We start from the raw sequence: 72,089 nt of genomic DNA on the forward strand, positions 1-72,089 counted from the left end.
ATAAAAACATGAATTACCAAGCAATTTCTTTTAGGAGCTTAATCAAAAAGCTTCCAATGCCGTCGCCTTGTCCGCTGGCGTAGGCCGGGGGCATGTACGCCAGTGCGCCATCTACTGAGCATTGTTGTAATCACCACATAGTGCTGCCGCTCTAGGTGGTGATTCCAACAATGCTCAGTAGATGGCGCGTCGCCCCACAGGCCGTTCATTGAATTATTCAAGTACACCATGAAATTATTCTTGATGTACGTACAAGGAAAAGAGGCCAAATTAGAGGGAAGTGGACTGGGCTTCAGCCTATTTCGTCAAACAAGAAAAACTCATCGAACAGGCACTATATCATTTGTACGCAAATAATATAGGCACTATATTATTTGTACGCAAATAATATAGTACTAATTGCCGACAACAAGGAAGATCTGCAGAGATTGATGGACACATGCGGTAGTGAGAGATATAGGTTACATTTCAGATTCAGTAAGGAAGAATCAGGAGCCACAATTTTTATGATAATGAAGGTAGTGAGCTTAGAATACAGGAGGTCACGCTAGAGATAACAGATGAATACAAATATCTGGGCGTATGGATAAGCAAGGGGCCGAGTACCTAAGGGAACACGAAATATACGTGACGACTAAAAGTAACATGAATGCAGTGGTGATGAAAAACAGGGCACTGTGGTATTAGAATAGGTGTGATGTTAAGAGAGGAATATAGAAAGGGGTCATGGTTCCTGGTCTGACGTTCGGAAATGCGGTGTTGTGCATGAGATCAGAAGTTCAAGCAAGATTGGAAATTAAGCTACGTGAACTAGGCAGGCTTCCCTTAGGAGCTCACGGGAATACACCAAATCAGAGACTACAAGGTGATATGGGATGGACATCATTTGAGGGCAGGGAAGCTAGCAGCAAGATAAAACTTGAGAAGCGATTGAGAGAAGTGGGGGAGGAGCGTCGGGCTTGGAAGGTATTCAGCTACCTATACTTGAAGAATGTCGATACAAAATCGAGGAAGCGAACAGGAAAATTGACTGGTAAATACTTAGAAAACAGTAGGGGGCCAAAGCAAAAAGAATTATCAGTTAAAAAGAAGGTGAAGGAAGCTGAGACCGATATGTGGAGAATAGGCATGATTAAGAAGTCCGCACAAGAGGTCTACCGAACTTTTAAGCAGAAAATTGCCAAAGAAAGGATCTATGATAATACTCGGGTTAGTTCTTTACTGTTTGTGGCCAGGACGGGAGCATTGCGAACCAAGACATCGGGCCAAATACGAAGAGGTAGACACGGTATGCATTACGTGTGGAGAAAAAGAGGAAACTGCCAAACACTTCATAATGTTCTATAAAGGGCTTCGCCCTATAGTTCAGGATGATGGCGCAGAGTTTTTCAAAGCACTGGGGTTTAGAGACAGGGAGGGCAAATTAGACTTTAAGCGGGCAGAATTAACTAAAAGGAGGTTATTCAATTGGTGGCTAGTCAAGTGAGTCTTCCTGCGCACGCCTGAGGAGGTGGTGCGGCCTCAATTTTTGATGGCACGCACGCTTGCCTCTGCGTGAGTATGTCCACTTTGTTCTCGCCGCTTCGTAGGCAAGGCAGCAGGTGACAAGTTCCTACGATGTGTGTAAAGCACGAGTACCAACATCCTTTCAAGACCTTCACCTGCCTGTGCTTAACAACGTTAAAAAATGCCTGGTAGCTCCGCGTTTGCCATTTAGGAGCGTGAAGGCTGTTTCACATGCCGTGATTGCAGCGAAAAAACTCGTTCCGTTCACTCCAATCGCTCTGTTCACAAACGCCACTAACAGCAGTTTTCTTTCAGATGGACCGCGAATGGTGCACGATTTTCGCTCTGTGAATGGAGCGGCGAGAAACGGTTCTTGCCACCGTTCGTTGTGGAAGACAGACACTAGAATTTTTCAAATGTGGTGTAACACTTTGTGACTTATTGTTGTGTTCCAAGCACCCCTGTGTCACGAGCCGCCTCGGAACCCACGAAGGACCGGTTGCTGAAACTGCTTCCAGATGTTGACTCCTCCCCTTCCCCCGCTCGGCGCAAACGAGCCACCGTCGTTTCCCCCGGCAGTTCGGCCGCCGCCTCCATCCGAATAGGAATAAACTTGTTTTTAACCGTTCGAGGCTGTCTGAGCTTTTTGGACTACCGCGACCAACGCGTACGTCTATGGGCCGACGGCAACACCGGACATAACAGTGGCGACGAGGAAGTGGATTTGGATCGACGCTACGCAACGATATTGACAAGCTACAAGCTATGGCTACGCACGGGCTCCCAAATCGGCTACCCGAATTCAACGGCTCATCATGGTCATCGTGGTTTGGACGCCTGCAATTTTACTTCGAGGCTAACAACATCACTGATGCCGCAATGAAGAGGGCCAACCTGCTAACGCTGTGTGGGGAGCAGACATACGACACAGTCTGTGCCTGATTCAGCCACGCACTCCAGCAGCCGTTGACTACGACGACATCGTAGCAGCGCTACAAGAGCACTATGACCCAAGGCCATCGGAGGTCTACTGTCGAGCCCGCTTCGAACGGCGAGACCAACTGGAAGGCGAGAAAGTGGCCGAATACGTAGCGGCTCTCAAAAAGCTCTCTGCTGACTGCAATTTCGAGACGTTGACCGCGACAACTGCAGCTACTGCGCAGGAGGGAGGATCGACTGCCACACCTGCTAACACCACTATGCTTCCCTTGGACGTTATGTTGCGTGACCGTTTTGTGTGCGGACTGCATGACGCAGGCCTACAACAACGGCTGTTCGCGGAGACGGGTCTCACCTTCTCCAAAGCCTATGACATCGCCCAACGAGCGGAGAGCGCCGGTCACCAGCAGAGGGATATTCGACGGAACGTCGAGCCGGTGCATCACACCAGTCAGCAGTCAGGTCATTCCACGTCTAAGGCGAAATCAAGCAGAAAGACACAGCGCTGTTGGCGATGCGACGACATGCACGATCCCCAGGTATGTCGATACAAGACAGCGACCTGCAATTTTCGCCAAAAACCAGGACACATTGAAAAGGCATGCATCTCGAAGCGCAAACAGCCCGGACCGAAGACTTCAGTGCAACGGAACAACAATGTCTACGCACAGGAGGGCCAGACGCAAGATGCAAGCCAAACAGCACTAACGTCATCGGCACTATATGACTTAAACGCCGTTTTGAACCTCGGAACGAGACCGAAGATTACAACTAAAATTATGGTACACCAGCGCACTATCAGGTTTGAGGTGGATTCCGGAGCAGCATGTACGCTCATCAGCGAGGACACGTTTCACGCTACTTGGCGTGAGAACGCGCCAGCTCTCCAGCAAGACGACACGCAGCTGAGAACGTGGTCTGGACATTCCCTTCCACTGCTGGGCTGTGCCAACGTAGACTATACTACAACGGGCAGACCCATCAGCTCCCCTTGCTAGTCGTCCATGGTTCTGGATCAAACCTTTTAGGACGAAATTGGTTCACCCCCCTTGAAGCTGCTCTACTTACGGATATCTGGGTGTGTGGTGAACTCCGCCAATGACCACTCCAACTCCAAGTCAGTGGAGCAGCTTCAAGATAAGTACAAAGCGGTTTTCTCCGGAAAAATACCAGGAAACCACGGACCTCCAGTCACACTGGAGCTGCGGGAGGATGCGACGCCGAAACTTTTGAAAGCTAGGTCGGTGCCTTTCGCCCTACGAACGTCAGTCGAGAATGAGCTTGACCGACTGCAGGAACAAGGGATCATCGAACCGACGCAACATTCGGAATGGGCGACACCACTCGTTGTCGTCCGAAAGAAGAACGGTACCCTACGCCTCTGCGGAGACTACCGGAGCACTGTCAACCTGGCGACAAAAGCATCTTCCTACCCACTGCCGACAGCAGAAGAGGTTTTTAGCACGCTTCGTGGTGGAAAAATCTTCAGCACCTTGGACTTGACACAAGCCTACCAGCAGCTGAAGGTGAGCAAATCAACGTCTGAACTGCTCACAATAAACACCATTAAGGGTCTTTACAAAGTTAAAAGGCTACCATTCGGAATATCTGCAGCGACAGCAATCTTCCAGAAATTTATGGAGTCTACACTTAGCGGGATCCCAGGTGTTTGCGTCTACTTGGACGATGTTATTGTCGGTGGCGCCTCCAATGAAGAGCACACACAACGCTTGGAGCTCATTTTGGAAAGGCTAGCAAATGCGAATTTGCGCATCAGTAAAGAAAATTGTGTTTTCGTGGTGCCTGAAGTTAAGTTTCTTGGACATCAAATTGACGCGCAGGGTATCCATCCCACCGAAGACAAAGTGCGTGCAATCACCAAAGCACGAGCGCCTACTAAAAAGCAAGAACTGCAGTCGTTTTTGGGGCTATTGACGTTCTACGACCGGTTCTTACAACATCGAGCTACAGTGGCCAACGATCTATATCAGTTCCTGCAGAAAGAAGTCCCATGGACTTGGTCGCCATGTCACCAAGAGTCATTTGTTGCCCTTAAGCAACTACTTCGCAAGTCTACTGTTCTCACAGTAGCAGCATCAACGCAGGAGTGCACTGTCTTGAAGGAAGTCTACGCAGCTATACAAGAAGGCAACGTGCAGAAGCTAAAGGGTGAACACTTCAACGCTTACCGCAAGCGAGCTGCGGAGTTGAGCACTCAAAGCGGTTAGGTCACCTTGGGATCAAGAGTTGTAATTCCAGCGGCACTTCGCGAACAGGTCATGTCGCTTATCCACGCAGGTCTTCGAGGCATTGTTGCCACGAAAAAGTGCGCCAGAAGTTATATGTGGTGGCCTGGTATCGAGCATGATATAGAATTAACAGTTCACGATTGCCAGCATTGCCAATGCAACCACAGAAGCCCGCCAAGAGCCCCTATTCCTGAATGGGAAAGACCAGACACGCCTTGGCACACCCGGCACAATGATTTTGCTGGACCTATCGAAGGGTGTTCGTTCCTGGTGGTTGTAGGCGCATACACCAAGTGGCTGGAGGTGAAACAAATGGCTACAATGACATCGGCAGCAGTTATCGACACTCTGCGGTCGTTGTTTGCAACGTTTGGCCTACCGCGCAAGGTGGTCTCAAAGAACGGCACTCCGTTTGTGTCCACGGAGATTCTCAAGTTTTACAGCGACAACGGCGTCTCGTCTGTTACATCAGCTCCTTACCACCCGGCTACGAACGGACAAGCCGAGCGCTACGTGGCTGAGCTAAAGCGCGCCCTTACTAAAGACCAGACTGGGACAATGCAACGCCGCATCGCGCGCTTTCTCTTCAGACAGCACAACACTGTTCAAAGCACTACTGATCAAACGCCAGCGAAATTGATTTTCGGACGAGAAATGAGAACCCAGCTGACAGCAATTGTCCCGGAGCCCTCAGCGAAAGCACCGTCGGAGGAAGAAAAGCTCCCGCATAGCAGAAGAATTGAAAGTGGACAGCGCATATACGCCCGCCAGTTCCACAGAAAGCCCGGCTGGGTTGAAGCGACGGCACTCAAACGCATAGGTTTGCGGTCATGGCTCATCGACATTGTTGGAAAGGCCACACGCCGCCACCTTATTCAGCTACGCCGTTCAGGTAATTTGCAAAGGGAACCTCCCATTCAAGCAGCCACCTCGATGGAATATTCGTTCCACTTAGCCTGGCATCTCGCACCAGATGAATCGGCGCCGCCGCCCGCCGGCCCTGAACACAAGAGAAACGACACCCAGCGAGCGGAGGCTTCTCTTCCTAGTGCGTCCAGAGCGTCCACGTGCCCACGGCGGCCCACAGATCGCTTCCAAGCGACGATCTAAGGAGGGAGGAGATGTTGTGTTCCAAGCACCCCTGTGTCACGAGCGCGCCTCGGAACCCGGGAAGGACCGGTTGCTGAAACTGCTTCCAGATGTTGACTCCTCCCCTTCCCCCGCTCGGCGCAAACGAGCCACCGTCGTTTCCCCCGGCAGTTCGGCCGCTGTCTCCATACGAATAGGAATAGACTTGTTTTTAACCGTTCGAGGCTGTCTGAGCTTTTTGGACTACCGCGACCAACGCATACGTCCATGGGCCGATGACAACACCGGACCTAACAGTTATATTATTATTAAGTTTCCATGAACCGTGTCGAAGAGCATTTGTGTTTCGTCATTTCAGAACACTTTGCAGTCTGAAACAACTATAAAATACACAGCATTGCCCATTACCAGAACAAACACATCGATGCTTTTTCAACGGCTTGCCTAGCCCGGTCCTATTTCGACGGATCCCGACCAAAAATTGCTCCCGCCGCTGCGATCAGAGCGAAAATTTCCAACATGTTGGAAGCTAGCTCCGGACCGCTGCGGCGGGAGCGAGCTGGCCTTTTTTTTTAATGCGAAGCATTTCCTAGTGAACTTCGGTGACTTTGAGCGTATCTATCTATCTATCTATCTATCTATCTATCTATCTATCTATCTATCTATCTATCTATCTATCTATCTACCTATCTATCCGCTTACGTTTGGACGATATCGTGGTCACACCCTTAGCTTGGCGTGAACCAAAATTAGCATGGAAGGGTAAGATGTTTGACGACTAGAACGCGCTGGTCAAGACATGAATAATGTCATGTGGGATAACATAACTTTAATGTTTCCGCACTGGAGGTTCTACAACGACTGCCCCGGAATCGGGGCACACACACAGTTTTCTTGCTTAGTTCGGGTGAGAGCGTTCTTATCGCTGGCGCCCGTGTTTGGAGGCATCGCCGCGACACGCAAGCGCAGAAGCGGCGCCGACCCGTTTCACCCCCCCCCCCCTCCACGCAGATAGAAGCCGTCAGGGTTGAAGAGGTTTGGGGACCTGCACCTGGCGTCCAAGGCGGGTGGTATAGGGTGGGAGCTTGGACATTGCGGGCTGTTGTCAGCGAATTACCGGAGGCGTGCGGGGGTCGGTAGGCTCCTGGGAAAGGATGTATGATGGCTTTAGGCGGTCGATGGAGACGCGTACATCCTTTCCACTCATTTGCAAGGTAAATTTTTTGTCGTCGTGACAGATGACAGAAGATTCGGAGTAAGGCGGCTGGAAAGGTGCGCGTACGGTGTCGTCGTGGAGGAAGGCATGCGAGCATGTTGCCAGGTCCTTAAACACGAACGGGGTTGGCTTGGTGTGGCGAGCCGCTGGTGAGGGGCGCAGCACGCCCATTGTGCGACACAGTCGAGCGACGAAGTCTGCAGGGTCCGAGCTGGTTACATCAGAGGTCGGAGCGAAGAGGAGTTCTCCAGGTAGGCGAAACGGCTCCCCGTAGACGAGTTCTCGGGCGTGGCATAAATTTCTGGCTTGAAAGTTCCGCGCAGACCAAGAGCGACGGCGGGGTGAGCTTCGAGCCAGGTTCAGTGAGGGTGGCACATGATGGCTGCCTTGAACTGCCGGTGAAACCGCTCAATCATCCCGTTGGCGCAAGGGTGGTAGCTAGTTGTCCGTGAACGCTTGAACCCGGTGGAGAACCCGAGGAGCCTGAAGAGTTGAGATTCGAATTGCCGTCCTTGATCGGTAGTGACGATGAGGAGTGCCGAAGTGTGAAGCCCAGCTGGAAAAGAAGGCTGATGCGATGTTTTCTGCGGTGATTCTTTCGACCAGCCACACCTCGCGCCAACGAGTGTAACGATCGATGGCGGTGTGGCAATAGCGGTAAGGGCCGGCTGGTGGGAGCGGGCCAATGATGTCGATGTGGACGTGCTGAAACCGTTTCATCGGGAGGGGGAATTCTCCGAGTGGCGACGTGACGTGCCAGGTGATTTTGGCGCACTGGCATTGAATGCATGTGCGTGCCCAGATGCGGCAGTCCCGTTGCATTGAGGGCCACACGTACCGGTCATTCGCGAGGCGTGTAGAATACTCGGATGCCGCGATGACTGAGGTTATGTAACTGGTTGAAGAGGCTTTGGCGATGCAAAAAAGGGACGTATGGTCTCACTCGCCCTGTTGATATGTCACAGTAGAGAGCGTCCGTTCACCCAGGGATGGTAACTTTTTGAAGTTGAAGGAAAGAACCATTTTCGAGGAGCTGCTGGAGTTCGGTGTCCGTTTTCTGAGCTTTGGCGAGGGCGTCGGTTGTAACGATTGGTAGCTCGACAGCCGAGACGCGAAAGAGTGCTTCGGCGACCACGTTTTTATTTCCGCTGATGTGGCAGATATCTGTGGTGATGAAGGACAGCTGGTTCTGCTGGACCGGTGGAAGTTTTTCGCGGCGTTGGGAGAAGGCGTAAGTGATAGGTTTATGGTCGGTGTATATAATGCAGTGCTGTGCCTCGAGGATGTGGCGAAAGTGTTGGACTGTTTCGTAGATCGCAAAAGCTCTCTGTAGTAGGCTGGCCAGGTCGTCTCCCCAGGGGGCGTGGTTGCATCGCCGATGCTCCTGGAAGGCGGGGCGGCTTCAGGGAAGAGAGTGTCTTTGAGAAGAACGCCAAGGGGCGCCAGTTGTTTCCCACATGACGCATGAGAGAGGCTCCGACGGCGGTTCCAGAGGCGTCTGTGAAAAGACCCAGGGGCGCCTCTGGCTTGGGATGGGAGAGCAGCGTAGCGTTGCAGAGGGCAGTTTTGCAATCTTCGAACGCTTGCGTTAAGCTGGGGTCCAAGTGACAGGATGGCTGCCACATTGGACGGCAAACGCATCATGGAGAGGGGCCTTATATGTGGCCGCTTTAGGCACGATGCGCCTGTAAAAGTTGAACATGCCCAAGAAACAGCGGAGGTCCTTCGCTGTGGGAGACAGCGCATAGTTTTTCAGGGCCAGGATGCGGTCAGGCAAGGGTCTAGTTCCTCCAGAAGAGATTTCATGGCCAAGAAACGTGACGACGGGGGTGACGAGCGTGCTCTTCTGAACGTTTATGAGTAAGCCGTGCTCGTCGAGACACTGGAACACTTGACGAAGGTGTTGGCCATGTTCCGTTTCGTTGCGGGAGAAGATCAAGATGTCGTCTAGGTAGACGAAACAGAAGTCCAGGCCGCGGACGACGTCGTCGATGAAGCGTTGACAGGTTTGCCCCGCGTTGCGGAGACCAAAGCTCCTGAAAGGGAACTCGAATAGACCGAATGGCGTGATAATTGCTGTCTTTGGGACATAATCCGGGTTTCCAGGAATATGTGTGTAGGCCTTTACGAGGTCCACCACTGAGAAGATAGTGCTGCCGTCTAAGTGGTGGGCGAAGTCCTGTATATGACGGACGGGGTACCTGTCGGGGATGGTGCAGGCGTTGAGGGCGCGATAATCTCCGCAGGAACGCTAGCCATTGGTCTTCTTTGGTACCAGATGAAGCGGTGAGGCGTAAGGTCCCACCGAGTGGCGGGCAGTACCTTCGCGGAGCATGGCTTCGAATTCAGCCTGTGCGATTCGTAGGCAGTCCGGGGCAAGCCGACAGGCGCGGCATGAGACCGGGGGTGCCGGGAGTAGTACAAATGTAGTGCACGGTTGAGTGGCGCACCTCTCGCGGACGCCCGCTAGGTCGAGTCAGGTTGGGAAATTCTGCGAGGATATCATGGTTTGGCGACTGGTTCCCAATGGCGAGTGCCTTTACGTTAGGCTGTTGGGTGGTCGCACGTTGGCCCGGCGTGAAGAGGCCTGTTGTAGCGTCGATAAGTCTGTCATATCGGCAGTCAGGTAGAAGATTGTAGTACGCCAAGAAGTTGGACCCGATGATCGGCTCTGCGACGTCGGCGATCACGAAATTCCATGGAAAATCTTGACACAGGTTTTTGAAGTTGAAGTTAAGGAGGAGCGAGCCGTAGGTCTTGATAGTCGAATGGATCGCCGCGCTTAGCTCAAAGGACGTGCAAGGACGCTTGTCACGTAGGAAGGTTCGGGGAAAGCAACAGATGTCGGAGCCACAGTCGATGAGGAACCGCCGCTTTGTGACTTGGTTGGTGACGAATATGCGACGACCTCTAAGTTGGCAGCTCGTGGCCATCTCAACGGGCTGCCGTTGAAGTTTCCCTGACGTCCAGCTGAGCAAGGTGATTGACATTTTCGGACTTTGTCCCCGAAGTGGCGATGGTAGTAGCCGTTATCATTTCCGTGCGATGAAGCGGCGTTGTTTTCTCGGCTTTAGGAGCGTTTTTGTGTACGCAGCTTCGGGCTTTGATCCAGGCGCCTTTGAATTGAGTCCAGCTGACGGGTGATTTCGTCGACATGGCGCGCGAGCTCACTGCTTGACTGTCGGGTGTCAACGGTGTTGACGGTGAGAGGCGATGCTGGCAACGGAATCTCGACGACTTGATCAGCGATGTGAGATAGCTTGTCCAGCGGTAGTTTCGGCTGTACCTGGAGGATGGCCGGCACATATGAGGGTAGACGCTGAAGCCAGATGATACGGAGGAGGGAGTCGTTGACCGGGCTGCTGCTCAAGAGGTCACGCATGTAATGCAGGAGCTGCGATGGCTTGCGGTCACTGAGTTCTTCGTGCTGGAGTAGTTGACACACCTTCTCGTCTTGTGATGGTGAAAGCCGGCGGATCAGTTGCCTCTTCAGGTGTAGGTAACGGCCATCAGCTGGGGCATTCGCAAGTATATCGCAAACCTCAACCGCATGGCGAGAGTCTAGATGGGCGACGACGTAGTCATAGCGTGTCCGGTCCGGGGTGATGCGTGCCGTGGAAAACTGCGCCTCGACTTGAGCAAGCCACACGTCAGGTGCCTCTGCCCAAAACGGCGGAAGCTTGACGTCGACGTGACAAACGTCCGTGTTGGTGGCGGCCGCAGCAATGCAGGCGCCCAAGGTGGCAGGGACCGCTGGAGCGAAGTTTTGGGGGGCGTGACCCAAGTGGGGTGGTGCACGGTCGTCGGACGAGAGGGCTTCATTTTCATTGCGTCAAAGTTGTCGACTCGGCTGGAGAAGCCTGTGGTAATGAGGCACTGGCAGTTGAAATAGCCGAAGAGTCTCTGGTGTTGCGAGCACTGCGCGTCTTCATCGAGGTACGGGAGTTGTGCACCTCCACCAATAATGTTACAAGTAACTTATTTATTGATTTACATACGATGGACCATGTGCGGCTAACAAGATGGCGACAGTTCATCAACAACCAGCAACCGACGTCGTCTTTCTCTTTCATGCAGCAAGGCTGTGGCGGCTGTTGTGTATCAGCATGTTCAATGACGTCCTCAAAACATTGGAAATAATAGGCAATATGACATACAAACTTCCTTCATGTGGGGGCCTTCAGGTCATTTCATTCGGGGGCCCTCTAACGACACAGGGTGAGAAAAAAATGGTCAGGTGACCACGCGAAAGTTATTTAGAGGGTAGCTGGCCATCTTACTGTAATTTAACTTTTCCTTACTGAAAAGCTTTCAGGTGCGTGTCCCTTTCGCTACCGATCTTGCTGTGCTAACCTCTTATGCCTTCAGTCGACGAAACCAACTGGTAATATATGTAAAACAATGAAGTCTTCAAAAGAGTTGGAGGGCCCCTACAAAGGTTCAAAGGGCTTATTGCGCCGAAATTCCAGCGTTGTCGTTGGCGCACATTGATTGTGTGGGAAAAATCATCTTTTTCTTCGCCAGAAAATGGAGAAAGATGCAAATAAAATAGAAATAACTTTTTGAGTTCAAATGAAGACAGAGCCCGAGTTGTTCGCGTATTAAGCAGGTGTTCACGCAGCCACGCGTCTCCTTGGGAATACAGTCATGCTTGAAAATATCATGAAAATACCATTGATGCTGACACAAACTCATGCGTTCTCTATACCGGTTTCACAGCATCTAATATCACAGTAATATTGCGTCGTAAAAGCGTGCATTGCTATCGGGTGCCAGGACAGATGATTATCATAACTACCTCGTGGTTGGAAACAGACCTCCAATTAGAGAAAAACGCGCAGTTTACTTCACGTATTCCCTTGAGGGTACGTAGAAGATGCATAGCAAGTTCAAAACCACTTCACGCCTATAATTACTGTTGGATTGAAGGGAGGCACTGTTATCGCCAGAGCTCACGGACACGTTTTGCATGGACTCTGCAATTTCACCTTCCTGCATCGCCACAAGTTCCCTTTTGTACATCTAAAAACTGACATAACGCTCAAAGACGACGCCAGGCACCGTTGGAAATCACCACTTCACACCGGCAAGTCGTTTGTTTTGCTGCTGTGCACGCAACGCACCATGCCCGACTAGGCTCGGCCGCCGTGCTTACCCTAAATCCGGCGTCGTTGCGACAAGACACCACCTTTCTCTGAAAGCGTTCGCTTCCAGATTGCGTCCCAGACAAGAAAATGGAAGTTGTCATAACAGGAACTCTAATAACTGATGAAGAGCTTAATGACGGATCTTGGTGACATCCTGGGTTGGCCATGCAACGCCGATATCGCCGTCCTGACCCCGAGCACTTCTCAGACGCGGCCAACATTGTGACCACCGACAACCAACGTGGTAAACCGACTCCTTGCCATGCACTGCCACCACCCGCTCCAAAGCGACGCCCAATGCCACGGTATACTGCCGGAAGACTACAAAATAGTCCTGCGACCGCAGTGCTCATTTCACCTAGCCGATCTGGGACCAGCCCACCTCTCTGAAGCCTTTTACGCTGCTGCCAGTTTCAACTCACCCGCTGTCTCTCACACCGACCAGAAGCGCATTCATCCGACCAACAACACTATCACTGTCACACGCCTGATGCGAACCGTGCAATAGCTTACCTGAAGAATAGCCAACGAAAAAATGCCCACCAAACTTGTGCCATGGCTTTGTATGCCCCTGCACTCGACAACTCGGTTAGAAGCATACTATTGAATGGGCACAGCTTCGAAAGTGATGACCAGATTTTCAAAGAGCTTCGCGCCCGCAATCAAACTATCGACATTGTCAGCGCTTGGTGGCTGAGAAAGACCAGACATTTCGTCTTAACCATCGCTAGTCATGCCCCACCCATGCATGTCCGCGAACTCGATTTAACGCTCTTGATATTTCCTATCAGAGAACGGGTAGAGGCGTGCTTCAATTTTAGACAAATTGGTCATATGACCGACGTGCGTCCAAAGCCGAAACAAGATAACTGTCGTCGTTGTGGCGAAAGCCACCTGCAACCTACCGACAACAAAGAACTCACTTGCCCGGCGAAATGCGTCATTTGTAAAGACGGCCACCTAACCGGCAGTCGCAACTGTAAACACCGATTCCTGAAAGGAAGCTTCCAGAAAACGACAAGAGCAACGACAAAGCAACTGAGCACCTTTCCGACTGCCAGACCGAGGGTACTACTACCAACAATAAGAACTATCAAAAATCTTTCCCGCCGCTTGGTGGAAATATCAAAATACTGGTTGTTTTCAATAAAAAAATGGCAGCATATCCACAGAGTGAATGATGGAGAATGGGGCGAAGCATTCGTCCGTCCATGCGTCCGTCTGTGTGACCGTCCATGCTTCTATTCGTGCGCCCGTCCCTGCGTTTGTTCATGCATCCGCCCCTGCGTTCGTTCATGCGTCCATCCATGCATCTATCTGTGTGTCCATTCGTCCACCTATTCAACACTCCAAGTCCCACTATCTCGCCTCTTTTTATCATATATTCCCCATATAGAAGCACCGCCATTCAGTAGACATTCCAAGGACTAAACGAGAGATGGCACACGCACACTTTCGTACGGCTTGCGCTTCGGGTCTACTTCCCACCTTCAACCACCTTGAGTTCATCGTATATACTAGTTCACTGTATTCATGGCACTGCGGCGCAATGCTCGCTAAACCTTTCTAAAACCTAGGAGGTTACGCCCAGCGAGTATAACGTAGCAACCTTTTCCTGTCAGAGAGTGCTCAATGTACATGCCAATGGCTGCTAATGGGGATCGCAGCGTGCACGTTGACTAAAAGCCAAATGCTCCTGTCTTTCATTCCCCATTAGCAGCCATTGTCATGTACATTGAGCACTATTTTTTATTGTTAAACAACGTGCAGAAGAAATCTCTCACCGGCACCACCTTGGAGGTCAAATGTTACACCTATTTCGGGTATGTGCCACTGGTGGTTACGTACTACGATGGACACACAAGCTACGCCATAAGAAGCTTCGCCCCTAAAAGCACCAGTCCTACCGGACCTGACAATGATCCCCAATCCCCATCCCCGTGAAGGACCCGGAATCACCACAACAGATTTCCGGCTGTCCAACGCGCAAAGAGCGTTGCTTGGCAGACGGACAAGCAGCGACAGCCACAGGCACAGCCCTTCGAAAACCAACAGGTGAGGGAGTTGGCAGAACGGGTCAAACTATAGCAAAAATTGGCTGCCCCTAACGATAAAATTAAAGAATCGGAACGCAAACAAGTGCCTGCTAGTGCCACTATAACGAACAGTACAGAACAGATCGTGGCCTGTGTCACGCTAAACGAAAACACTGCCACACTGGATGAGACGCGGTCAGGGGCACAAAACGTAAGGCTGCTGAATCAACAGCCGTAATTACCACAGCAGACCCGAACATCTGACAAATCAATGATGAAATTGAAAGGCTAGAATTGCTATTCGACAAAATGTCTAAGGAGCAAACAACTCAAAACCAACAGCTCACTGGTAGTACCGGTGCCCTTGGTATGGCTCGCGCAAACCTTACAGCTTGCTTAGATTCGCTGCCCGCTCTGACCGAGGATGCAGCTGCGGCCGACGTAATCACATCACAGACACCGTCCTCAACTTCCACGCAGCCCATTGCTAAGAAAGTACCAAAATCCCCTCGACCCAATTTGTCAGGGCAATCCCGTATTCACTAAAAGATGGCCAACGCGACTAGCACGCTCTTCTTGCAGTGGATTTGCAGGAGCTACCGCAACGAACCGGCAGCTTTGCAATTTCATCTCCAATCCGCCGACCAGTCCCCTGATATAATTGTGTTACAGGAGACAGGCTATCCTGCGAAACTGTCTGGATATGCCGCTTTCAACGAATTTACCACTGCCGGTAAGCAACCGGCTACTGCCAAACTGGTGCAACGCAATCTCCCGGGAATCCAACATGACTTGCGATATCCAGCGATAGCTCTCACTCTCATAGAACTTCTCCCCCACAAACGCTCAGATAGCAGCGTATACGTTTTAAATTTTTATAGTCCACCCAGAGATACTAGCATTCACGTTGCCTCACTTCTAAGAAAAGTTAGCAAAATAGTGGGTCATTCACAGCTGATAATAATGGGTGACTTTAATGCGAAACATACTGAATGGGGCTACCGCAAATTTCTCCGCAAGGGCATTAAACCATTGGAAACGATTAGGCACTTGGGTCTTACCCTACTCACGCTCCATGACCGACCAACTAGGATTGCGAATAGCGTCAGTCGCAACACAGCCCCCGACTTGAATTCTAAACGCACTTACGCAGTTGCGTGAGAAAACACTGAGTGATATTTTGGAAGAGACCATTATCTGCTTTTCAATAACGTACCCACTAAATTGCAAAAGAGTGAAATTCACTACTGAACACATAAAATGGGATGCCTGTCGATTCCTGAGAGACAAGCACTTAACCACCACTATCGAAGATCTCAATGAGTGGACTACCAATCTCATTAATGATGCTTAACGAGCTACATGTGAAACCCCAATGGAGCGGGACGGCCCCGTCTCGGACTCAAAGCTTGTGCTCCTGTGGGAAGCACAAGCCAGCTTACATCGCCGATGGTTCTGCCAAAAACGCAATCAAAAGTTGAAACACCGACTAGCGCAAATGGACAGGGACATCAAAGAATACTAAAAAACTTTGTCAAACACAATGGCATCAGCTATGCGACAGGCTAAACGGTCAGCTAAGAAATAAAAACATATGGCAGCTCCTCAGACACCTATTGAATCCTGAGCAAACTAAAATCATGTCGCGCAATAAAATGCACGAGCTCGTTTACAAATACATGAGCACCAACCATGAATTTGTCCAAGAACTGAAAAGCAGGTATTTAAACACACAGGTACTACTCGTAACAAATGCCTGAATACTCCGGAAATACTAACCATGAGCTAGATCGAGATATAACAGAGTCGGGAATACGTGCTGTTTTGAAAAGTAGTCGTACAACGGCTTCCCCAGGAGATGGTCAAAATTTCCAACAGAATACTGCGTATCCAGGATGATAAGTCTACTGCGGCAATTTCTAACCTTATGAACCAACATTTGGCGTCTGGGACACTACCGCCAAGTTGGAAACATACTCGAGTAATATTTATTCCCAAGCCGGGCAAGACATTGAGTCTGGAAAATCTTCGGCCTATTTCCCTTACACAATGTTTAGAGAAAGTAATGGAACATGCAGTTCTATGATGACTAACAGCTTATGCAGAGTCGAGAGACCTGCTACCCCCCCCCCCCCCCCGATGGAGGGATTCCGACAGCAATTGTCGACACAGGATATAATGCTGCAACTTCACAAAAATACATAGCATCCAAGACACACAGCTGTTACTAGGACCATCCTGGGCCTGGATATCACTAAAGCACTTGATAATGTGTCCCATGCTGCTGTACATGACAACTTGGCCGAAATGAACGTCGGCAATCGCACTTACAATTATATCAGAACTTTTCTGCATGAACGCACGGCTGAATTAACCATTGGTGACTTCAAAAGCGACAAAATCACCCTTGGAACACGAGGCACTCCACAAGGAGGCGTGTTATCACCATTTCTCTTTAACATTACGATGCGTGGCCTGCCTGTTCTTTTGGATCAGTTTCCTCACATTAGGCAATCACAGTAGGCTGATGATATTACAATATGGACCTGCACAGGCTCAGATGGGCAAATCTGTGACGCGTTGCAAACAGCCGCGGACACTGTCCAGGAGTGCGTAAAGAAAGTGGGCCTTAGTTTTTCTCCCAACAAATTCGAGCTCTTAGGAATCAGAACCAAAAACAAAGATGACCCCTATAGTGGAGCGAGCTCCGTAATCGATATCAGAGTAAATGGGAACGTTGTCCCCACTGTTTGCACAATCAAGGTTTTATGAATACTCATCCAGCATAACACTCATAACACAGAAGATATCAACAAGTTACAGGCATCCGTACAGAAAACGACTAGGCTTCTAAGGAGAGAGGCAACAAAAAACATGGAATGAAAGAATCCGAGCTATGCAAGTTAATCCACGCTTTTGGAATCAGTCGAGACACCTACGTGTTATCCTACTACCAACTCAGAAAGAAGGTTGTGGAAAAACTAAACTCCCTAATTAACAAACATGTAAACGTGCCCTAGGACTTCCCAGATACGCAAGCATGGAAAAGCGTCTGCCACAACACAGTGGAGAAAGTAATAGAAGGGCATTTAACGGCCCAAGAAAAAGGCTTTCACGAAGCAAAGCAGGCTTGCACATATTCAACCGTCTAGGACGACGCACTAGTTGCACGCTCAACAACAAGGTTTTAGGGGCGAAGCTTCTTATAACGGCACCGGTTTGTCCCTCGCAGCCGTTGTAGTATGTAAAAAGTATAACATTTTGACCTACACGGTGGTGCCGGTGAGAGATTTCTTCTGTGCGTTGTTGTACAATAAAAAATAGTGCTCAATGTACATGCCAATGGCTACTCATTGGAAATGAGGGACAGGAGCATTCGACTTTTAGTTAATGCACACGCTGCAATCCCCATTAGCAGCCATTGGTATGTACATTGAGCACTATCTGACAAGAAAGGGTTGCGACGTCATACTCGCTGGGTGTAACCTCCTTAGTTTTAGACAGGTTTAGCGAGTGTTGAGCCGCAGTGCCATGAATACAATGAACTAGTCTATACCATGAACTTGAGGTGGTTAAAGTAGGGAAGTAGATACGAAGCGCAAGTCGTAAGAAAGTAAAAGCCGAATTCTCCTGTCCCTCAATTCCCATTAGCGCTGGCCACCTCAATTGCGGCTATCAATTCCATCCTGAGTAACTCTAAAAGAGCGCTCACGAATTTTATGATGGGCTGCGTTGGGCTGATCACGGCCAACATTATCGAAAATAAGAAACGAGACAATAAATTACAACCTTTATGGGTGCCCGCTCACGCGGGGAATCTAGGAAATGAGGTGGCCCACCGCGTATAGCCCAAGGTTTAATCAATCGGGATCTGGACCTCTCTACCCTGGACTTCCCGCAGGAAGGGATCACCACGTATAACGAAAAACAGCGTATTACCTAGTGAACTGCAACACACACGCGGCCCCGCATGCAGCTATGTCAAGGGAACAGGCTATGATCTGGAAGCAAATTCAAACAGATTGTTTTTTCAGCCCTCATAGGCTGTCTAAAAATTATCCAGAAGAGATTACACCAAACTGCCGACATTGCAGCGACGTGAAAGCTACCCAAAATCACACTCTTTGAGAATGCGAAGGTAATTCTCCACCAAGAACAATACTGCCAGCTTCCTCCCTCGAGGCCTGGGAGTCGATCCTGTCGTCAGCTGACTACCATCTTCAGGCAGAAGTGGTTAACTGGGCCAAAACGGTCGCGGCAAGCTTTTGGCCACCACCTTTTGAACCACCGGCTAATTAAGTTTTCCGACTATGCTATCCCGTCAACAAAGTTGTTTCTCTCTCTTGGATTGAAGCATGCAACCCATTACACAGAATGAACAACCCGCGAAATATTCACTCACGCAAGCCACTTTCAATTTTATTGATTCCATTGTAGTAGTCTGCGATGTCAACTTCTTGGCTAACATAGTACAATAGAACTTATGCACCAAGCGCTTCAAGTGACAGGATATCGCAATCGCATCATCTTCATCAGCAGCCTGACTACGCCCACTGCAGGGCGAAGGCCTCTAAACCAACCCACTCTTGTTTTTTCTGCTGCCACGCTATACCTGCGAACTTTTTTTATATTAGCGACTCACCTATCTTTCTGTCTCCCCTTTGTGCGAATCTAGCCAGTTACCCTGAACGACCAGTAGTTACTCTGCCTACATGCTATGCACCCGGCATTTGTCGATTACCTCTTCTTGATTTCAACTATGATGCCCTTAAGCCCAACTTCTTCGCTGACCCACTCTGCTCTCTTCCTGTCTCTTATAGTTATACCTATCATTTTCTTTTCCATAGCTTGCTTTATCGTCCTCGATTCAAGCTAAACCTTCTTTGTGAACCTCTAGGTTTTTGCACCATAGGTAAGTACTGGCAAGATCATGCTTCTATGTACATTTCTTTTGAGGGTTAATGCACGGTATATCACCATTCGTGATATGAGAATGCTTGCTCGATGTGATCAACTGCATCCTTATTCTCCTAGTAATTTCACTGTCATGATCCGGCTGCGCGGTTACTACCTGTATTAGGTGGAAATATTTTTAACATCTTCCAGCACCTCTCCACGTATCAGTAATTGCTGTTTTCTGCCGAGATTGTTGCACATTACTTTAGTTTTGTGTATAACAATTTTCTGACCTACTCTTGTGGCGTCCGTGTTTATTTCTAAATTCATGAGTTGTAATTCGTTTCCTGAGTTACTCATCGAAGCTACGTCATCAGCGATTCACATGCCCTTAAGATACTCTTCATTAACATTTATCCTTAACTCTTTCAAATCTAACGCCCTAAAGACCTCCCGTGAACACGCGGTGAATAGCATTAGAGAGACAGTGTCTTGCTGCTTTTATTGGGATCTTGTTACTTTTTTTATGAAGAACTATAGTAGCTGTGGATCTAATGTAGATTTCTTCCACTATGTTTATGCCGGGTTCTTTTATGCTCTGATTCTGCAGCGCCTGCAATACTGCGGCTATCTCGACTGAGTCAAACGCCTCCTCGTAATGTATGAAAGCTATATATAGGGGTTGGATGCGTTCCGCGCAGTTCTGTATTACATAATTGATAATATGAATATGATAAATTGTAGAATAGACTGTACGAAGTCCTGCTTGTTTCTTTGGTTAATTGAACTCTAATGCTGCCTTACTTATATTAGCTAATACTTTTGTGATTACTTTGTAGAGAACGGACAGCAAGCCTGTCGGCCTGTAAGTGTTCAAGTCCTTGACATTTCCTTTCTGATGAATTCAGATGGATTTGGCATCTTTCCAAGAATATGGTACCCTTCCCGTCAACAGACACTTCATATATATATAAGGTGGCAAGTTTTTCTAACACAATTTTTCCGGCATCTTTCAGTAGCTCCGTTGTTATCTTTTCCTCACCAGTGGTTTCACCTCTTTGCATTACTTCTAGGCATTCCCTTACTTCCGCTGTCGTTACTGGCAGGTCGTCGAATTCATCTGTGTTATTACTGCTTCTTAAGATGTCAACCTGGTTCTTTCGGCTACCGTACAGTTCTCTATAAAACTCCTCCACCACCAAAACTATGCTATTCATGATGGTGATGACATTGTCCTCCTTTAATTTGAGTGCATACATGCAATGTTCGTTTATGCATAAGTTTTTCTTTGGAGCATTTAGGCTTCGGCTGCTTTTGACAGCCTTCTCAATACTCCCCATGTTATGCCTTCTGATGTTTGCTTCATTGAGCCTATTTCTTACTTTTGGAAGCTTAACCGTCTGGCGTTTGTCAGTAGCATTTAGAGCTTTTATATTTTGTCGTCTCCTAATGAAATTTTCTGCCTCTTGAGATAGTTTTTCAGTGTCCTGTCTGGTGACTGTATCGCTGACTTGAGCACTGCACTGGCCCGGACCAGGCCGGCTCCATGCCTCAGCCTCGGGTCCGGCTCCGGCCTGAGTCAGGTCCGTATTATGCCCGTGTCTCAAATACAGGATGTTTCATTGAATTTGTTCACTATATAAAAACTACAGAAAGTTAAAATTCAGGTGTTAGAGGCAGCGATGTCTTTGCTGTGGCAATTTGCATTTTACGATGCGTGTTAGTGTTATTTACGGCAGTAATTATGGAACCTAAACAATTATTTTTTAATCAGTTGAGGCAAGCGGTCGAGTAGTATGGGCAAATTCAAGTCCTTCCTGTTAATAATTTACAACTACCTCAAAATTTTTGATAGTCGGCCACTGGTTATCACCGCGCACCGAGAAAATCCGGCTAATGATTGATCGATTGACTGATTTATTGATTTATATGTGGACTCTAACTTCCCAAAATCACCATATGATTATGAGAGACGCCGTAGTGTTTGGCTCCGGAAATTTAGACCACCGTGGATTCTTTAACTTGTAGCCCAATCTGAGCACACGGGCTTGCAACATTTTCGCCTCCATCGCAAATGCAGCCGCCCAAGCTGAGATTCAATCCCATGACCTGTGGGTCAGCAGCCGAGTACCTTAGCTAACATACCATCGTGGCGGGGCATCTGGCAAATGAAGAAAATCTGGTGTCATTACATCGTTCAGCTTAATGCCACTGCAATTCAGTATCTTTTAGTGAGAAAGCGAAAACTTTCGTACCTTGTGTGTGAAATGCGTGTACTCCGAATATTTCAACGCAGAGAAAGAATAGCTTTTAAACAGGGCAAGCAGCTTGTGCAATTTTAAAAACACCTTCTGTAGGCATCGTTGAACAATACCGGCAACATTGAAGCCTATTGTGCTTCAAATGCCTATATTTTGCGCACTGAGGTGCCTTTATTATGAGTCCAAAACACACTCGTCATCAACAGGACTTCGAACAATATGATGCTGACACTGACTCTTAAAATAATTCTTTATACGGGTTGTTGGGTTCTGTTAGACGGTGATAATTGGCCCTATAAGAGATAGTAATGGAGCATAAAAGAGGTATGTTTGCTTCTTTGAAGTTTTGAGAATTTTAAGGCTCTCCTTCTTCCTTTATATGTGAATAGTACTCCTTTGTGCATAAAACTACTTTCTTTTTTATGGTTGTGTTCTGTAGTGATTAACTGAGTTACCATTTATCTCCTGAAAGAAGCTATGGATTTGCATGCCCCTGTCAGGTTGAGGAGAATTATATAGCAGACATCCCCATACGGCAGGTCGTTTTATGTGCCAATCAATGGCGCTGTGTTGTACCACTTGTAGAGCAAGATAAGCACGCTTAACTGTTAATCGTTTTTGTGTTCCAGCAGCCCCTTTTTGTTTACTATGTAGATGTAAATGTCAGCCGAAGTGACAGGGCTTGAGCATCCCTATGCTTGTAAGTTCTCGAACTGGTTATCAGCTACATGCGCAGGAGGCGTACAGTAGCAAATGCGGTAGCAGCAAGTCAGATTGTTACCCCCTTCAAGTGCCATGTGTACCACTGTGCACGAACTTCAGAGGTTCATCAACCACCGCATGTTTCTTGAAACAGATCTGCGAATTCTTTATTCATACATGCTTCCCAAGTTGATCAATAACAATCAGTGAACGTATTTGTGAAGCTTAGTGCTGCAGAGGATTACTTTTTGAAGAGTGGAGTTTCAGAACCACCACCAAAACTTCTTTTAAATACGAAGCATTTCTTAGCGAACTTCGGCGACTTTGAGCGTATTTATCTGTCTATCTAGCCGCCTATGACTTTTAGCTCTCCTGGCCGTTGCGAGAATGGTATCAATACCAAATTTGGTATGCTATACTGCTATACCATGGCTGTGTGAAGAACATATTTGACTAGTCATAAAAGGAAAATCATCACATGTATGTCAGGAATGTCATGATTCGCATTCCAAATTTCTGCAGAACTTGCGGTGGTTTTGTTCACATGACGTGTGGGAAAACTGAAATGGTATGACATAAATGAATGGCGAACACAAGCGACAGACCCTAACATGAAAATCGTGACATGCGTGTCATGTAACAACACGACCCCAAGCCACGCTCTCGATGTGCTCACGGCCGTTTTTCTAGCGTCTCATATACCAAGTTTGGTATTACGGTACGTGAATAGATGACGAAGGTATGTGACTGGTGCAACCATGATAATCATGAGATACATGTCATGTAACAACATGACCACATGCCACGGTCATGATCCGCTCGTGATCGTTCCCCTAGCTTCGCTTACACCAAGTTTGGTAGTACGGGACGTGGATGGATGACAAAGGTACGATACTGGTGCAAACATAATAAACATGACATTGGTGTCATGTAACAGCATGATCACCTGCTACGCTCATGATGCGCTCGCGGCCGTTTCCCTAGCTTCGCTTATACGAAGTTTGGTAGTAAGGGGCGTGAATGAATGACGAAGGTACGATACTGGTGCAAACATGATAAACATGAGATGCGTGTCTTGTATCAACCTGGCTACATGCCACACTCATGATGTGCTCGCGACCGTTTCGCTGGCTCCACATATGCCAAATTTGGTATTACATGACACCAATGGATGACGCAGGTATGTGACCGGTGCACACACGATGATCATGAGATGTGTGTCATGTGGGAACATAACTACTTGCCACAGTCAAGGCTCTAATACATTTCAAGGTAACGCGGTGCGCGCGCTCGTCGGCGTTCATTTCATCGCGTCACGCCGGCGTTGCCACGCCATGCGCCGGTCCTGCCGTATACTCGCTGGGGTGCGCCGTGCTGCGTTGCTTTTACGTATGCGCGTTTCAGCGTGTCCGGCGTTTCTCCATCACGAAAAAAGGGAGACGCAATGCTGTCTGGGTAACGCATCGGCGCAAAATGCAGCACGTCGCATTTCGCGCCGATTGCCCTCGGGCCGTGCCGACGGACGCTGGTCGCGCCTGGCGTCCGACTATAGAGTGCTCACGATTTGCTAACGTAGCGTCGCTGTGCCTAGCGTACACGCGCGTCAACGCTACACTGGAGTACACTGGGCCCTTGATGATACGCTCGTGACCGTATTGCTAGGTCCACATATACAAAATCTGGTGCACGTGAGATTGTTGAATGACAAAATATATGACTGGTGCAAACATGATAATTCTGACACGCGTGTCATGTAAGAACATGACAATATACCATGCTCATAGCACGCTTGTGGCCATTTCGCTGGCTCCACATATACTAAATTTCGTATCGGGTTACGTGAATAGATGACGAAAGTAAACGACACATCCAAAAATGATAAGGAGGACAGGAAGTCATGTACGGCATCATTTACCTCCACTTCGTAACGTTGTGCTGATTTTAAAGTGACATATCAACATTTCTCATTCGTGCTTCGCATATCATCGATTCCCACTATACGTGGGATCTGTCAATTTTTTTCCTCGATCTAAATGGGTAAAACCAAAAAAAACCGTTCATGCATGTTGGGACAAGCTTTTGTATTAGTTTTAGATTTTTTGTACATGTAATGAAGCTGACTGCTTGCAAGATAAATAGATATTTTATATATGCTAGCAACATAGTATGCAGAAAGTAACACAAACGAACGCATTCCTTCATTTTTTCTTGGAATAATTAAAGCCTTAGAGACATACTATGCGAATTTACGCATTTGCGGGCTGTACATCGTTATTTGGCCTGAATGGGGTAATACGAAGTAAAGATTGTTGCACCCAAGCATGCACCTAAGCGAAGCGACAATTGTGCTGTCAGTCTCTTCAACAAAGCTAAGTGTTCAGAGCGCAACAGTTACAACGGTATGAGTCAGTTTTTGATCCTTATCGAAACGGGAAGCGTGACCGCAAGGTCGGGGTATGATGTTACTACGGAAACAACGCAGCCCGTTTTCGTGGAGCCCCTATGGGTTTTTCTCGCTGCAGAAGACAACTAGCACCTTTCGTCTCCGCTTGAGCCGTGTTTACTCGCAGTACTCCCATCATTCATAGGTAAAGAAACAGGCACATCTGCGGGAGCCTGTGAACGCACTGTAAATTTATATATAGAGAGAGAACCAGATAGGTGAAAAGCCTGGAACGCCTGGATATTTCTTATCGAAACAGCATTGACAGCCGCTTTGCGGTCAGCACGACAATGTAGGAAAACTTAGTTGGACATCACTTCCGTTATACGCAGGAGTTCATCACGCAAAGTGAAGAGCACAAATTATGCAAAGTTGCAGTTCACATCTCCGCTCTAATGATGATAAACAGTTTGGTGGATGGTGTTGGTAGGTAGCAGATAGTCTCGGGTACAGATGACAACTTTTGTGTCACAGAAATCAGTATCAGACACGTAACAGTGAGCCGTACTTTGATGTGTACAAAAAAGGGGTGAAGGGAAAGACTACATTGAAGTCATGCAGTAGATAAATGTCCAGTTAACCAGAGGTGGCCACAGTCATTGCAAAGTCTCAGTCACATACAGTAAATCCTCAGTGATACAAATCACGTGGTCCTGCGAAATTTATTCGTGTCATTCGAAATTTGTATCACCTGAAAACGTGAAAAATAAGTACAGGACAACAGAAAAGCCCTATTTGTTTCAATTCAGTTTGTCCTAAATGCCGGAGTAACGCCATCAGCAGCGGTGAAGGATTACCAGTAAAGTTTTCAGAAGGCAACGATCATACTTGCTCTTGTAAATATAGGGTGCTTGTGCGAAAGCATATGCCAACGCTTCGTGAAATCTAGTGGCACAGTCCCTATCTGATCACACTTTCCTGTACACCAAAATATGGCGGCAGAAGTGACCTACGTGGAGCGTTGTGCGCAATATAGATGAAGGCCAGGAGATTTAAAACCACTCTTATTCGCTATTCTCTTATCGCAATGATGCGGGGAGTCTTTTTCGGGATGCTTGTTCGAAATTCCTCTCATACGATTTGAAAAATTCAACGCTGAGCGCGTCCCTAACAATCGTTTATATTTACGTGGTGACGCCTTGCTCTTTTGACAAAACCATCACCATCCCCTTTCGGTCTTCATTACTCTTCCGTATGATGGGTAATTGGGAATTTATGGTTATCTTCGACGTGGCAAACAAGTGTACATCTCTACAGTGCAAGGCAAAGCATCGGGGCATAAAAAATGACGGTGCCAACGCCTTCTGCAATGTAAACACGAATGCACACGAAGGTGCATTAGAGGCTCCAAACTTCACGTGCACATTCTTGCAGAACACTATGCGCAACAGATTGCTGATCCTGAGCACCACCTCTTCCAAAAATTCATTATGGTGAAAAAATTCACGGCATTACCTCGAAGTTAAATGATGAGTGGAACAAAGCGTCTGGCCGTTCGTTCGACCGTCCACCCGTCCATTCATTCGTTCGTCTGTCTGTCTGTTCATCCATGCGTAAATCCATGCTTCTGTCCATTTGCGCGTCTGTCTCTCTGTCTGTCTGTCTGTCTGTCTGTCTGTCTGTCTGTCCGTCCGTCTGTCCATCCGTGCATCCGTTAATCCGTCTGTCCGTCCGTCCGGTGACGAACACCAGCCGCCGCGGCTTTCCACGCCCACCGTTCCGCTTCTTCCATGCCCCACCAACGATCCCACACGTATGGCGACAATCCAGGAGACAGAGAGGCACTCGTTCCCCACGGACCCAGGCTACAGTGTACACTTCTAGTACACTCTATCCAGGCGGCGATTAGCACGAGCCGTCGCAGCCCTCCACACCCTCCGCTCTGCTTCGTCCGTGCCCCACCACCAACAATTGACCACGTAAGGTTACGATCCCGAAGACTGAGAGGGGCACTCGTTCACGCGCACCCAGGCACAGCCCGCGCCTCGGCCATTCGGAGAGTAATGGTACAGCGTCATCTAGAATCTCCTCACTCAACTGCAGTCTCTATGTCCTTCTATGAGACAAAACCATTTAATATACCTTTCAGAAGGTACTTCTGGTTAGGCCTGACGTGGGGCGAGGTTACAGTAATGCCTAGTTCACACTGAAACATCCGCTTTCTACAGCGAGCAAAATTTCCCTGCCGCCGAAACGCAGCGTCGTTCGCACTGAACGCACCCCGCACCACCGAATATGCCATCTACTACGGGGCGAACGCGGGATGGATGCGCTGTCACCCGGTTGTTGTCGCGGCTCGCAAACGCCACTACGATATCCGGTGGTGTATACTTCGACGCTTCTCGTACGCAAGAAAAGACAGTACAGCTTACTTTGCTGGCAAGTGGCTGTCTTGTAATGCACGAAGAGCAGAAAAACCACTGACGCGAGCAGCTTTAGTGGGTTCGTTTTGCTCTGCAAGACCGCAACATGCTCGGTCACGCCAACAGCAAGCTCGGTCAGTCAGTCAGTCAGTCAATGAACTTTATTTGCAAATTGTCCTGAGGAGCCGATTCCCCTCAAGAGGGAGGGTCGGCTGCGGGCCGCACCCACGTGGGGACAGGAAGAGCGAGCTCCTCCGCCAAAGTGCGGGCCCTCTGGACAGCCCGGATTTGGACCTCTCGGTCCGAGCTGGTAATTGCCGTCCTCCAGGCAGCTTCTGTGCTGAGAGGCTCGCCATCGCGCAGCGCCGCGCATTGCCAGAGCATGTGGGGTAACGTGCAACGTCTCTCTTCGCAATGAGGGCATTGCGGCTTTATGCTGTCGATAAACTTGCTGTACACTAAAGGCGACGGGTAAGTACCCGTTTGCAGCATTCTTAAAGTGACTGACTGGGCCCTAGAGAGTTGCGGGTGCGGGAGCGGAAAGCTACGCCTGGCCAATTGATAATTTTTGCAAATTTCGTTAAAGGTGAGGAGCGAATCAAGCTGCCGGATGCCATCCCCAAAATTAGATGCCGATTGCCCGTCACGGTGGGACAGTTCGCGTGCTCGGGCATGGGCTGCTATAGCAATGGCCGTGGCGATTCCCATGCGCACGCGCATTTTCACTGATTCTCGAGCTGCTGCACGAGCGTTCATGACCGGGTCAGTCTGTGAGCAGGCGGCCCATCTTCTTACCAAAAGACCACATTGCACGGAAATCGACGGCCACATCACCTGGTTTCCTGCCCACATGGGCAAGGATGTCCACCCTGTTATCCCCAATGCCAATGAGCAAGCTCGGTCACCTCTTTCACGAAATACGGACGCTAAGTAGGCACAGAGTAGGTTAAACTCCCGTTGGTTTCAACGTTCAGTTACGTGCACTGCGGCATAACAAGTGAGGTGGGCTTGGCCGCCATTTTTAAAAATTTCTTGACTAGCGCTCCTATTGGTCCGCAGTGACTGATTCGGCGGCCGACGCCGCAAAAATCGTTCCGAGAGCAATCGGCACGGAGAAGGCCCTCTCGGCGGATCTCGCCGCCACCGAACCGGATTAGGAGCACTTTCGGCGGCCAGAATGCTCTGTGTGAACGCGGCCTTAGAGGACATACGCGTCTAACACATGCAGTGCTTTGCAAACGCCCGCATTTAAATTGAACTCATGTGGCACTCATAATAGCCATGTCTTCCGCGGAAACGCGAGCAGTACGTGCTTGAACTTTGACGGATTTGCACGTTCGTACCAAATGTAATGGAGTAAAAATTGACAGGTGACAACCGTGATCCATTACATTGCCAGCATGGAGAAAAAAAATGATTTGAGGAAGTGCGCCTAGAGGCCACAAGCCAACATTTTTTTAAATCCACTTGCTCCTCGTGTGCGTGCTCACTTCCACGTTATTCCTGTTTCACATAGTTTTTGGTGGTTTTGTGAACAAAAAATTGGCAGATCCCGCGTACAGTGGAAATCAATTATTATGCGAAGTGCGAATAAGAAAAGTTGGTATGCTACTTTGAAATCAGCACAACGTTACTGAGGCGGACGGACGTTGTACACAGTAAACAGAGGTAGAAATGGTATGCGCACTCACACATCTCAGTAAAAATGCAAGTATGTATAGTCGCGTAACGACTGTACCACTGACGTTTGCAGTACATCAAGCTAACAAACCGGCCGGAAGCGGATCATAAGCGTTACATGTAAATGATGCCATGCATGACATACATATCGTGATTCCCATGTCAGGACCTGTATTGATACATTGACACCGACCGATTCCTGCCGAGGTGCATTTCAAGCTAGCAAACCGGCTGCAAGTGCACCATGAGCGTGGCATGTAAAATATGCCGTACATGGCTTCTGTATCATGATTAGCATGCTTGTGTCTGGCATTTGTGTTCGTCTATTCACGACACGTAATATCAAGTTTAGTACATGCAAAGCTGCCAAAACAGCTGTGAGCGCACTATTAGCTTAGCAAGTAGTCATGTTTCACATGACACACACGTCATCATTATCATGCTTGGACGTGTCATTTGCCTTCGTCATTCGTTCACGGCACGTAATACCAAATTTAGTATACGAGAAGCTATAGCTAAACGCCCGTGAGCGCATCATTACCAGGGCATGTAGTGGTGTTCTTACATGACCCACATGTCATGATTATAATGTTTTCGCCAGTCATATACTTTCATCATCTATTCAGGTCACATAACACTAAATTTGGTATATATGAAGCTGCGAAACTACCGCCAGTGCACTATGAGTTTGGCATGTAGTCATAGATAGATATGTGGAGTTCGACGTCCCAAAACAACCATATGATTATGAGGGACGCCGTAGTGGAGGGCTCCAGGAATTTTTACCACCTTGGGTTCTTTAACATACACCCAAATCTGAGCACACGAGCCCACGAAAGTCCGCCTCGATCGGAAATGCAGCCGCCGCAGCTGAAATTCAATCCCGCGACCTGCGGGTCAGCAGCCAAGTAACTTAGCCACTAGACCACCGTGGCGGGGCCCTTATGCTCGTCACACTGTCATGCTACACCATACCAATGAGGAATAGATACCATTACCGAAATGGCAGGTCAGCTAAAAATTGTAGGCGGCTGGAAAGCCAGACCAGCACCTTCTCTATTTTTTTTTCGTGCCCGGGCGAACGCTCTCCTCCGGCCGTCGAGCGTGCGCTCCACCTCCGCTTCCTGTGGCCGCCTCGCGGCGCTGTGCGAGTAGACGACGCAAAGCTGGCGGTGAACGGCCGCGTGCATTGCTAAGCTTCTGAATCAGCGTTTACATCAGAGTTTAAGTGCGTTCGTGTTTCTCGCAGTCATTAACAGGTAAGTATCCCGAATGCAGTCTATCTGGCAGTGGTGCAGGTGCGCAAAAGGGATTTGAATTTTATAGTATTCGCCAATTTTTTTTCTATATCAGCATTTCACAACCTCGTGCTGTGACTGGCCCTGCCTGTCGTACTATTGCGTACCGCTGTGCAAATCAAGCGGTAAGAACAACACTGACGGGCTTTCGTTCTATGAAATACTAGCGGCCGCTGGTGCGCGGGAAAGGTGGCTTGGTGCGATCAGGTGGGACAATCGGTCGCTTAATGCAACTTCGAACTATACAAGAATATGTAGCCGCGACTTCCGGTCAGACGACTTCATAGAATAAAAAAACGGTGGCTCAAGAAGGATGCAGTACCGTCGGTATTTGCAGACTACCCTTCACATTCGCAGCCGAAGGTAACGACTAAACGAAGCATGGCAAGCATTATGAAGCGTACCCGCGCTGCTACCGAACAGCCAACGAGCACCAGCAGCACCACTGCCTCATGATCGCCGCCATGTGTAACGCTGACAGTAGGTTCCGAGGCTGAGGCATCGGAGTCCATGGACGCTACAAGTACTGAAACTGAAACAACGGACACTTTCCCTGTACAATATCACAGCGAATACGTGCACAAGCCGTTCAGTATTACTTTTTTTTTCGCTGTTGAACTTATAGATATGGAGTAGCCGAGGCGATATGGACATCAACCTTTCCACAGCAATACAGTTAAATCAGGACAGAACAGAACGTTATAACACTAGAAAGGGTAATTGTCGAAAAACAATTCTACGAGCATCACATGACCACTCTTTCATATCGGCGTAGCAGACGACGTGCCTCGACAGCAATAGCCACGAGAAACGCAAGCTTTTCAAAAGGCTTGTAGCCAAGTGCGACAAGTGCTCCATTGTTTCTGTTTACGAAAGTTTTGTTCATACTTGCAACAGCGCGAATACAACTGAAAACTCCACCATATAAGAGCTGTGAATACAGACCCCGCATGCGTTTCATTGAGCGACGGCGTGGCGGCAATTTTATTCTACTCGTGCAGTGGCGCGTGGGGGCTGAAAGTCGCACTAAGGCCGAGGGCTGCTCCCCATTGTACTCGGCTCCTTCGCCGAGGTACGAAAAAATAGAGGAGGCGCTGGCCAGACAGATACGATAAAAGTCACCGAAGTTCACTGAGAAATAATTCGGTTCTAAAATAATTAGCGGGTGCGTGCACATGCATTGTGTCAATTGTTGCGAAGCGCGCCTTTGACGACGTTACGAAGGGCTCCTCGAAATCTCAACGCTGCAACCACTGTTTCGAAAGACGGCGATGCCAACACGGTCCCGAAGACGCCACTGCTTCGAACTCCGCCGGGAAGGTTACCAGCCGTTTGGTAGCTGTCACACATGTCCCGTAAACTAGGGAGGCGATCGCCGGGATAATTCCAAGGGCCGAAGTATTGGCCCCCCGAACCGCACCACGAAAGCGTGGACAATTTAGAAGTGGTCCTTTTTGGTGCGCCAGCGGACGCCGGTTGTGGCCCAAAGAACAAGTCAGAGCCGAGAGTTGATAAACAAAGCAAATAATATATTCTAAAAAATGGCAGATCGAAAACAATACACAAGAATGCACACTCCACAAAAGTTACATACAATACGTCACCAATCAAACAACGTACTACACAGTACAATCAGCCACACTCAAAACAACGGACACAGACAACAATACGCACTACAATGCAGTCGCATGCATTGAACAACCAAGACACTTAAAGACTAAAGAGATAGAGAACCTATTCAGTCCAAAGTTCTTGGAACAAAAGTCGGGATGATACTCTTCCGAGAATCACTCACTCAAAGTCCAGCGTTGTTGTCGTTCCGCTGCCCTCGAAGTTTCTCTTCCAGGAAACCTCGCCGAAGTTTCTCTTCCAGGAAACCTCACGTCTTCAATAGGCCATTCTCCAAGCTTCAAATTTCTTCGCCGGAAACACGTCGGCTTCACACACGCAGCGGTTGCCACGCGTCTTCGCTCGATAGCGGTAAACACACACACTTGCCTGTAGCTCAAGTCGTCACCCCTCAGGTGGAAATCATCTTCTTCTCCTGCTTTGTCTCCACGGACAAAACCTTCGCCGACTACACCGCGGAATCCCTACGCGCTCTGGCGCTAACTTCCGTCTTCTCCTCCTCTCTCATTTCCGCTGCTCGGTTAAATACCTTCCACGCGACATTCCAGAAGGTTCTCGTCATTTCGTCGGCGCGATACGCAGCGAAGGCTGGGGAGAGGCGCGAGACTGTACGAGGGCTGTCCCCGACCGATGACTCAACCCGGCCGAACACGCCCCTTTCCTTCTAGAACTTTCCAGTGCTTGCCCGGCCGCCGCTGTGGGGTTAGGAGGTTCATCGGCGAAGCCACGCTTCCGAGGGGAGAGCGTCGCGTGCCCGGGGAGCCTTTAGATGTTTGTTTTCTCTTTTTTTCCCCGTTGACCTCGCGGCGTCACTCCGGCGCGTTATCACAAGAATTTTGCGGCGCGCCTATTTTGAGCGCTCGTTCTGTGACACTGCCCCCCACTTTAAGAATATTATCTCATAATATTCAAAAACCACACAAACGAGCGCGAACAGTCACCACACACTTTGAAAGACTGTAACACAAACCGTCGCTCATGACACTTCACATTCGCAATAGATCGCTCAATACAATCGTACATTGTAGTTCAATTCCACAACACATGAAATATAGCCACAGGTACATGACTACAACACTTCATCACACATTCCAAACAATACACACGTACAAAGTTCTCTCATTACAACAATTACTATACTCGCATCATTACTATACATCACATCACCATAACAAACATTTTGACTCACTCAACAGACAGTTGCGACACAGGAAACAAGAACATTAAAACAACATATGGCACTCAGCCCTGCCAAACACAATTCGATTCCACCTCAGCACCTATCCTGTGTATTTCGAGCGGCGCTTGCGCCCTTTCTTGCGGTGCTCGCTCGATCATTTCTTGTGTTTCCACGTTCTTTTTCGGCGAGCCCTTTCCAACGACGATATCTGAGGCGGCGTCTCAGCCATCGTTGTCACTTCCGACACCGTTAACGGGTCATAACGTTCAACGGGTCCTGTCGGTTTACTTACCAGCTTGTTCATGTCACGGCATTGGGCCTGGCTGGCCGACTCCGTCATTTTTGCACTCTCGGTCGGTTGGGGACGTGACGACGTACGTCCAGCTGCCCACCCCGTGAACTCCTTCAACGCGATCATCTTCTCATTCGCTGTCTCTTGCGCCGCGGCTTCACCTTGGGCTCTAGTGAGATCCGTCATGGGATGCTCCTCCACTGTATCTCGCGGTCGCTGGGTTGGCGAGGGCTCTATCTTAGGGTCTTCTCCCAAACATTCCGGATCATTCGGTCCTCGCGCCCCGTCGATGTTTCTGATGACAAGGTCGTAAAGGGGGGTCGTCATACATAGAGCGGTAACCTTCCCGCTGAAGTACGGGGTTTCCACCTCAATCTCTGCTTCGGGAAGCATCCGAGCCGTACGGCCAATTAGGCAAACTGGTTTCGTTTTGCCTGTTAACTCGCTTTCCCGTACCAAATTTCTCCGCACGATAACAGTGGAACTGCTGGTATCTCTTAACACCGTAACCTTTTTGCCCGCAACCTTTCCAGGCAGCGTTGGCATTCCCTTCGTGACACCGGTTGGCTGTTTTGACATTACAGCACTCACAATAGGAATTTTCTCCCCATTTTCAACTCTACGAATCCATCAGTGACGGCATTATTATCGGACTTCGGTGCCGCTTGCACACAGGATACCTGGTGAGTTTGACTCACTCCGTTTTGACATGCGTCTGCTTTGTGCCCAGTCTGACCACACTTAAAACATTTTACTGCCGTAGGGCTGGTAAAGATTGTTCGACAGTTTTTCGCGCGATGACCCACTCGGTTTCACAGAAAACATCGCGGAATGCTCTCTGGTGCACGCTTCTTTTCCTCGGGAGCCAATTTCTTCGAATTATCGGGACAATTCTTCTTGACCTTGGCCAAATTAGTTCCACCTTGCGCTTCCGAGAATTGATCAGCCAATTCAAGCATTCCTTCAAGTGACTCAGCCTTCCTCTCTTTCAAGTACAGCGACAGGCTTGAGTGGCAACTAGTAAGAAATTGTTCTCTAATTAGGAGCTCTCTAAGCTCATCGTACTCCTGCGCTATCCCTGAAAGTTCAATCCATCTGTCGAAATAGTGGCAAAGTCGGGCAGCATACTGCGTAGCCGTCTCACCATCAGCTGGTTTTCCTGTCCGAAATCTGTCCCGGAATCCTTCCACAGCAAATCTAAATCGCTTCAGCAAAGCAGCTTTCACCTTTGCGTAGTTGGCTGCATCGGTCGGCGTCAGCCTGCCGTACACACTGAGCGCTTCACCACTCAAGCAAGTACTCAAAGCAGTTGCCCATTGATGTTCCGGCCAATTTTGGCTCCTCGCAATCGTCTCAAATCTGTGAAGGTACGCGTCAAGGTCGTCCTTCTTTTCATCAAACGCTACGAGCAGCTTGCTTGGGTTCAAGCGGAAGCCATGGTCTTCCCGTTCGCTGCTTTCAACTCTAGCTTGGACGGGAGTTTCGCTTCGCTGTTGCAAACGGAGCCGCTCGAGTTCCATCTCGTGCTGCCGCTGCCGTTCCCTTTCCTCTCTTCCTTCTTTCAGCTGTCGCTCCTTTGCTTCTCTTTCTTCTCTCGCCCTTTCAGCTGCCAACCTCTCTCGTTCCAACTCAGCTGCTTTTTCTTCCTTGTCTCTCTCAGCTGCCAACCTCTCTCTTTCCAACTCAGCTTCTTTTTCCGCTTTGGCTCTTTTGACCGCCAGCCTTTCTTTTTCCAGCTCAGCTGCCTTTTCTTCTTTGGCCCTCTCTTTTTCTTCTTTTTCCTTCTGGGTGACCCACTTCCGTAGTTCGGCGCCAAAAAGGCCCATCTTCTCACCAAGAGCGACTAATTTTTCGAGATCCGTTGTGTCTCGCAACTTGCAAATAAAACCTTGCCACGTGCAAAAAGTATCTGCCTAAACCAGTCTATCGGAACACTCTCCTGCACTCGTTAACGAGAACACTGAACAACACACAAAATCGTTCCGATAGCACTATCAACAAGTAGAGGCTCTTTCTCACTACTTTGGACACACTGTGCACCAAAAGGTCTTGCGTTGTGGACGCCAGATTAATTGTCACACACAGGTCCCGTAAATTAGGGAGGCGATCGCCGGGCTAATTCTAAGGGCCGAAGTATTGGCCCCCCGAACCGCACCACGAAAGCGTGGACAATTTAGAAGTGGTCCCTTTTGGCGCGCCAGCGGACGCCGGTTGTGGCCCGAAGAACAAGTCAGAGCCGAAAGTTGATAAACAAAACAAATATTATATTCTCAAAAATGGCAGATCGAAAACAATACACAAGAATGCACACTCCACAATAGTTACATACAATACGTCACCAATCAAACAACGTACTACACAGTACAATCAGCCACACTCAAAACAACGGACACAGACAACAATACGCACTAAACTGCAGTCGCATGCATTGAACAACCAAGACACTTAAAGACTAAAGAGATAGAAAACCTATTCAGTCCAAAGTTCTTGGAACAAAAGTCGGTATGATACTCTTCCGAGAATCACTCACTCAAAGTCCAGCGTTGTTGTCGTTCCGCTGTCCTTGAAGTTTCTCTTCCAGGAAACCTCGCCGAAGTTTCTCTTCGAGGAAACCTCACGTCTTCAATAAGCCATTCTCTAAGCTTCAAACTTCTTCGCCGGAAACACGTCGACTTCACACACGCAGCGGTTGCCATGCGTCTTCGCTCGAGAGCGGTAAACACACACACTTGCCTGTAGCTCGAGTCGTCACCCCTCAGGTGGAAATCATCTTCTTCTCCTGCTTTGTCTCCACGGACGAAACCTTCGCCGACTACACGGCGGAATCCCTACGCGCTCTGGCGCTAACTTCCGTCTTCTCCTCCTCTCTCATCTCCGCTGCTCGGTTAAATACCTTCCGCGCGACATTCCAGAAGGTTCTCGTCATTTCGTCAGCGCGATACGCAGCGAAGGTTGGGGAGAGGCGCGAGACTGTACGAGGGCCATCCCCGACCGATGACTGAACCCGGCCGAACACGCCCTTTTCCTTTTAGAACTTTCCAGTGCTTGCCCGGCCGCCGCTGTAGGGTTAGGAGGTTCATCGGCGAAGCCACGCTTCCGAGGGGAAAGCGTCGCGTGCCCGGGGAGCCTTTAGATGTTTGTTTTCTCTTTTTTTTCCTGTTGACCTCGCGGCGTCACTCCGGCGCGTTATCGCAAGAATTTTGCGGCGCGCCGATTTTGAGCGCTCGTTCTGTGACAGTAGCGTAGGTTTCTCAGCCCGCGACTGCTTCTGCGCAGAACTGATAGACGAGCGGACGAGACGACGGTGAGTTAAACAAGGTTTATGTACAGCATATATACAGAGGCGTTATAAATACGGCACTGGGGCCGACAGCTTAGACACCCGAAGAGCCGAGCTCTCCTCTCTAACACATAGGTCTGCTCTCAAAAGGGTCTGCTAACATAGCTCAACTCTCTGTCACATAGCTCTCTTCTGTGACACACTGCTCAACTGCGACACACATGTCTGCTCTCACATAGGACTGCTACGACACACATCTCTGCTCTCACATAGGACTGCTTTCCAACAGGTCTGCTGCTCGCGACGCGCCGCAGGGCTTCTTTTATATGCACCGGGTCCCACCCAAATGTCCAACCAGAAGCGCCGCTGGTCGTGAGGTCAGACTCCTCCAATGGGGGTTGCTGCTGGGCTGCGTCATTCTTTCTCATCGAATCTGGAGAGGCTGCGCTGCAGGTGGCTGCACCCAAGGACGAGTGACGTCGCCAGGCATTGCGTCAGACCCGCCGGACAGGAAGGCGCCCGTTGCTTGCTCGACGGGCTCCCTGGCTGAGATGACTCACTTCACGTGCGCGCCAGAAAGGAGCCGTCGCGTGTTTACGCCGTTGAGTTGTTTGCGTCAGATGGGCTCGCAGGCTGGCCTTGACACAGATTTCCTTTTTCCGAGGCATGGACGTTCGCTGCGGACTCGCAGGCATAACAGCACCCCCGCCGCCAGACAATGCGCCGGAAAGACGAGCTGCTTCCACGTGGCTGGCTCGGATGTCAGGCGCGCTCGTTCGCCAGATCCCTCAAGGTTTGTCTCCAGGGCCATGGGGAGAATGCAGCTCGAGACTCTGTTCCGGCAACACATCCCATTCTTGAGAACGGATCCCAACTCCACTGGCTTGTCACCACAACTTGTCGACCAGCTTCGCTCGTCTCTGACGATCCTTGGTTTAAGCAGTTGTCGATGGTTCTGCATCTTGTAAAGAACGGATCGACAACAGACAACACACGACACAAGCAAGCGCCCTCAGTCACCCGACAGAACACCAGACAAAGTATAGTACAACATATACCTAGCTACGTGTCTATCGGAATTTCGCTCCCTCTACATCAAGAGGCACATGTGGGACACAAGACTCTTAAAATGAGAACTCAAATTTTTACACGCACAACAGCGTAACAAAATAGAATAGAACATAAAGTTGGCTCCTTAGCTCATTCTGGACGAGAGCGCTCAGCTAAGGCCGTGATGAGGACAAAATTTTGCCCCGAATCGCCAGCGAGAAACTGAAAGGTGGAGAAGGTACTAACTAAACGCACGGCTCAATGCGTCTGCATTAGCGCTTAGCTTTCCTTTTTTGTAGCGAACCTCTAAGTTGAGCTGTTGGAGCATCATGCTCCATCTCAGTAACCGGCCACTTTTAGGCGACGATACCTATGCGGTACTACGGGCTGCTCGTAGTTGTGATGATGCACATCTGTGTAACTACAATAGGGGAGTCCAGATTTCTCATAAAAAGGAACATTCCGTCTCAGCTCCTTCTTCTGGACTTCACTTAACCTAGGCTCTAGGTTCAACTGCTTCAAGATTACCTCCGATCCCCTTTTGATTACATCACTAAAACTCGAAATTTTTGCTCTCTCTTCCTCAGAAGCATTCAACAGCAGATTTACTACCGCTTGGTGTTGAACGTATGGTTTCATCAAGTTACTGTGGTAAATTTTGTTCGGCCGCCTTCCTAATTTCACTTCATAATGGGTATCAGAAATCTTCATGGGTACCTTCCACTTACTTGTCCGCGGATTTCCCCGCTCTCTGACAAGTCTCGCATGAGCATACAAAGTCTTCGATATCCTTCCAGCATTTCGGCCAATAAAACTCAAGGGAAACTCTAGCCTTGGTCTTCTTTATGCCGAGATGCCCGGCCCACGTGTTTTCATGTGCCAGTTCCAATTGTTGGCGACAATACTTTTGAGGCACCGAGAGCTGCTCATACCTGCGACCTTGCGAATTTGTGTAGCTCCGATACAAAAGCCCTGCTTTTTCAAAAAAAGAAACATTCTTTTTCTTTTTTTCCAAGTTCACGCTTTCCGTTAGCTCTTTATTCGAGAGGTCCTCACGCTGCTCTCGAATGAGCATTTCTCGATCAAACCTCGACAGCTCACTCCAACTTTCCGCTACAGGCGAGAGCGTTGCCGCCCTCTCGCTCTCACTCAATGGCGCCATGTCGTCTCCCCCTGCTAGGGAAGCCGCGCCGGTCGCTTCGGTGACGGGCCGCTCGAGTGACTGCTCACATGACTCACGCGGAAAATTTCCTCTCTGAGGTTCCGTCGACCCGCCGACAAGGTCACTTGAGAGTTCACCGCATTGAACAAGATCAAGCTCCTGCGAAAGCTTCCGCGCTTGCGATCGCGGGAAAGCCATGTACGCTAAGTTGGGGAAGAACGATTTACCCTGCTCTTTGAGAAGCCGCTCTGAGTTGTTGGAGAAAAAATAAGGAAAACGATCGGGAAGCGTGGCAGACACAGCCGCTTCGGTGCGAAGCTTACCGAACCGGCCTTCGATAACAATCGTAGCGATTGGTAAGCAAGCACTCTGCTCCTCGGCGACTTGCCTGATCCACTCGCATTTTCCTGTAAAGTCATCCGGAGACACCAATGAAGGATGAACTACGTCCATGGTTGCCGCTGAGTCACGAAGTGCTCGTCACGTTTTCCCATTCACACTAATTTCTTGGATATACGGCTCTAACAACCGCATGTTCTTTTCCGATTGTCGGATTGTTTCAAAAGCAAACTTTTGCTAACAGTTTATCGCGATCCCTTGCTTTTTGCAGTTGTAGCAGATTAGCGGCTTCCGTGATTCAAACGCCCGTGTGGTATCAGTGCGTTGTTTAGGAACCTCACTCGATTTCTCCGCTTCCGTTTGCCCTTCCCCTACAGTGTCCTTCGTAAGAGATGGGTCCTTCTTAAAATTACGGTGCGGAGCGGGTTTCCGGTTATCAGGTTTCTTTGAAAAGCCCTCTTTCCTTTCATCCTTTTCAACGCGCACATCCCTGCTATGCAACTTTCGGCGAGTATATTACTCCTCAGCTAACTCTGCTGCCTTGTTTAGCTGTGCTTCACCAAGTTTGTCCTGCAGCCAAAGTTTGACATCCTCCTCGATGCAGCGGTAGAATAGCTCCAATGCAACGCATTCCACCACTTTATCGCGGTCGTCATAAACACCTTTGCCCTTGAGCCATTCAATTAAATCGGCTTTAGGACGAAACGCGAAGTCAACGTGTGACTCATTCCCCTTTTTAGCATACCGGAACCTTTGCCTGAAAGCCTCGGGTGACAACCTATAACATCTCAAGAGCAATTCCTCAACCTCGTCATAGCTCTCAAACGCTTCCCTCGACAAGCAAGTTATCGCGTCGGACACTTCGCCGGGAAGAAGAGCTAACAGGTTCCGCGCCCAAAGAGACCGCTCCAAAGCATTTCGCTCACAGACATGTTCAAACTTGACGAGATACTTCGCCATGTCCTCGCCTACTAAGAACGGTGGCAGTTGGTCCCGAATTCTATAACCGCTGACCTGAATCGTCGGAGAAGCTACGCTAGGCGCCTGCGAACACTGTAGTATTGCCAATTCTATTCGTTTCAACTCGAGACGCTCCTGTCTCTCGGCCTCCGCATGCTCGCGACGTTCGCGCCTTTCAGCTTCTTCACGTTCGCGAACTTCTCGCCTTTCAGCTTCTTCACGTTCGCGAGCTTCTCGCCTTTCAGCCTCCTCGCGGCGTGCTTTGATATCCACTCAGGCCTCATCGACTTCTTCAGCCGACACTCCCTCATCTTTCATGATCTCAAGGATCGCTTGCTTTCGTTTCGCACGGCCCAAAGTAATGCCGCGTTCCTCACAAATTTCGATGAGTTCCTTCACTTTAAGGTTCTCCATCGTTCACACTAGCCTCTTGCTGTTTGCCCCCGTTAAGAATTTACTTGCCTTACCCACTATAAGTCAACATGCAAGACGCGCAAGCAATTTTTCACACTCCCGTGTTTACCCCCTCCGCATTAACTTTGGTTTCAAAGCACTTCGACTTTGCTTGAAACGATCAAAGCTCACTTCAATGCTTCACACAGCCCTTCTCTAAACTACTACAACCTGAGCTAGAGTAGTCTGGTGAACTGAAGGGAAAACATCAGGCACTCACCGCATCGATGTCGCTGACGCCGGCCGATCCCACCGCTGCCACCACTGTTGCGAAGCGCGCCTCCGACGACGTTACGAAGGGCGCCTCGAAATCTCACCGCTGCAACCACTGTTTCAAAAGACGGCGACGCCAACACGGTCCCGAAGGCGCCACTGCTTCGAACTCCGCCGGGAAGGTTACCAGCCGTTTGGTAGCGTAGGTTTCTCAGCTCGCGACTGCTTCTGCGCAGAACTAATAGACGAGCGGACGAGACGACGGTGAGTTAAACAAGGTTTATGTACAGCATATATACAGACGCCTTACAAATACGGCACTGGGGCCGACAGCTTAGACACCAGAAGAGCCGAGCTCTCGTCTCTAACACATAGGTCTGCTCTCAAAAGGGTCTGCTAACACATAGCTCAACTCTCTATCACATAGCTCTCTTCTCTGACACACAGCTCAACTGCGACACACATATGTCTGCTCTCACATAGTACTGCTACGACACACATGTCTGCTCTCACATAGGACTGCTCTCCAACAGGTCTGCTGCTCGCGACATGCCACAAGGCTTCTTTAATATGCACCGGGTCCAACCCAATTGTCCAACCAGAAGTGCCGCTGGTCGTGAGGTCAGACTCCTCCAATGGGGGTCGCCGCTGGGCCGCGTCATTCTTTCTCATCGAATCTGGAGAGGCTGCGCTGCAGGTGGCTGCACCCAAGGAGGAGTGACGTCGCCAGGCATTGCGTCAGACCCGCCAGAGAGGAAGGCGCCCGTTGCTTGCTCGACGGGCTCGCTGGCTGAGATGACTCACTGCACGTGCGCGCCAGAAAGGCGCCGTCGCGTGTTTACGCCGTTGAGTTGTTCGCGTCAGGCGGGCTCGCGGGCTGGCCTTGACACAGATTTCCTTTTTCCGAGGCATTGACGTTCGCTGCGAACTCGCAGGCATAACATCATGCATGCCGTACACAAGCGAGTCTCTTCGTATACCGCTCCTCCCTCATTTTACAAACGTGGAGCTCACTTCCCAGCATGTTCCTGTTTCAATTTTTTATGGCTGGGCTTCAAAACTTACTAGTGACCCTCTCTCTTAGATTTTTTTCTCTCCTCCGTAATCGCAGACTAATTCGGCGTTAACTGCGATGAGAGAAATATTCGCGTCACGCAGAACTCCGAACAAAATGTAATCGTATCACCAAGGGTCTTCTGCAAATATTATAATTGCTGTTTTTTACCATCGCAAAACCAAAAGGTGATTTTTAAAAACGTGGAAGTGGACGGCTGAGGAAATATTGATGACCTGGTGTTCTTTATTAACGTGGACCTAAATCTCAAATCACAGGTATCAATGATTTGCTTTTCTTTCTTTCTTTTTTGTTGAGCCTCCGGCTTCAGAAGCCAGAGTTTATCCCATGACCTTAGATTATCAGTTGTGTGCTACAACCTCTGAACCACCATGGCTGGTGCTCTGAATATGGTGGTCAAAAGAAACACATGGCACGCCTGTCGGTTGGCTTGTGGCTGAATACCAAGAAATTAAACTTTTTTCGCAAGAAAGGTTCAAGGCTAAGCACGAGCGTAACGAAAAAGTTTGGTTGATCCTCCTCTTTGGGAATCGGTATTAGACGAAAGGGAAACGTGTCCTTGCAGAGGTAGTTGAACATAACTTGTGCTTTGTTTCACCACAAGGGCAAAGGAATGAGTGCTGTGGTAACAAATTGCAATATCATGCGAAAATGGCAATCGGAGGGAAGCTTGCAGCGCATACCTTAAGAAGAAAGCACGCACGCATACCTCAAGGTTACCTCAAGCAGAAAGCAGAAAGCATGCCCAAAAGAGCACACTCATGAGGAGCGCGGACAAACAGCTGTCAAAGCTTGACACTTAAAGAACGCTGCTCAAAGAGGAAGAAAGATGTACGCAACGACCCCAGAACTATACACCTTGACGACTGCGAAGAACGGTCGCAAATCTTACTTGTTCTTGTGTGAATATAGCGCGCTCCTTCCATAGACGCGGCCATGGAAGCGAGCGAAGTGACGTGCGTGCTCTCTTAGACTACTATAACTTTAAAGCAAACTTGTGTAGAAGCCCCGCCACGGTGGTTCAATGGCTTAGGTACTAGGCTGCTGACCCGCAGGTCGCGGGATCGAATCCCGGCTGCGGCAGCTGCATTTCCGATGGAGGCGGAAATGTTGTAGGCCCGTGTGCTCAGATTTGGGTGCACGTTAAAGAACCCCAGGTGGTCAAAATTTCCGGAGCCCTCCGCTAGGTCGTCTCTCATAATCAAGTGGTGCTTTTCAGATGTTAAAGCTCACATATCAATCAATCAAACTTGCGGTGAAAGCATACGAGGTAGAGAGCACCTGAATTCTGAGGTAAGTACGCAAGCGAGCCCACCATCACTTTGATGACGCACGCCTTGTGGACGAACGCGAGCACATATAGACGGGTGGAGTGGCGCTGCACCACGACCTTTGGAACGACACAACGCACGCTCATTGTGCCAGCGCGCTATTGATGACGAAAATGTCCGCGTAAATGGTGAGCTCTGACGACCGCAAGTGGTTCTTGGTGTATATAAATGACTCGCCGTTAGCCTGTTGGGGGAGGGTAGCTCGGTGGTTTAGTGGTTAGCGTAGCGCGCTGAGGAGCTCGAGGTCACTGGTTCGACGCTTTGCTACGAACATTCCTTTACGTTTTATTACTTTTTTGGGGTCTGTTAGTAAATACTTTAGAACGTTACATTCAAGGCAGATGTCACGGAGCCGTGGTGGACCCTGGCATAAAACACTTTCGTGGTAAAAAAACATCTTTGGCCTGCAGGCAGTGGCAGATATCTATGTGTGATAGAGAGAAAGAGAAACGAAACTTCGTATTTGTCTGCCATAAAGACAAGCGTGTAACTTGTATAATATCCTCAACGAAGCCCCTTTTCCTCACAAAGCGGCCAGACATTGAGTTTTGAATGGGTGTACGGCTATGTGGACTGCCTTGAGTTCACCATTTTGATACGCACTTGGTAGCATAGTTTGACAATGCTCACGGCTTTTTTTATTTCAAATGTATTGTTGATGTTACTTTTATGTTGTTCAAAGTTGTAGGAGCAATCCAGATAATGTGACCAAGATAGGCACATGTCGCACCAAACGCTTTACATAAGGGTGAAGAAGTATATTGATTGACGCCATGATTCTAGAGCTCAACGGAAACACTCCTGTCGGGAATAACACAGCAAAAGCGGGAATGAAGCATTGGAGGCAAACATCGTTGGGAAAGCTTGCGCAATTATACCAAACGACTCAAATAATTGGTGACAGCCGCCATCGAATATTTTCCAAGTATGAGCCGCGTGAAATGTCGAAGAAGTTCTGTGTTGGCGAGTAAAAAAATGCCAGAAGTAACTTCAGTCAGCTGAAACGCTCAATGCTTGCTGAATGAATACTGCTTAAAGGCTGCAGCATTATATTGTACAAAACAAAAAGACGCTTTGGATTGAAAACTGCGTCCCTAGGACACGTCATGCTTCAAAACAAAGAGGCGAAATGTGTGGTTTTAGTGTGGCCCAATAACGAGAATATACAGGGTCGTAACTCGGTAATTTTGATATAAACAAGTCTGTATTGTCCATAAGGTAAACTGCGGTGAAGGCGTTTATGGTATTATGTCATTAACCAAGATGATGAAAAAGGCAGTTTATATCCTGTTGTCCAATGCAGAAACAGCAGCAGTCGAATCCAGGGAAGTCACTTTAATTATACCAGGACACTGGCAAACTGATCGGAAGAGAACCTCGTCTTCTTCTCTAGCTGCGCGTGTTCTTCGTTGTTCTCTTGGTGCTGCATATTCAATGTGGCATTCGCCCCCCTCCAGAGAGCAGCGTCCCGATGCTCTTCTACAAAAGACGGTGTAGTAGATATATGGTGTAAATCAGTCCGAAAAGTTGGGCTTCATTCGCACAACGTGCACGATTTCAGGTTTTTGCTGGCGAGTTGTCGAGGGGCTCTCAGCAACGACCACGTAAATAGCGTCGCTCAGGCGTTGTAAAACTGTGTAGGAGCCAAAATACTTCTTAAGCAATTTTTCAGACAGTCCCCGGTGGCGGATAGGACTCCATACCCAGACTTTGTCGCCGGCCCGATAGACGACATCTCGGTGTCGCAGATTATAACGTTGGGCGTCATAATTTTGCTGCTGGGTGATTCGGACGCGCGCTAGCTGCCTCGCTTCTTCTTCTTGTTGGCTCAAAGATGCAGCGTCCAAATCGATGTCATTGCAGTCGTGCAGTAACATGGCGTCAAGCATTGTCGTCACTTCACGGCCATGAAGGAGACTGAACGGCGTTCTTCGTGTAGTTTCTTGCTGCGATGTATTATAGGCGAACGTGATGTACGGTAGAATGTCGTCCCAGTTCTTGTGATCCACCTCAACGTACATACTCAACATGTGGGCAATAGTCTTGTTGAGGCGTTCTGTTAAGCCGTTGGTTTGTGGATGATAGGAAGTGGTTTTCCGATGGGCTGTTCCACTGAGCTCAAGCACTGTCTTCAGGAGCGCGGCCGTGAAAGCTGCACCTTGATCCGTTATTATGATTGTTGGAGCACCGTGCCTCAGGGCGATATTTTCTACGAATAATCGTGCGGTTTCAACGGCGGTGCCACTTGACAAAGCCTTTGTTTCCGCATAGCACGTAAGATAATCAGTGGCGACTATTACCCACTTGTTGCCAGCATGGGAAGTCGGACAAGGTCCAAGGAGATCCATTCCGATTTGGGCAAAAGGTACCGTGGGCACTTGAATTGGTTGTAATAGTCCAGCTGGTTTTAACGGTGGCGACTTTCGTCGTTGGCAACTGAGGCACGCGCGCACGTAATGCTTCACAATAGCTAGAAGTCTTGGCCAGTAGTATTTCTCTTGGATTCTGGCCAATGTGCGTGTGTATCCGAGATGACCAGACGTTGGCTCATCGTGGCAAGCACAAAGTATCTCCTCACGAAGTGATGTCGGAACGACAAGTAGGTGGGTGCTTCCTCTGGGGGAAAAGTTCTTCTTATAGAGAACACCACTACGTAAGCAGAATGACGGCAGGCTCCTTGCAAATCTTCTAGGGACGGTTGTTGTCCGGCCATTCAAAAATTCAATAAGAGGAAGCAACTCACTGTCTTCTTTCTGCTTGCGCGAAATCGTAGTGGTGTCAACGACTCCTACAAACGCCATGCTGTCATCTTCCGTGTCATCGTCGCGCTTTATCGGTGACCTTGATAACAATCAGCGTTGGCGTGCTGCCGTCCGGACTTATACACGACCGTCATATCAAACTCTTGAAGGCGTAAGCTCCACCGTGTGGGCCGACCAGACGGGTCTTTCAAGTTGGTCAGCCAGCAGAGGGAATGATGGTCGCTGACTACGGGGAAGGAACGACCATAGAGGTACGGACGAAACTTCATCATTGCCCATACGACAGCAAGACACTCTTTTTCCGTTGTGGAGTAGTTGGACTCGGCGCGGGAAAGCGTCCTACTAGCATATGCGATCACACGCTCGGCTGAGTCTTGCCACTGGACGAGTACAGCGCCTAAACCCACGTTGCTGGCATCTGTATGGACCATGGTAGGAGCATCCTCATCAAAGTGAGCAAGCACAGGCGGAGTCTGCAGGCGTTGTCGGAGATCATCAAATGCCACCTTTTGATTGTCGCCCCATGTGAATGAAACGTCTTCTCTTGTGAGTCGTGTTAACGGCGAGGCTATGTTGGAGAAATTGGCAATAAACCTTCGGTAGTATGCGCATAGGCCAAGGAAACGCCTGACTGTTTTCTTGTCTTTTGGTACCAAAAATTTTCTGACGGCCACAATCTTATCGGCATCAGGTCGAACACCTTCATGGCTCACCACATGGCCTAAAATATGAAGCTCTTTGAAACCGAAATGACACTTCTCGGGTTTCAGTGTCAGGCCGGAAGACCTTATTGCCCTGAATACCGATAGCAGCCTGCTCAGGTGTTCCTCAAATGTTTTTGAAAAAACAATGGCGTCGTCCGGATAGACCAGACATGTCTGCCACTTAAGGCCTGACAGAACGGTATCCATCAGTCTCTGAATTGTTGCGGGGGCTGAGCACAATCCGAATGGCAAGACTTTAAATTCATAAAGCCCGTCAGGCGTTACAAAAGCCGTTTTTTCTCTATCTCGCTCGTCGACCTCAATTTGCCAATACCCACTTTTGAGGTCCATTGACGAAAAGTAGCGTGCATACCTCACTCAGCCTGTCGAGTGAATCATCGATGCGCGGTAATGGGTATACGTCTTTCTTTGTCACACGGTTCAGCCTGCAGTAGTCGACACAAAATCGCAAGCTTCCGTCTTTCTTTTTAACCAGCACTACCGGCGATGCCCAAGGACTTCTTGATGGCTGGATGACGTCCTCATCGAGCATTTTCTTCACTTGTTCCTGGATTGCTTCACGCTCTTTCGGTGCTACGCAGTATGGGTTCTGTCGTATTGTCCCGTTATTATCCGATGCTTCGTCAGTGGCGTTTGACTGACCCTCGAGGTCGATGAAAAACAGTCTTTGAACTGGTGAAGAAGATCTACTAGATGCTGTCTCTGCGCTGGTGACACTGTAGCAATTCTTATGATGTGTCGCACAAAATACATCTGTTTCTGAACTTCCTACTTCGTGTTGATGCTTTCCGGAAGGCGCTAAAGAAATGACGGTGAACAGAAGGCGGCTGCTGATGATTGAAACGTTTTTGTCGTAAATTTGGGGTCAAGCCCTTTTCTACTTAAAATAAAGTAGTATCGACTTTATTCGCAAGTCTCGTCGCCTATAGGGGGCGCAGAGGGTGATTCAATAAGGCGGCCACAGAGAGTATCAGAGTGCGTCTTTCAGAAGACGCCGAGTGCGTCTTTCACTAACAGTTACGTCCTTTTCTCGGTTTAACAAACAGTTACGTCGTTGCACTCGTCGTCTTTTATAAACAGTTACGCCTTTCTAAAGCATGCGGGATGACCTAAGCTGCTCTGTTCCGCTGCGCTGTCTACAGCTTTGCAGCTCGAACTCGACCTAGCGATGGTATACTGGGTGCAGCCCAAAATATACACATATGCGCTTCTGACGACGCGAGATGCAACAGCGACCGTAAACTGGGGCTTTTGACGCAAGCAAAAATCAGGTATTCTTGTTTTCTTACCTACGTTGCTCGAGAAGGAGTTGGTGCCGACAAAGTGCGTGCCGCACACTTTCATCAGTGATGTGAACGATTGGCCGATTCTTAACTTTACGGTCCATTCCATTTAGGGGCGAAGCTCCTTGAAGCGGCACCCGTTCGTCCCTCATCGTAGTCGTAGTGTGTAACCAGTCTTACGTTTTGACCGGCAAGATGTTGCCGGTGGGAGATTCTTCCTGTGCGATGTTGAACAATAAAAAAGTCGCAGCGTGCACGTTAAACAAAGCCGAATTTTCTCGTCTCTCGTTCCCAATTAGCAGTCATCGGCATGTACTATGAGCACTATCTAACAGAAAAGGGTTGCTAGGTTATACTCACTGGGCGTAACCTTCTTGGTTTTAGAAAGGTTTAGCGAGCATTAGGCCACAGTTCCACGAATGCAGTGAACTAGTATATACCATGAACTCGAGGTGTTTAAAGGTGGGAAGTATACACGAAGCGCAAGCCGTAAAAAAAGTGTGCGTGTGCCGCCTCTCATTCAGTCCATGGAATGTCCGCTGGTGCTTCTATATGCTGAATGTATGATGAAAAGATGCGAAATGGTGGTATATACTTGGAGTGTTGACTAGATGGATGAACGGACACACAGACAGATGAATGGACGGACGCATGGAAGACTGCATGGATGAATACAAGGGAGGATGCATGGACGAACGCAGGGACGGACGCGTGGATTGACGTGTGGACGCACGAACAGACACACGCACGGACGGGCGGTTGGACGCATCGACGGTCACACAGACGGACGCATGAACGGACGGAAGCAAGAACGAATGAATGGACGGATGCTTCGCCCCACTCTCCATCATTCAACCCGTGGATATGCTGCCATTTTTTGATCGCTGCTATTCTTTGAAAGGAATGAAGACTGACTCTTGTCGATGCTCTGTTTGCTCACTGCTGCACGCAGCACGCGCGACTGCTTTTGAAGCCTTCAAATTTAGGCATTTTCGTGACCGCGTTGGCGACTCGAACAACACAAAGCAAATGCACCAAGGAACACCACCGCCCCTTTCATTATTACTCTTTGAGAAAATTCCGCCGGTGGCCGCGGGGTGGCGTGACGCTCTATCAAACTTGCGAATCAGTGAATCTTTTCACTCCGATACAAACGGGAGTTGGCTAGCTGTCCAGAATAAAGGAGAAGCATTAGGTGCCGTGCTGATTGTGGAAGCGCTGCGACGATGCGAAAGAACAAAGAAAAGTCACCCGAGGGCACGCGCACCAGCCACGTACAGGCAAGGGATTGTTTTCAGAAGGACTTGTAGCACGTGACCCGGGCCGTGAGGAAAACCCCAAAGGTTGAACAGGCACAGTTTGTTGGAATGCCGAGCTGAGAAGACGTTGAAAGCGAGTGGCACTACCGCGAAGGGAGCAGCATGACCGCCGGTTTCTGAAGCATGTCGGCACGAAGAGGTCGGAAAATGACCGTCGATTGCGGAGATAATCCAGAATGAGGCTGCCCAAACTTTGCGCATCCTGTCCAGCAGTTGCTGGTGTACTTCTCGCTTCCACACATCGCATAAGGAAATGGCAGCCTACACCAGTCTGCCGAGTGGCCGCGTCAGCGGGGGAGTCCCTGATGAGCGGGTCCTATCGAGGCTGAAATTGGAGACAAGGACCGAGACACCGGCAAAGCAGACGGTCGTCAAGCGTACGCGCACCGACGACAATGACGGCGAGGTGGTAGCACTTCGTCGTAGCTCCGATGGTGGGAAAGAAACAGTAGGAATATTCTATTCTTGCGAAAGCACGTGAGAGCAACGCCTCCTCTAGAAAGATGTCTGCGACATCGCACTCTTTCCTACGGGGACGGCAGGTTCCTCGTAGTTGAATGCTTTCTCCACAAGGAGTGCTCGAAGCCGATACTAATACTTCCGTAGGATTTGAAAATGACGCCCTCCAAAACATGACCGTGAGGCCTTCGAAACAGCAGTAGACATTGATTTAATCTGGGAGGCTGCAGAGTTTAAAGCAGTTGCCAATGCGCGTGCTCGCAGTCAACACTGTTAGGGGGAGCGGACGAAGAGAGAACAGGAGAAGGCCGGAAACCAGCTCTTCAGCTCAAGTCACAGGCATTTTTCTAGAGGAGACGTTGCTGAAAGCAGCCACCGAGAGCCAATTTGGCTAGGAACAGTTTAAGGCTTAACACTGAACTTGACTTCGATCAGTGTTAGTTACGAGTTTTTGTTATAGCGGAACATTGTGTAAATAGGTGTCCATTAATAGGGAGTGAATTCTGTGTTTTTCGTTTTGTTTGGTGTGATAAAGTGTTTTTTCTGGCCATAACCCCGTTTCTCCCGCCGTCTCTTTCCCAATCCAACCTTTCGCAACCGCTTCCGAGATAAAGGTCGTGACACTAGCAGAGGGTATTGTGCTGGACAAGCTATGCAATCACATAGCGTGAAACATACCAACCATCAAACTTCCAACAAAACCAAACATACCAACCAACAAAAGCAGCCACCGAGAGCCAATTCGGCTAGGAACAGTTTAAGGCTTAACACTGAACTTGACTTCGATCAGTGTTAGTTACGATTTCTTGTTATAGCGGAATATTGTGTAAATAGGTGTTTTATTATGGAGCGAATTCTGAGTTTTTTGTTTTGTTTGGTGTGATAAAGTGTTTTTTCTGGCCATAATCCTGTTTCTCCCGCCGTCTCTCTCCCAATCCAACCTTTCGCAACTGCTTCCGAGATGAAGGTCGTGACACTAGCAGAGGGTATTGTGCTGGACAAGCTATGCAATCACATAGCATGAAACATACCAACCAACAAACTTCCAACAAAACCAAACATACCAACCAACAAAAGCAGCCACCGAGAGCCAATTTGGCTAGGAACAGTTTAGGGCTTAACACTGAACTTGACTTCGATCAGTGTTAGTTACGATTTCTTGTTATAGCGGAACATTGTGTAAATAGGCGTTGATTATTATGGAGCGAATTCTGAGTTTTTTTTGTTTTGTTTAGTGTGATAAAGTGTTTTTTCTGGCCATAATCCCGTTTCTCCCGCCGTCTCTCTCCCAATCCAACCTTTCGCAACTGCTTCCGAGATAAAGGTCATGACACTAGCAAAGGGTATTGTGCTGGACAAGCTATGCAATCACATAGCATGAAACATACCAACAAACAAACTGCCAACAAAACCAAACATACCAACCAACAAAAGCAGCCACCGAGAGCCAATTTGGCTAGGAACAGTTTAAGGCTTAACACTGAACTTGACTTCGATCAGTGTTAATTACAATTTCTTGTTATAGCGGAATATTGTGTATATAGATGTTGATTATTATGGAGCGAATTCTGAGTTTTTTTTGTTTTGTTTGGTGTGATAAAGTGTTTTTTCTGGCCATAATCCCGTTTCCCCACCGTCTCTCTCCCAATCCAACCTTTCGCAACTGCTTCCGAGATAAAGGTCGTGACACTAGCAGAGGGTATTGTGCTGGACAGGCTATGCAATCACATAGCATGAAACATACCAACCAACAAACTTCCAACAAAACCAAACATACCAACCAACAAAAGCAGCCACCGAGAGCCAATTCGGCTAGGAACAGTTTAAGGCTTAACACTGAACTTGACTTTGATCAGTGTTAGTTACGATTTCTTGTTATAGCGGAACATTGTGTAAATAGGTGTTCATTTTTATGGAGCGAATTCTGAGTTTTTTGTTTTGTTTGGTGTAATAAAGTGTTATTTCTGGCCCTAATCCCGTTTCTCCCGCCATCTCTCTCCCAATCCAACCTTTCGCAACTGCCTCCGAGATAAAGATCGTGACACTAGCAGAGGGTATTGTGCTAGAGAAGCTATGCAATCACATAGCATGAAACATACCAACCAACAAACTTCCAACAAAACCAAACATACCAACCAACAAACTTCCAACAAAACCAAACATACCAACCAACAAAAGCAGCCACCGAGAGCCAATTTGGCTAGGAACAGTTTAAGGCTTAACACTGAACTTGACTTCGATCAGTGTTAGTTACGATTTTTTGTTATAGCGGAACATTGTGTAAATAGGTGTTCAATAATATGGAGCGAATTCTGTGTTTTTCGTTTTGTTTGGTGTGATAAAGTGTTTTTTCTGGCCATAATCCCGTTTCTCCCGCCGTCTCTTTCCCAATCCAACCTTTCGCAACTGCTTCCGAGATAAAGGTCGTGACACTAGCAGAGGGTATTGTGCTGGACAAGCTATGCAATCACATAGCATGAAACATACCAACCATCAAACTTCCAACAAAACCAAACATACCAACCAACAAAAGCAGCCACCGAGAGCCAATTCGGCTAGGAACAGTTTGAGGCTTAACACTGAACTTGACTTCGATCAGTGTTAGTTACGATTTCTTGTTATAGCGGAATATTGTGTAAATACGTGTTTATTATTATGGAGCGAATTCTGTGTTTTTTGTTTTGTTTGGTGTGATAAAGTGTTTTTTCTGGCCATAATCCTGTTTCTCCCACCGTCTTTCTCCTAATCCAACCTTTCGTAACTGCTTCCGAGATAAAGGTCGTGACACTAGCGCAGGGTATTGTGCTGGACAAGCAATGCAGTCACATAGCATGAAACATACCCACCAACAAACTCCAATTTTCACGAACTTCGGGTAAAGCACACATTTTGTAATTTCTTCACAGCGACAACTAATACAAGTATCAAACCGTAATACAAGTATCAAACTGGCAGCGTGGATATGGAGCCACGATAGTGACATAGAGAGTATTTAGCAGAGCTTGACTGACGAAAATCTTTCAAAAAATAAGAAAACGTAATGCCCATGTCGTACGGACAGTTTGAAATGTTATGTTTAACCAAAATTTATAATATTACTTGCAGTTGAAGCGAACGAGGCTTGTCGTTTTTACACATGCTCAAATAGCAAGTAGTGAAGGCTGATTAAATCAGCCTGCACTACTTGGCTAACTCAGCTTATCATGTGTTAGCAAGAAGAGTGCGCGCATTCTTAACAACCTACGGGGTAAAAGACAGTCTTTCTGCACCTCCAAGACAGTGTATTGATTGGTTTGATCTCGGAATACCTATGTGGTGTTTACGGCTCTATGAGACGGTTGGACACGGACAATCAGAAAAGCAATTTTGGCGGAGAAACTTCTCGCAATACTCTTTCAGTAAACACGCAGAAGATGGAACAGTATTTGTTCGCCATTCTAGTGTGAACCTAATTGTACACGCATTTCGCTCGACTTTTTTTCGTCGACTGAAGCTGTATTACTTAAAAATCATCAAAAAACGTTCAAAGCCACCTTCTTAGCTTCTTGGTTCGTAAGAATAAACGGTACTAATCTTACTCGAATCATGATAACCATGTCGAAACGACCGATTCTTACGTCTGCCGTGTAGCTAGCCCTAACCGTGGTTGGCAGTAAACATTGTGAGCTTAACCATGGTTAAGGCTGTCTATAATATAGGTTTATGAAGGTTACTTTGAAAGTTTCATGTAAAAAATAACGTTCTTGAAGTAGCAGAGCATGATTATCCCTTAAAAAATTTCAAAATCAGACTCTTCCGTTCGTTCAGAAGTGTAAGAGGCATCGTATAATTATGAGAGAATGACTTGCACTTGGTACACTTAAATTCCATAGAGTCACCTGGAGAGCACGAAATCCAATGATTGTGGTCTTCATGTTACCCGCTTTTTTGTTGCAGTTTTTCTCTACGTTCGAGCCAATATGGACGCACACTACTACAGGAAAAACCAACCTAAGGTGTTTAGTGGACCAGGTTAATGAGATGAAGCAGAAATCTATAATCTACACACGATCGTGTTACAACAAGGAACATAAGTAAGATTCTAGCTGAGCGAGATAAAATGTGATTATCAATATGAACTTCTGCATTTACAGGGTGTCTCGAATATTGCACGGAATGTTTTCTGAGCACCGAAAGAAACACATGGACGTAAAACCTGATGGTATATGTCTGAGGACTTTACTCTTCACTTGAATCATCCAACTAGATATTTCTTGTTGCATTCTTTCGTTTTTATATGCAAATACATTTCTTATTCGAGCTATGTCCGGCGTCCGTTTGGATTTATTCACCGTCCTTTCGCACAGCAATAGCTGTGGGCGCGCGCGTCTCTAGCAACTGGAGCCCTCACCATATCACGCTACAGGGTCGGCAGCTTTTGTTGTTGTTGTTCTCCTATTTTTAGTGGTGCATACCCACTGTGGAGGATTGGCCAAGAATCGAGTGGTTTTAAAATTTACTGTTCAGATTTGGAATGATGGAGGTTTAATAGAAAGATTACCGATGGCCTAGGAGAGTGTGGTGCTTAATGTAATGCATACAAATATTTACATAAACGAATTCATTCTTAGAATAGAGCAATAATTTGATTTTTACGTATATAATTATGTGGACATGTTAGGATAATGAAACTGGTTAGTTAGTCAACCTATTATTTTCATCAATATAGTCCTGGAGGGCCGCGCATACTGTCGCATTAGAGAAACCAGAAATGGAAGCTCCAAAAGACAAAATGACAGGCAGAGAAAAGTCCATACTAATACCACGTAAAGATATTTCTAATAGTGTTTTTGTAATGTGTTAAACCGCCTGCAGGTCAAAAAGAAATGATCTATTGTTTCCAGTTCATCACAGATTGCACACAGTGCCGAAGGTGCCTGAGCAGACCTGTGTTTATAGAAATTCATATTTGGTAACTCGGCAGCTGTCAGCAACAGCTTCGGGCACGCGCCCAAATTTTAACCGTGAACGCTAGCTACTAGAACTCGAAACGCACACCACGTTTCCCGCTACAGAAAAACGCCACGTGCGGTGAACTGCACTATTGGCTGCGCGTTGTAAGAAAAAAAAAAATAAAACATTATTCTATATGTTCTCTTGGCCAATCCCCCAGAGTGGGTACGAGCCATAGATTAGAGGATACAAACAAACTAACTAACGCTGGGTTCTCACGTGCGAAATGCCGTTATGGACACCACGAAATTCCTTCGAATTTTCAAACGACTCCATTCGGGGAGGTTGCACCATTTTTTTTATAGTAGCGCAATGTTTATCACCCAGTAAATTGCCTAATTTGCAGCTGTACAGCCCATATACGACGTTTATTTTAACTGCAACAAGTACTGCAGCGTTTGCGCATCTGTGTGCCTGTAGATAAACACAGCAAGCTTGCGTGCGCGCGCGCATTTGTGTGTGTTTGTGCGATATTACCTTGCTACCTAATGTAAGCGTTGTAGGCAAGCTGTTCGATAACATTACTTATTGTAAGATCCTCTAATATGCATATTGTTACCTAAACAGATGCCAATATGAACAAGATCAATTTCGATAACGTGAGCTTTGAACTGTCGCCTTCCAATTAGAAACACACGCAAATCTTCCGACATAAGTACTTACGCATTAAACCCTATGATTCAAGTTCGCCGATGTCAGCGCGATTACAATGAAAGTTGAGGTCTATCTCACTATGTTGCCCTCATATATGTTTTTTTATTCCTCAGACAGACCCAATACATGCAAATACTTAAGGGTAATATGAAAGGACCATTGTTCCTTACAGATGAGGAATGACTCCGCGTAGCGGTGATGTGTTTCAAGAGCACTGACTGTACAAGCAGACTTAACATTGAAATTTTACTTACCAGCTTTCGCGCTGTGGCCATGAACAGCCGCTTAGTGGTTGTTCGGACATTCAGTACTTCGAGTGTTGATGTGATAAACGCATGTTACAACATCCGATGCCGTTTCGACTGGTTCAAAATGAGCGTCAATGTTTACAACTTGGTGGCCACTTGCAAACAGTGGAATCGGATGAAGCTTTCATAGACACTCCCTTGATATTCTGTAGGGACCATCACCAACGGCAAAAGAAATAATCGAGACCATCATAACCAGGCCAGAATATATTTCCGAGCCATTCATTGCAAACGATGCTACTACGCTTTGCCTATTTTCTATTTTTTTAAGTTGTCGCCTACGATACACCCGGTCACTCAACGATGCACCGATTGTTGGAACGTAAACAGCTCCGGTAGCCACCTCATTGCGTAAAACACCATCTCTGTGGATTTATTCTGCATATACCGCTATTCTGACAGTTGGTTTGCATGCTGAGGAGACGGAAATTGGCTCGTAATGATGTCAAGATCTCATTAAGCCAAGCGCAATATTTTCCACATCGAGTGCAGTTAGTGACTTCAACACCGAGGAGTGATAGCATGGACTCTTTATTGGCACAAAGGTCTTTTTGTTAACAGACTGCGCTTATGTCATCGTTTTATTCTATTGTCGGTGTTTCGTTTGCACTGGCCTTCACGGCCATTTTCCAACTCACTCATTTTAATACGCGCTGACATCTCAAAAAGGTTCGTGTGCTTCTATGGTGCTGACCACCACGTCATGCTACAACAGTCGCTTATGGAGTTTACGAACTGATTCGCCCATACAAGTACTTCTACGCACTTGCGTCACCTTATGTCGACCAGCGTACAGTGAACTTGAAAAGGAAATCGCGTTATGTTCGAAAAGGTAACACCGACACTTTGATGACTCTTCATACGTCAACAAATTTGAAAGAGATTGTGGGAATTTCTGTAGAATGCTGCCATTGTCAAACTTTGCGACATTTTTTTCACAGAGGAGTATAAGTTCATCTATACATTCGTGAGCAAGCTTTACACGGATGCTACGCAGCTTGTTCTCAAATTGTTTGATTGCCGCTAGCGCCGTGTAACTCTGGATTCTCTTGCCGACACGGTACCCACGCCTGACGACATACTGTCTAAGCATATCGAAGTGTTTTCTTGGCAACGGTGCCCGGCGCTTTGTGCCAGGCTTCAGCCAAACCAGTCCAGGTGGCACATCAGAGCGTTCGTCATAATCTTGCCACCAACTGCACACATGTCACCAGTAAAAGTTCAAAATTTAGGCTCTCATTGTTAAATTCAAGTCTGTTCATTGCAGTGTGTTTCGGCAACATATGCAGCGTTAGCAACAGATCTGTTCACGAGGTCAGAATTTCGCCATGTTGCAAATGTGACAAACGTAGCTATGACGTTAACACTCAGTTTAATTTCAGAATATTCCGGTGCCCTGATTTCAAATATGTTAACTTTATCGGGCTATGTTAGTGTTTGGAGCTTTTGTTTGAGGATCACGCGCCGATTATATGTGTGTCTGTTTAATTTACAGTTTACCGGTGCACCAGCGTTATCGCGAAAAAGGCTCGATAAGTCATCCATACAGCAGTTCTCCTATCAATTGGGCTATTAGCATACGCACGGTATATCTTCGAGTCTTTAGGTCATTTAACTGCTAAAACCCGTTTGTCTAGGTTTAACACGATTTGCAATTATTCTATGGACTGTGTTTTGATAACGTACTATTCATTTTGTCGTTTACAGGCAAGGGCGTCAGCTTTCAAGAGGATCTGCTCTATGTCAGTGGTGATAGAAGCTGCGCTGTGATTATGGTCATGACCAATGTTGTTGGTAGGCTGCTGTGTTTCATCACAATATCTTGACCAGGTAGCTCTTGCCCAAAACCATTAAATGCTCAATGTTTTCTTCGTAACTAAGCGATCCTTCAGAATGTTATTTATCCTATATTTTAGAGGCCCAAAGTCGTTGATGTAGGGAAAACAATTTTGACAGCTGAATAGCGTTCCGCATTATTCTGCCAATTGCACTAGTTTGTGCGGTGACTCGAAGCTTCTAATTGAAAATGCAACACTGCAGCTACAGATGTGTACCCATATGAATTATCAATTTTCCTAAGCGCTTCTGCGCAAGAAACCTTTATGCGACAATAGAATTGGTTTTACGTGGTACACTATACCTAACTAGGACGCCCAAGTTATGAGATGACACGTATGGTCATTTTTTTTCGCCGTTTGCGTGATTGAAATAACGCGCCAAGTACGGCCGTGTGTGATGGCACATTTCAATTACCACTGCGTCTATGCATTGCTGCGAAACCGACACTACGCACGCACGAGGAATCTCTGCGAAGTCATTTGTTCGCAGTTTCTCATGGCATATTGATCCTGACACATTATGATTGATAGATCCGCGAATTTCGTAACACTTTCTGCGCCCATCACCAGACCAGGAACTGCAAGTATAAAATGCTATTTTATTATAGAACACTACTATATTGCTAGACGAACGAGAGTATCCAACAAGGCTGCGGCATTTGACGCGACGCTGCTCTTTATTTTCAACAATCCTTACGTCTGGGGAAAGCGTTTCTTTAAGCTCCACTGTGCTGAATTATCAGCTATCAAATGAGGCGATCGTCGTTCATCTTAATCCACGAACGCAATACTTAGCAGTTTAAAATGCGAAAAGAAAGCTTCTTGTAGTCAGTATCTGATGCGAACCGACAAACGTCGTCTGCTACTTCTACAGAGAATAAGTCAACTAATTGCCAGGAGCGATATCCTACCTTTGTACCATTCATTTTCAAATATTTCGTTTTAGGCTGGTCTTGCCGGGCAGATGTTTATGCGAATAAAATGCTAAAAAAAAGCGATGCCGTTCCTTGCGCATTTAGCTGCCCGTTGAACATTAGCAGAAACTCGGCGTTAGACGTGCTTCCACGGTAATTTATGGGGCTCATCTTTATTAAATCATGGCTATAGCTAACATCTCAGCACAATTTTGTGTTCCTTGTGTTATAAAAATAATAGTGATGCTGTAGCATACAGGGAAACATTTCTTGGAATAGGCGAGTCGCTCATTAGCAAATATTTAACTGAAGGTCATGCTTCAACTGCTATATAAATAATTAGCACTTGCCGAAAATGCTATTATGATAACGGTATCTGCAGTAAAAGACAAGCCAACGCATGGTTTATCTTCACTCAATTTACTCTGGACGCAAATAATACGCATTGGCAAGGAAAAGATACAGCGTTCATCAATATCTGGATGGATGGATGAATGGATGGATTCACCACTTTACTCCACGCCTGAAGCGGAGCCGCGTGGCTTTCCACGTCAGACACAGCAAGTGAGCTAGCTCGTTTTAATCCTCGCGCAGCTCGAACTAGCATCAGCTGCGAGTGAGGCGTGGCACGGTGATTGAGAAATGATGATGATGATGATGGCACTATAGGGCTCCCCCCCCTAGCGCTTTGCACTATTTGAAGGCATATGAAAAAAGAAAGAGAGCGACAAAAGCTATATACATGAACGACAATCCATAAAGTGTTCATTTGGCAAGTCCAGGTTGTCAACGTTTATGGGCCATCGGTAAGCATGTGTCTCCAGTGAGCGGCTCTGAAAGAAGCGCAAGGGACGAAGAAGGAAGTGCCGGGTTGCTGTGGTTGCCGACAAGCGGGTCTCACGATGACCTGGTCGGACAGGCCGAGAATGGATCGTGTGTCGCGAAGTCATGCTGCTAACGTCGGCAAAGGGTCGGCAGTGCGGGTTTTGACGTTGGGGTCGACGCAACACAGACCTCAAAGTCGAGCGGCGTCTGACGTGCTGGTATAGATAGACGTGCCGACGCACGCAGGAACGTGTCCTAACAGTGCCGCCAAGTGTACGGTGGGTAGTCAGGTACACGACTAGTGGTGGGACATTGCGTCGGATAGGCCGAGTAGGCGCTTTCGCCGTCTTCAGGGCTGTGACTGCAACTCGTGGCTGCGTTGCAGGGCGGCTCAAAAATTGCCACAATGTGTGACGCCAAGCACGTTGTCATCGCCGACGTAGCGTAATGGGTGGTAGACACGTATGAGGTATGAGTGTCGTCGCGGTTGTGACACACGAGCTGGCGTTGTGGACGCACGTCTGGTTGTTGCCGTCCGGAGGCAAAGGCTCCGGCGAATGGTGGTTGGGGAACCCAGTCAGCGTGGGCTCGCCCGGAGTAATGGACAGGACACCTGTGCTCGTGTAATGACCTCCGGTAGTCCGCGCACGAGGGTTGGCGTGAAGGTCTGCATATTTTATGCCTGCCTCTAGCCAACACCCCCTAGATTGCTCCACCGCAGGCGTGGTATGCCTGGTGAGCCCTGCCTGAAGCCGACCGGGCACGTCGTCCTCAAGCGCGTCAGTCATAGTCGCGGCGTCTTGGAAGCTTGGCCGTGGTTGATGCCTGGTGGCTTTAACCTCAGCTGCAGGAAACTGCGAGGACGATGGTGGTCGTTGCTGGCAGGACGTGCAGAGCATTGAGCCTGGTCAATAGTCGCCTTCGGACATCGGGGAGGGTGAAGGTTCCGCAACCGGGAGGTGAATAGCGGGCGTGACAATGCCCATAGTCGTGGTAGCCACCAGGGCGTTCGGTGATGTTGCCGTCGTAGAACCTGACGTGTCAGCCGTGTTGTGAGCCATGGAGGTCGGCCGAGACGAGCTGGTGGTAAGCATGCCTGCAGCATCGTCGGTCGAGGACGATGAGAACATAAACCTCGTAGCTGACTGGTTGCATTCAGCCCAAATGTCGAGAACCTTGGTGGATGGGCAGTCGGGCGCAGGACACGCGTCGCTAGTGGCCAGCCGAGAGGTTAAGTCTCGTTTACCGGACGTTGTTGAAGGCAAAAGCTTCGAAGTCGGGAAGTCAATAACGGGCGAAAGGTCACCTGTGCCAGGCTCCGAGGCGGGCGGCAGGGTGGTCGTCACGGAATCTGGTGGGGCCACGGTGTCGCGTGCCGTCGCTTTCGTGGAAAACGTCCAGGCAGCGAGCGTGCCAGAAGGACCATCGGCCGAGGACTTCGAAAAAACGCATTTCGTGCTGGACAGGTTGTCGGCAGCAGGAACGACTTCAAGAACCTCGTCGGATCTGTGATCGGGTGCGAGAATCACTGTGCTAGTGGCCGGACCAAAGGTGGAGGGAGACGTTGTCGGGGAAGTTAGGTTGCGGTCAGATGAGAGCTTCGGGTCGGAGGGTCCAGCACGCTGTGACGCAGGGAAAACCTGAAAGTCGCGGGTCCCTGCAAGTGGTCTGTACGTGAGGCCATAGCTGGCAAACACCGCAGAGCAGAGGTCTTCGTAAGGCTGCTGGCTGGAGGTGGAAGTAGCAGAGATATGACGCAACTCTACCAGAAAGGCGTCATGAAGAATGGCGTGAATCAACGGCTGGTCCGTGATGCCATTCAACGCAAGAACGGCATCGAGCTGCATGAACCATACCTTGGGGTAGGTCGATTGGAACGGCGGCACTGGCGGGCAGAGTTGCGGGAACATGGCAGCGGGCCGCTCCGCGAAGGGCGTGTTCTCCGGGTCACCAATGTAGCGAGAGAGGAAGACGGGACGGCGGCCAACGAGGTCGTGTCGTTCTCTCGCCACTTTATTCCACGCCTGAAGCGGAGCCGCGTGGCTTTCCACGTCCGACACACCAAGTGCGCTAGCTTGTTCTAATCTTCGCGCAGCTCGAGTTAGCATCAGCTGCGCGCGAGGCGCGGCGCGGTGATTGAGAAATGATGATGGTGATGATGGCACTACAGATGGATGGATGGATGGATGGATGGATGGATGGATGGATGGATGGATGGATGGATGGATGGATGGATGGATGGATGGATGGAAGGATGGATGGATGGATGGATGGATGGATGTGGCTGTACCCTTTACATCGGGCGGCGGCTAACGCCACCTAGCTATAATATTCAGTGAACTAACCACTAGATTTATCTTTTTTTCTTTAAATAGTATAGTTGAGGACTGGTACTTTGCAGTGAATGGTTTAATTTTCACTCTTGCCCTGACTTTAGCCCCCATTCGGACAACCTTCTTCTAGTCAATTCTACCCGCTTGAAGTCTATTTTGCCCTCCCTGTCTCTAAACCCCAGTGCTTTGAAAAACTCTGCGCCATCATCCTCAACTGTAGGGTGAAGCTATTTACAGAACATTATTAAGCGTTCGGCAGTTTCCTCTTACTTTCCACACGCACTGCATACCATGTCTAACCCTTCGTATTTGATCCGGTATGTCTTGGTTCGCAATACTCCCGTCTTGGCCTCAACAGTAAAGAACTACCCCGAGTAGTATCATAGATCCTTTCCTTGGCAATTACCTGCCCAAAAGTTCAATAGATCTCTAGTGCGGACTTCTTAATCATGCTTATTCTCCACATATCGGTCTCAGCTTCCTTCACCTTCTTTTTAACCGATAATTCTTTTTGGTTTGGCCCCCCACTGTTTTGCAAGTATTTACTAGTTAATTTTCTCGTTCGCTTCCTCCATTTTGTATCGACATTCTTCATGTAGAAGTAGATGAATACCTTCCTAGCCCAACGCTCCTCCCCCATTTCTCTCAATCGCTTCTCAAATTTTATCTTGCTGCTAGCTTCCCTGCCCTCAAATGATGTCCATCCCATATCACCTTGTACTCCCTGATTGGGTGTATTCCCATGAGCTCCTAAGGCAAGCCTACCTATTTCACGTTGCTTAATTTCTAATCTTGCTTGAACTTCTGATCTCATGCACAAGACCGCATTGCCGAACGTCAGACCAGGAATCATGACCCCTCTCTATAATCCTCTCACAACATCATACCGATTGTAATTCCACAGTGCCCTGTTTTTCATGACCACTGAATTCCTGTTACCTTTAGTAGACACGTATAATTCATGTTCCCTAGGTACTCGGCCCCATTGCTTATTCATACGCCCATATAATTGTATTTATCTGTTATCTCTAGCGTGACCTCCTGTATTCTAAGATCACTACCTGCATTGTCATTGAATATCTTGACTGCTGATTTTTCCTTACTGAATCTGAAATCTAACGTATCTCCCTCATTACCGCAGATGTCCACCAATCTTTGCAAATCATCCTTATTGTCGGCCATTAGCTCGATATCATCTGCGTACATCAATGCTGGTAGTAGCTGTTCAATGAGTTTTCCTTGCTTGACGAAAGAGAGGCTGAAGCCCAGTCCACTTCCCTCAAATTCGGCCTCTAATCCTTGTAGGCACCTCTTGAATAATTAGGGTGACAAGGAACACCCCTCTCTAAGCCGCATTTTTACCTCTGCAGGCTTGGATACCTGTTTTCCCCAATTTATAATTACCTTGTTACCTTTATATATATTCTTTAAAAGATTAGTGACTACATTTTCCACGCCTAGCGTGTCCAGTATTCTCCACTATTCCTCTTGAACCATGCTATCGTACGCTCCCTTCATATCTAAGAATGCTAGCCACAAGGGTCTGTGTTCTTTTTCAGCTATTTCGATGCACTGCGTCAGTGAAAACAGATCGTCTTCCAGCCCCCTGTGTTTCCGAAACCCATTCTGCGGTTCCCCCAGCAACCCCTTATCCTCTATCCATGCCTGCAGTCTTTCCTCTATAATCTGCATCGCCAGCCTGTAGACCACTGATGTCACTGTTATAGGACGGTAGTTGCTTATGTAAGCTTTGCCCCCCTTTCCTTTATAGATCATGCTCATCCTGCTAAGTTTCTATCCATTAAGAACTTCTCCTTCGATTATTATTTTGCTCACTGCCTCTCTTAAGGCCTGCTTAGACTTCGGACCTAATGTCTTTATCAGCATAATTGGAATGTCATCTGAGCCTGTTGATGTACTACTAGAAACCCTTTTCTCTCTCCTTTCCCACTCTTGTTGTGAAAAGGGAGCCATTGCGCCACTTGATTCAACCTTGTCTATTGTGGTGCCTAAAGCTCTTTTTTGTTGAAAATTTTCTGTCACCCTTGTTCTTATATATTCAATAGCTTCGTCCCCTTCAAGCCTAGCACCTTGAGCTGTAGTTATAAACCTCGTCTCTAGGCTCGTCTCATTTCTTAAGGAGTTTCGACGGTTCAAATGTTTTGCAGATGCCTTTTTATCTTTTTATGTCCTTCTGCCAGCCACTGAGCTATTTTTCTTCTAATCTTTACATTGATCAGAAGGGATGCATTCTTTCTACAGCTTTCCCATTTTCTTTCAACCCCATCTGTCGGTTCTCCCCGTTGCTTAGCATGTCTGTGTTCCCTAGAGGCTTCTTGACGTTTTGCTATGGCTCTCTTTCCTTCCTCATTCCACCAGCTTTTCGGTTTGTGTCTTCTTTTCCGGGGTGACTTGTCACGTGCCTCAGCAAGATCTAGCTCAAACAGTCTAATTAGATTTGTGTATGACCACGCTGTTTTATTATCCTCAGTGATTACTTTCTCAATTTTTTTAGTGGTTAATTCAATTCGTCTTTCTGAATAAAAATTTTTCTGTAGTTGCTCATCTTGTCTCCTTCCAACTTTCACTGCTCTTCCAAAACTTAGCTTGATGCGTTTGTGATCACTACCCAGACTTCTGGAGCCACCTTCATCTATGTGCATTCCCCTGAGCTTGTCATACATCGTTTGTAACATAAGTGCGTAATCTATCGTCGACTGCAGCCTTCTTACTTCCCATGTTATTTGCCCTTCACATTTCTCGGTACTGTTGCAAATGATCAAATCAAGTCTTTCACACATATCCATGATCATTTTGCCCGTCGGGTTGGTATACCCATCAATATATTCTATGTGTGCATTCTTATATGCTAGTATAATTATCTCGCACTCTCCTCCCAACTCCTGAATGCCATTTGATATACACTCTACCATTGCCTGGTTTTCCTCTCTGGCCTTTGCTCCCGTCCACCTGTACACAAAACCAGGGAGTGTCATTTGCCCTGCCACTTTCTCTTTCAGCCATACATGTTCCTTGCACTCCTGCTTGACTCTTTGCCAGTCTGTACTGTTAGAAATGAATGCCCCAATACCACCCCCTTCTTGCTGCCTTCTGTTCTATTACAATATACCCGTGCGTAGTCCACATTGTTAGGAAGTTGTTTCATGTCCCTGAGATGTGTTTCTACAAAACCGTATACCATCGGCCTCTCCTCCTTTAGCTGTTCTTCTATCTCTTCCCACTTCAGCCTGTTGCTACCACCCTGCATGTTATTGTACCCTATGTCTGAATGGCTCGGCGCTCGTGGCTACGTCTATTTCTGCCCCGGACTGTACCTTACTGGTGCCACTTTGAAATCGTATCTGTCCATATCACTTGTCAAAGAGTCTCCCTGGTTGTTTTCCTTGTTATTACCTATCCTGCCACCCGAAGAGCCCGCTTGCCCCCCAAAAAAGCTACTGCGCATCCTGCAAGTCGCCAACCCACCTTATGCCCTAGCCGCCCATCGAAGTGATTTCTGTCTCGTTGAAAACCACCCCAGCTACGCACCTCTCCATTTATTTCCACCACCTCAAAGTCTTTCTCTCGACTCATCCGCCATATCTTTTGGTTTGCGTTGACAACCGCTCTTTGCAGGTTCCTATCACGGACTGGTACCTCCGGTATCGTGCACATCACTACCTGTACCTGAGGAGAAGTGGCACGCATGTCATCGACGCCTTGCGCCAGCGTTGTTGCTAGTCCTGCTGTATCTTCAATTAAAACATCAATTAATCAGCCTGAAATTATCACGAGGTTTCGTCTATCAGCTGTAGTTTTGAGTTCTGCGCTCGCTTGCCTCATGACTGCTTCCAGCTTGCGTCCTGATTTGGGTTCGCAGCGCACCAAAGGGGTTTGGGGAAACTTTGCAGCCTCGGAGATGGCAGATTGCAGAAAAGACTGACTCGAAGGTCATTTCGCAGTAACTAGAATTATTATCATTTCGTAGTAAATAGAATGAGCACGCACGTAGACCACTTCTACGTGCATGCTCATCTCTGAGGCCGTAATTTATTTTTTTGAACGCGTCGTTTGCATGCATCGATGAGCTTCGTGTAAGCTGCACTGCTACAGTGGCAAGCACGCAATGTTAATATGTATCTATGCACACAGTTTAATTAAAACATGAGAATCATTGAATAAGCAAAAACTATAATTTCAAATGATGATCTTCGGAAGCACATTAGAGGATTAAAGAAAAATTGCTCGAGTGGAAGCTCCCGCAATGCCTTGCCAGCAGAAGTGAAGCCAGCTTTTGCCACTGCCAAGATGGCAGAAACATGCTAATTTCTGATAGTACCCACTTAAAGATCAAGTGGTTTTGATATGTTATGTAAGTGCTACGTTAGTTCTATATTCAAAGATAGTTGTTCCTGGCGAAATAACACAAAGAAACGACTATGGATGACTGATGGTTCAAAGAACTTTGCCTCCAATTAGAGGCTCGCTAAGGAAAACTAGTAAATTTAATACGCATTTAGAGCACTACGTGACCCGAAAAAAGTTCCCACATTAAACTCGGTGGGCGTGCGAGGGAAACGCTCAGTTTTTAACCACTCTTTTAAACACCACCAAATGTAAGCTATTGCGCTTTGGAGGCTTCAGATAACAGTTGCCAGGAGACGTCGAATACGTTCAAGCTGTTAAGGTGTTAGGCAATTACTTTGAAGAAGGAGGTGTATCAAAAAGGACCTGGGATGACGTACTTAGATGATCAACCAATGTCATATCAGCAGCCACACATTTTAACCTGTCACTAACGGCAAAAGCAACAGTTTTTAAGACACAGGTATGCGCTTTTGCGCTTTACTTAGCACACATTGCCCTTCTACCTCGCCATGTAGCAGGACGCCTCGCCTCCATTGCGGGAGCCTTCCTCTGGGAACGAAAACCAGCAAAAGTACAAAGGAAATTTTTACAGCTTCCCACGAACCGTGAAACGCTGAGTCTCCCAGACATACCAACATTAACGACAGCGCTGGCTGCAAAAAGAACACAGAAGCTTTTCGTTGATGAAAACAACCCCGGGTACAGACTCGATGCACTGGAGCAGTACACTAAAAGGAACTTTTATCGTCAATCTATACATCGGACCACGAGCAGAAATTCCGCTTAAATTTTACAGAGCTGTCAGTGGCTTAAAACAAACAGTAAAAAAGATAGGTTTATGAAGTCTGGAAGATGTTTCATCACCGGAAATAAGCGAAATGGTGACAAGTAGCACACTGAGAAAAGGGGAAGAAAAAACATCCTGCCCGTAAAAATTTAAACGATGGCATCTCAATCAGGTACCGAACCAGGTGCGCGAATTTGACTGGTTGAGGAGATGCAGGGCATTGCCTACGCGTGACTGGTTAGCACATTGGGGAGTCGTTCCAAATACACGCTGTCCAAACTGCGGCAAAACATAGACGGCCCAGCATGCTGTGTTTCAGTTCTCGGAGGCGAAAGGCGTCTGGCACATGGTGCAGCACCTCTTTGGCTTTCATACAGTGCGCATGCGAGCAGAACGTGGGCTGCTTGCAAGAGTGGCCTCTACAGCGACCTTGTACGTACTGTGGCAGTGACGCTGTTTAGCGGAAATGCGGCCCAAGCCTCTTAGAGGCGCCTACCCCACACTCCAGAAAATACGACTCATTGTGTGGAATTACCTCGATCAGCGATTAGAAACGCACAGCGAAGAGGCTTTCCTTCGACGATGGCACACACGCTTCTTCAGAGTAAGTGAGGGACAGCTGAAGTCTCCAGTTGTTCTCTACTAGTAATGCGCCCACTCTATCACGCATGCATATGTGGTATTCTGTCAAATGTAATTAATTTTATTCACTTTAATTTTCACTTGACTTATAACATTTGAATATCAGTGATCAATTAGATTTTAGTGCTGATTTGTAAGATGTATGCACAGTCTTTACTTGTTTCCGATGTTTCGTTCGTGCATGTACAAGTTATATGTACAAAAAACTTTCATATTCGTTCACTAAATGGTGATACTTTATCATGCCCCTAGTAAGATGGCCACCGCAGCCGCCACCTTGCCGGAGGAGCTGCTTCACTTGTGCGCAATCATTTCCACTCCAGCATTTTTTTTTTATTCCTCCTTGGTAAGAACGAGCCCACTTTGTTAATGTTTCATAAACGCAGATATAAAGAGAGGTTTATTGCAGTGCGAAACGCGAAAATACAACTGCCGTAATATGATTGTAAATTATACACAAGAAATAAACATATCGGCAACAATTTAACAATAACCGCAGCAGAATAAGACTGCAATAAACGCACACAACACATACAGTGCACAACGCGACACGGCAGTAGCTGCCTCAGCCCTTGACTCCGGCATGAACTGAAATAACAAAAGAAAAATGTTGGCTACGTTTTTTTTCCTACCTTCGCAATAATTTTCTCCTGCACACTTTACATCGCTCTTTCATGAAAAACAGCCAGAAGCAGTAGCCGCAGCAAAACCAAAGCAATTTTATGTGTCGTGCAAGCCGTTAACGAGGCAGTAGTGTTTACTCAAAGATTACGTCTTAGCTTTAGCTAGCAAAAGTTTTGCTAGATTCCCCACTTCTCTTATCGCGCTCGTTCGAGCTTCAAGCAATTTGCGAACGGCACAGATAACGATACTGCTGAGCATAGCTGTGCTTTTTACAAAATCTTAATAATACATGTAGCGGCACAAAGAAAACCAAACAACGCTAACGTTGACTCAATTTCTTGAGCCAAGAAAAACAGTTTCACGCAAACGTGCTGCGAAGCATTCCAGACAATTTCCTTTGGTGTGAAGCAATCCACGAAAATGTACGCAAAGTCAAGAGCTCAAAAAAGACCTCTGCGCCGAACAGCACAATTCGAAAAAGGTTGGTTAAGACTTCAGCGGCAACAGCAACACGCACTTAACATAGTGTTGACGGTGTTCATACTTACCAGCAGCCAAGCTGAGAGGCAACCGAAACAAGCGAAGACCACGACGCACGCCAGGCACGTTATCCCACATTTTTTGTGGCATCTCTCTGCTGCTGCCTGCACTTCTTTGCCGCGAATGCTCATGAACACGTAGCGTGACAACGTTGCCGTCACGTCGACGCCATGTGCACTTCTCTTAGGTCGGACTCATGCCTGATCCTAGCCCGACGTAATTGCAGCGTACAATTTTAGCCAATAAAGACGGATTCAAGCCACTCTGACACATGCAAAACACGTAGACGTATACTGCACTAGAGAAGATACTGTAGTAAATAAGCAGTACACGTGTTTCCTTGAAACAGTAAGGGATGTGTTGCCATCATATGGCTGGGTTGATGGCTGGGCAGATCAGCCACTTTTTTTTGGCCCGAGTGACAATTGTTGTCATTTTTATGTTTCTCTGTGGGCCTAGGTTACCCCAAATATAGTTTTTCGTGCTGAACACGCTGACTGCGGCCTTCGTCAACGTCATGACTGAGTGGCATCTGTCTTTTTTTTCATCTTTTTCGGTCATTTTTTATTTACATGGCATATTTGCATGTTGCAAAGAAGGCTACTTAAATTCCACTACCAGCATGCTCGCACCGCATCCTTAGTTAACTGTATTTCAAGCAATCAGAAGCCTGTCCCCTAAAATATTTGACTTCTACGAAAAAGTCCAGTGGGTCATCTTTTTTTCCTTGACATATTTGCATGCTGCAAGGAAGGCTACTTAAATTCTAATACCAGCATGCTCGCGCCGCATCCTTCGTAAACTTTATTTCAAGCACTGAAAAGCCCGTCCGCTCAAATATTTGACTTCTACGAAAACATCCAGTGTTAGGTTCCAGTTTGAAACCGATATTTTTATGCTTTGCATCAAACTGACTATTTCGCAAATGTACAATGCCGATTTGCCTGTCCCGACAGACGCCAGTGAAGCCGACAATGATAATGCGACCCATAATGCACGACACTGTCACTTCAGATGGTCGCTTAAGAGACGCAATATGTTTTTTTACTCAAAAACTAAACTCTGAAAATACTGGTGTGGTCATTTCGCTTCTAAAAGTTTTTTTTTATTGGGGAGAAATATTTCACTTCGATCACCCACCAATCGTGATGCCATCGGGGACAACCTCGTAATCAGGTGGGCCGAGACGTCAAACCACCCTGTACGGTCCGAAGTACCGTCGCAGAAGCTTTCCAATCAGTCCACGTCGGCGTATCAGCGTCCACACCCAAACATGTTCACCGGCTATTATTCCACGAAGCGTCGTCGAAGATTGTAACGGCGGCTGTCGGTCGTCTGTTGATTCTTGATACGGAGACGCGCGAGTTGTCGGGCTTCTTTGGCGCATTGAAGGTACTCACTCACATCGATGTTTTCTTCGTCGGTGACGTTGGGTAACATGGCATCGAACGTCGTTTCAGCGCTCCTTCCGTAGACCAACTTGTATGGAAATATCTGCATCGTCTCTTGCACCGCCGTGTTGTATGCGAAGGTCACGTACGGAAGAATGGCGTCCCAGGTCTTGTGTTCGACATCGACATACATTGCCAGCATGTCGGCGATCGTGTTGTTTAGCTACTCGATGAGGCCGTTAATCTGTGGGTGGTACGCTGTCGTCCGGCGGTGGTTTGTCTGGCTGTACGCCAAGATCCTTCGAGTTTGGTCAGCAGTAAATGCCGTTCCTCAGTTGGTGATGAGGACCTCCGGGGCGCCATGGCGTGGGACGTTATTTTCGGTGAAGAACTTAGCTACTTCGGATGCACTGCTTTTGGGCGGGGATTTTGTCCTGGCGTAGCGGGTGAGGTAGTCGGTAGCTACCACGATCTACTTGTTTCCAAAAGCCGACGTCGGGAACGGCCCCAGTAGGTCCATACCAATCTGCTGAAATGGTAGGCGAGGTGGTTCGATCGGCTGCAGAAATCCCAATGGCCTTTTTGGCGGTGTCTTGCGTCGCTGACAGTTCCGGCATGTCCTTACATAAGGAGTGACGTCGGTGGTAAGACGGGCCAGTAGTACCTTTCTTGTATCCTCGCGAGCGTGCGGGAGACACTGAGGTGCCCTGCCATCGGATCGTCGTGCAGAGCCTGCAGGAGTTCTGGCCGCAGAGCTGAAGGCAGCACAAGGAGGCACTTCGCTCGGAGCGGTGAAAAGTTTTTCTTTTGGAGAAGACTCTTTCGCAGAAAGAACGACGCAAGTGTGCGCTTGAATACCTTCGGGACTTCAGTGGTCCTGCCTTCAAGGTATTCTATTAGGGCCGAAGCAATTGCTGAACTTCTTCTTGCACAGTGTCGGCGATCGAATCCACTTGAGGCTGCGCCGAAGGCCACAGCTTGTGCACCTCTTCCCGCACGATTGCTCGGATCGTTTCTCGCAGGGCTCCGGAGTCCATTGCTAGAGCAGCAGCGCAATCTGGAGTCAGGCGACAATTATACTGTCTGATGGGCATGTCCGGGGTCCTCTCGATAGTGGTCGCTTCGGCTACAAACTCTTGAGCGGTGTTCGGTGGATTTCTGATTTGTCGAGTTTAACGTCCCAAAACCACCATATGATTATGAGAGACGCCGTAGTGGAGGGCTCCGGAAATTTTGACCTCCTGGGGTTCTTTAACGTGCACCCAAATCGGAGTACACGGGCCTACAACATTTCCGCCTCCATCGGAAATGCAGCCGCCGCAGCCGGAAATCAAACCCGCGACCTGCGGGTCAGCAGCCGAGTACCTTAGCCACTGGAGCACCGCGGCGGGGCGTCGGCGGATTTTTCATCAGCCCCGCGAAGAGCTCCTGTTTGACACCTCGCATGAAGAAACGAACTTTCTTCTCCTTAGGCATGTCTGGGTCAGCGTGACAAAATAGGCGGGTCAATTCGCTGTGAAAATAGCAACATCTTCATTTGGTAGCTGAACCCGGGTCTCTAGTATAGCAGCGGCCATCTCCTTGCGAGCAACGCTCGCGAACGTTTGCAGAATTGCGCCACCGAAGACCTCCCACGTTTGAAGCGAGGGCTCCCAATTTTCGAGCCAGGTCCTTGCGTTGTCTTCCAAGTAGAAGTACTCGCGACGTAGCTTTTTTTTCATTGTCCCAATGGTTGAGGGTGGCCACACGGTCGTATGTTTCTAGCCAGGTTGCCGGGTCTTCAAAACATGACGCATGGAAAGTTGGTGGTTCCCTGAGTTGATGCATGACGATTGCAGGCTGGGACGCTGTGGTTGTCATTGTCGCTTCAGTCGAAGTCATGACCTCGGTCTTCCACACCTTGTCTTGTAAGGGCCCGTACTCCGGTGCTAGAGCTTGCTGTCGGCGGCTTGTTGTCTGCTTCTAGTTGGAGTCGCTGTCTTCTCCGCGATGTGGGCTAGTTCACGGCTTGACGTGGGCGTCTGGTACATGAACGAAGCACCATCGCCCCGCCGCGGTGGTCTAGTGGCTAAGGTACTCGGCTGCTGACCCGCAGGGCGCGGGTTCGAATCCCGGCTGCGGCGGCTGCACTTCCGATGGAGGCGGAAATGTTGTAGGCCCGTATGCTCAGATTTGGGTGCACTTTAAAGAACCCCAGGTGGTCAAAATTTGCGGAGCCCTCCACTACGGCGTCTCCCATAATCATATAGTGGTTTTGGGACGTTAAACCCCACATATCAATCAATCAATCAACGGAGCACCATCTCCACCAGATGTCACGGGGTTGTGACGTGGCCGAAGTTACGAGACTTCATGTTGGGATTCAACTGTTTATTAGGGGGAACCTGTGCCCGGTAAACGGAAAGTCTGATTACAGTAGCAGTCTTGCGCAGATAGCAGTGAACGGAGCGTCCGCCGTCGATCAACTACTGACAAGCGGCGAAGTGCGTCGGCATTTATATTCTTGCCATCGAATGTTCTAGCGTTATCGCTGGCA

General features: G+C 48.1%; 1 protein-coding gene and 2 long non-coding RNA genes across 3 annotated transcripts; 1 reads left to right on the top strand and 2 right to left on the bottom strand.

Moving 5' to 3' along the window:
- Window positions 1-10,069: 10,069 nt before the first annotated feature.
- On the bottom strand, window positions 10,070-15,259 carry LOC142766033 (uncharacterized). The gene is made up of 2 exons (XM_075867845.1): window positions 15,253-15,259; window positions 10,070-10,752 (listed from the first exon to the last, which is right to left on the bottom strand). Exons 1-2 carry the CDS (start codon window positions 15,257-15,259, stop codon window positions 10,070-10,072), a joined length of 690 nt encoding a protein of 229 aa, XP_075723960.1.
- A 5,719-nt stretch (window positions 15,260-20,978) lies between these two features.
- LOC142764957 (uncharacterized) lies at window positions 20,979-21,470 on the bottom strand. Its single transcript, XR_012883982.1, has 2 exons — window positions 21,334-21,470; window positions 20,979-21,239 (listed from the first exon to the last, which is right to left on the bottom strand). It is a non-coding gene; the product is annotated as an uncharacterized LOC142764957 (long non-coding RNA).
- Window positions 21,471-21,550: 80 nt separating this feature from the next.
- Window positions 21,551-53,640, top strand: LOC142764958 (uncharacterized). The gene is made up of 3 exons (XR_012883983.1): window positions 21,551-21,663; window positions 53,274-53,410; window positions 53,471-53,640. It is a non-coding gene; the product is annotated as an uncharacterized LOC142764958 (long non-coding RNA).
- Window positions 53,641-72,089: the final 18,449 nt, after the last annotated feature.

The sequence above is a fragment of the Rhipicephalus microplus genome, chromosome 6 (assembly GCF_043290135.1).
Source record: "Rhipicephalus microplus isolate Deutch F79 chromosome 6, USDA_Rmic, whole genome shotgun sequence".
Taxonomy (NCBI): domain Eukaryota; kingdom Metazoa; phylum Arthropoda; class Arachnida; order Ixodida; family Ixodidae; genus Rhipicephalus; species Rhipicephalus microplus.